At 43.4% G+C, this 72089-nt stretch overlaps 1 protein-coding gene across 1 annotated transcript; it reads right to left on the bottom strand.

Annotated features, from left to right (window-relative positions):
- Positions 1–14421: 14421 nt before the first annotated feature.
- On the bottom strand, positions 14422–46775 carry LOC128448145 (single-stranded DNA-binding protein 3). The gene is made up of 6 exons (XM_053430710.1): positions 46549–46775; positions 35634–35706; positions 32102–32163; positions 22651–22735; positions 15150–15178; positions 14422–14425 (listed from the first exon to the last, which is right to left on the bottom strand). Exons 1-6 carry the CDS (start codon positions 46602–46604, stop codon positions 14422–14424), a joined length of 309 nt encoding a protein of 102 aa, XP_053286685.1. The 5' UTR covers positions 46605–46775.
- Between the last annotated feature and the right edge of the window lie 25314 nt (positions 46776–72089).

Here is a 72089-nt window from a genome sequence, read left to right as displayed (position 1 = left end):
TTCATTATTAATAACTTGGGAATTTATAAAACATGTTAATGGTTTTAACTTACAAGTTAGCTTGTTAGCGCGATAGTGATGTAGCCTCTTAGGCAAAACGTCATTATAAAGACCTCATCTGCTCTTCATCAGAAGAGCAGATGATTTCTTCTGATGAAGTTTTCTTTTTGCCCCACCTTTTTTTTATTTCTCTGCCCTACATTCTGTTTTCTTCTCCCTTGTTTCTCTTTAAAGAAGTTTTGTATCTTTCTCCTCAGAAAAGAGAGTTCTCTCTCCACAAAGGTATTTCCAAGCATGTATATTAAATCAAATCTGGACATGATGAGGAGTTTTAAGCTGATCGGGTTTAAGATTTCATAATGTCTGATGTCGCAGCTCACTGCAAAGCTGGGTTGGAAGTGCATTTGTTAATTTTACAATGTGGATGGAAAAATTACAACTCCATCAGTCTGCAACTTGCAAAAACCCTTGTATTGTGTGTGGTGTGGTTTTTTCACTATTGTCTTTTTTAGTAGTAAACAAACTGCTCAAGAATATTAGTACTCATGTCATGACCCAGAAGCCACAAAACCCAAGCTTTAATTCAACATGGTCATAAGGGAAGGGCTTTAATATGTGTAAAGCCATTTTAATATGATTTGAGATTAGCCTGAGGACAAGACTGATATGAACTGGAAGTGAAGACTCTTGCTTATGGGGTTCTCTAACACGGAGCCACACATGCACAGAGCATGGTTGCACGAGAAGCACAAAGATTGTGTGCACACATTTACACACAACCTGGACCAGCAGCATAATTATACGACCCTGAGAAGGTAATTTACACACATGCTTCTACAGCCTTTAAAACACACTGGCCTCCTGCTCTTCCTCTCCCCCCTCCTCTCTGTCCTCTTTCCCACCTCCTTCTCCCCCCACTTCCTCTGCTCTTTGTATCGAACCTGCACGCCAAGACGAACGGGCTGCACAGCCCCACAAGGAGAAATGAGGAGTCGTTTGCCTCCGTTATCTCCTTTTCTCTATGCTGCCCCCCCCCCCCCCTTATTCTCTTTCTACCCCTTGCTTAACTTACTCAAGCTTCTCTCTTGCTCTCTCTCTCTCTTGCTCGCTCTCTCTCTCTCTCTCTCTCTCTCTCCACTTCCCCCTCCCCCAACAGCCCTCAGCCAATGGTGTCTGGGTGTCAGGCAGCTCAGAGAAGCTGTTGTCATGGTGACGGGGCTCCTGTCTGTGCTCTATCCCTCAGGCATCCCAGATCCAGAAAGCAGCATTGTGTTTACGTGAGGAGAGGAGAGGAGAGGAGGAGGAGAGGAGGAGGAGAGGAGGAGGAGAGTGCTGGGGATAGACTTAAGAGACAGAGTAGAGGAGGAGGAGAAGGAGATGGAGGAGGGAGGACGAGAAAACTGCTCTGCTTTGACCAGCCTTTGTCCTGCTGTGTCGTCGGGTTCGAAGGCCTTGCGTGCATGTGTGTGCTTGTGCGTGTGTTTTTGCGTGTGTGTGTGTGTCTCACATGACCCTGTAGACACCCAGGCATCTCACACTCCTATTCCTGGCACCTCCACCCAATCTCTGACCTTTCCTGGACTCCAGCACGCAGACACACACAGGCCTGACCCAGCACACAGCTCTTTATATGCCCAAAACAGACACACACACACTAACACACACGCACACATTCATCCAAGATCATGTAACCAGCCCCAAACACACTTGCACCTGGTGTGGCCTAAAAAAAGGTCCCCGGGCTGCCGCCGTGTCACAGGGTGGTGCAACGATGACAGCAGCTCGGAGGGCCTGTGTTAACCACTGTGCCATTGAAACCCCCCAACACACACTCTCACACACACATGAAGACACACAGTCTAGATCATTTACCTCTAGGGTGGATCTGTTGCTGATTGGTCGATGCCATTGTCTGTGCCTTGACCATGACACTCTCTCAGCATGGGGGTTTGCTTTTATACATCTTAATAATGTACCATACATATATGTGTGTGTGTGTATGTGTGCAAAACTTAACTGTTCCAATAGCGCAGGTGTGGAGCAGCACCATGCGCCTTCCCTACTGTTCAATGAACATTGTCAGTTCCTGTATCTGTATCAATGGTGGCCTATTGCTCTGTAACCTACACACTTGACTTTTCTTCAGGTTCACAGGACAATCCAGAACATTAATTGCAAGGTAAACAACTGAAGAACCCCCCTCCTCTTACAGGAACCCCTCTCCTCTCCTCTCCTTCTCTCCCTCCCTCCTGTTTCTTCCTCTTGTCTTGTCTGAGGCAGGGCTGGTTAAGCCCCCCCACCCCCCCCTTCAGAATCAGAATGTGGACAAGCACCAGTTGGAAGCTAATCCAGCTCGCCGACTGGACCCCTCCTCCGAAACGGCACAGCGGGGGTGGATTGATGAAAGGGAGGCTGATATGAGGGACATGAAAGGCATTGTGGAGGCAAACAGAGCTGCAGACGCAGCCTGCCTCAGACCCCCATGTTGCGTTCAGCACTGTACAACAAGCCATTTAGGACATTCAAACGGTACAACACTGTCCGAGTTGTTTCATAACTCAGGCTTAAGGCTGGCGTCCAACTTTACTCTGAGTGGACTTTTTTCCGGCTTTTCTGATGCACAGGTTAAGGTCCTTCATGCCTAAACTGTGTTCACACTGTGTTCTGACAATCCACATCCTGTTTGCTCAAGGCCAAACCTCTTGACTGGAACATCACATTTTGCTCACAGTCAATGAGCTGTCTCAACTAAATGAGCCTCTATTGGACCAAAAAGCCTCTAAATGATTTCTTTGGCATGACCAATCAACCTATCAACAACCAAACTGAAATAAGTTTAAACATGTTATTTTTATTGTGAAAAGGTGCCTCCAAAATGGACCCAGGAGGTTTTCAAACCCAGGAGAGAAAGTGTCTGCTCTTCAACAAAGTCCAGTGGTTAAAAACTGGAGGGATTCTGCATGTAGCAAAACCGGAGCACGAGTGGATATGTTGCTTTGTCCTGCTTCAAAATCTTCAGCTTCTTCAGTTTATTCACTAAAAACCACAAAACGCGATTGTCTTATTGTAAAAGAAACAGAGCAACTATTGCTTCTAAGTTTCCATTAGAGGCTTCTGTCCCAGCAAGTGATTGGCGGATGTAGACTGCAGAAAAAGGACCGGGACACATCTGCAAATATGTCATTCTTGTCCTTTAATCAATCTTTTTGTATTGTCAGATAGAACATATCATATAGAGCAGGCTATTATGGAAAACACGTGGAAAAGATGCAAAAACAATATTTATCGTTAAGCCCTGGTAACCATGTGATTTAAAGTTAATAGTAGATTTATATAGGCCTAGCATTTATATTTCGTTTATGAGTTTGACCTTAATTTGAAAAGCCTGATAACCAATTTCATAACCCAGTATGCTAACCATCTCTATAAGTATACTACATATATATTTGTATGTATATAACAACTCACGCTTGTTTTCTGGGTTTTATTTGTTTTGATTTTATTTGAGAACTTCATGTGTCGCCACCCCACCACTGAAACCAAACCAAAGTCCTTGTGTGCACCCCTACTGTTAATCAACCGCATTATCCTCCCTCTTCATGTTCAAATTTCAAGAGATTAAAAATAGCTGTAAAGACCAAACACGAATGACCTGCAGCCGACGGAGACAGAATCTGGTGCGGCGCTTGGTGAACTGATAAATTTGGCGCGGCCTCAGTCGGGGCGTTAACTGCGGATGAAAGCTGCGTGATTTTGAAGGACTTTGACGAGATGGAGTAAAATGAGATTTTGATGTTTTCAGAATAAAGAAAAGCAAAAATCAAGCCAAGGGCGTTTTTTTTCTTCTAATTTGTCTTTGAAACGTAGAACAGACTAATTGTCTGTTAATATCTGAAGAGTAGCTATTCATAGACTAAGACAGGCACGCACACAGACACACACACACTGAGAACAACTTGATGACAGATGGAAAGAATTTAGAGGCAAAGTAGCATTAATATTCCATCTCTTAATAACAACTGAAGCCCTTCCCCCACCTCTGACTTCACACAGTCACACCCACATATACACATACACACATACACAAATACACACATACACACACACACAAACATGTGTACGTGTGTGTGCACAAACAGTCCTGTCCTGGAGAGCAGTTCAGCTCCACTCAACACAAACAGGAAAAAATTCTCCCATTTCAACCGCTCCCATGCTTTCACCTCCCTCTTCCTTCTCTTCCTCTCCCTTCCCTCCTTTTAATGCTCCCCCCGAACCCCCCCACCCTACAACCTGGTGCCCTTCCCCTTCCTCTCCCCTCTTCCCCTCAAAACACCCACCCACCCACACACACACCCAACCCAGTCCCACTGCCCTCCAGCTCCGCAGCCTCACAGCAAAGTAGAGAGCAATCCCTTGGTGGGTCAGCCAGATTAAACTGCCACTGTAATCCGCTTGGCTTTCACCTCCTTGTCCTCAACCAAAGAGAGAGGGAGAGAGAGAGAGGGAGGGATGGGTGAGGGAGGGTGGTAAAAGGGCAGAAGGATGGAGAGAGAGAAAGAGATTGGGAGAGAAAATGTGAGATAGAGGAGGAGGAGGAGGACAGACCAAGGGAGAGGAGGGAGAGAGAGGGAGGAAGGGCAGAGCTGGGTGAAGTAGCTAAATGACAACAAGGGCACGGCGAGAGAAAAACAAGGTGCAGAGAGAGAAAAAAAGGAAAGAAAGCAGGAGAAGAGGGAGAGAGAGAGAGATTGCAGTAGAGGGCTGAATTAGAAGGTGGAGGAAGGGAATAATAAATCTCATACAGGAAAGATATTAAGAACGAATGACAGTGAAATAAACGGTGTCACGAGAGGTGGTGATGAAGGACAAATAAAATGAACCAAACAGGACACTTTGTTGAAATGCGCCCTCGTATTCATCTAATAGATTGTAGGAAATTTGCAGGAAATAACACAGGATCCCTCACGGCCATTCGATACATAGCCGTCACCTTATTCTGAAATGGGCAACCACCCAGAGGCACCAAAACTCAGGGCTTAGATAATTGTAAATGTCAATGAATGTGATAAATTTAAGAACAATATCAACAGGTTTTCTATCCTCCATGATGTGACGCATCAGTTGTTTTAGTTTATATTGAGCTCATGTTGTGTTCAAATTACTTATATTTTTCTGTGCAAAGAAAAACACGCAGAAATCTTAAAGCAAGCAGCAATTATATTTTATTATTAACACAAACAGATTTTTTTATTTTTATTATTTGATAGATTTTTCTGTGAAAAGAAAATGATGAAAAAAAAAACATTTAAAACAATTCAAAACTCAGTTTATCGCCATAAAGCGATGTCTTGAGAAATTGAAGAAATGAGAAATTGTTAGAAATCTATTCATAATTATAAAATTGTGGCCAGCTAATTTTCTGTCAATCATCTATTCAATTAATCGACTACTTATATCAGCTCAGCAGCACTGGCTGGGTTGCAGGTGCCTGGGGAAATAAGGAAAGCTATAGTGGGGTCAACAGGGGCCCATCAACAAATATTTACCCAATGAAACCCCCTCGAAGGTTAATGCAGCCATGTCTGTAGGTTCATCACTTACAAACAAACCCTTTCATACAGTGTGAATAATAGGAAAATATCCATAATAGAAAAAAAATCATCCTTCAGCCACCACTCACCTTGATGCTCTTTTTTCAAACCTTTAACACATTGTATAGAACTGTGAAAATTGTATACAAACCCAATTTTCCCAGTTCGCAACAAGAGGAAACCAAGAGAGCTGAACACATGCCAGGAGTCATTTGAGACACTGATGAACGTCTCAATGAGCATCTCCGCCATGTTAATCAGGTTATAATGTAATTATGAACCTAATGCAAATAAGATAAACAAGTCTATTTGGTACATGGCAGATTCAATAATCACAGTGGTGCCAATTCCAAGTCACAGTCCAATTGCATGTAAATGCACTGAGTATGCACAGTATATTCAGTATAGTCATTGAGTATACTTCAGGTTAAGTGTATGTTGTATATGATACTATATCAACTATAGACTGGGAGGAACTCTTGCTGGAACTGGACTGGAGGGGTTGGAACTTGGTTGTGATTGTCAACAGCCTCTCATGCTCAACCTGAATGACAGGCACAAAGAGTGGGCCAGTGAAGAGACTGATGGGGCAGGTAAAATCTTTATGGATTTTTTTGATGGTCCGCTGATATGGCTGCCCACCGGGATTTGTCCTTCTTTGCCCAACGGCTAGTGTGATGCAGATGCCAGATGGATGTGGAGGTTGCTCTATTTCTGCTGCTCTGTAGGGTTGTAACATAAGCTGTAGTAGCAGGAGGGGTACAAGTATCGCCGTCCTCAGGTGGTGGACAGGCAAGTCCTCTCTGCAGAAACCGTCACAACTATCTTACTGTCTGCTCTTAATGTAAAACACAAGTTTGCTATTTGGCTGGAAACATAATTCCTAAGATAAACTAAATATATGTTACCTTAGCTACAAACCTACAACCGTTTCATCTATTGGAGGAAGTTTGCTCAGTTGAGTTTTGGATGCTCTGTTTGTTTATTTACTGTTTTAGTGCTGGGCAATAAGGCCAAAACTTAAATCCAGATAAAAATGCTCACTTGATATTGATTAGTACAAATGATTAATATTGTTTTATTACATAGCAGCCCTCGATAGTGATTTTATATTATAGCTAATGTTTTTTTTTCTTTAGCCATGAGTTGAGTATTTATTAGTTGTGTAAAACACCACATTTCACTTGTGTCATCTAGCCCAGTCGCTCTGTAGCATTTGTAATGCATGACCATGAAGTTTTGGATATCAGAGCCTCTTTAGAACCACTAAAGGGCGGGATACACTTTTTGAATTCAAACATCAACTTCACTTACTGCACCTTTAAGTCTCATCTCCCTAACAAAATTAAGTTTAGTAAGAGGATTTAATGACTTTGTGTAATTGTAACGATCAACATCACCACTGATATCTAATTAACCAAACCAACTCTAAATCATGTGAGGTTGAGCTCCTCCATGCTGTTAAGTGCAGACATCCGAGTGTGTGTGTGTGTGTGTGTGTGTGTGTGTGATGCGTGGGAGTGCGTCCTCTGGGATTATGGGAAGAGTGTTGAAGTGCTGAAAAGAAATAGAGTTAACAGGTATTCCTCCCCCCAGCAGACAGAGGGGGGTTGAGAGAGGGAGAAAGAGAAGGGAGAGACAGGAAGAGGGAGGATATCCTGTAAGGAAAGACTATGATATATGAGCAGGCCGTTTCAAATAAGCGGGGGAGGGGGGGATACTCCTACTCCAATAAAACCAGGGGAGGCAAAAGGAGGAGGAGGAGAGGCTAAGAAAGAGATAGAGAGGTACAGTAGAAAAAAGAAAAGTTGGAGGGAAGTTGACGCCAGATAAGTCAGGGTGGATGTAAATGAAGGTCTGTGGTATGTCCACCCCCCCTGTAGCACCCTAATAAAAGAAACAGGCTGCCCAGGCCCAGCCAGCAGTGTGGCAACCTATTGATACATATCTCCAGGAGGACATTTTCATATTGAAATTAGACTTAAAACTCAAATATATGACCTTGTATAAATTAATTTGAAAATACTAGTTTCAGCTTTGGTTATACGAGGTCATATATGCACACCAACTTATTTCTAGTTCTAGATTCACAACCACTAAGACACATTTGCATTTACTTGTTTTATATTATTAGAAAAACACTTAAACTTGAAATGTGGCTTCTCGTGAGCATCTGATATTGATGTTTTCATTTTACAAGGAGGCATATTAAAATATTCAGAGCAAAATTCGATCATGTTTATTAACGTTTTTAATCAGATTTTTCTAACTGCATCCAAATGTTGTTGAGGTTCCTTCTACAAAAAATGTTGACAAGAGCCCGACTGATCTGGCTGATATAATCATGATACAAGCCTTTCACAGACATATGAGTATCAGCATTTAAGTGTTCTTTTTAAAATATATATGAGCTGATAAATCAAAAAGCAGTTGGGCTCTATCTGCTGACCACTGGAGTTCACTTAAACACTCTCAACACGATCTTTTATTTCTGTCACAGTTCAGAAATGTTTCTGCTGATACAAAGTGAAGAGAAAACTTTGATGACTCAGGTCACTTCTGGAGACATTACATAGACTTCCATTCATTTCCTGGAGCCTAACCCTAACCATAACCACTCTCACCGAAACCCTGACTCTAACCATTTACCTAACCCTAACCTTAACCACAGGCCGCAAAATCAGCTCTCGGCCCAATTAAGGGCACACATTTTGCCGTCTCTCACACACACACAAACGCACACGTGGACACCCACTGCTGTGTCTGTGTCGCACGACAAGTGATTGATGATTTCAGGAAGGTGCTCTTGGGCACAGGAAGTCCAGTCTGGGTCAGACTCCTCCACATTCAGGCGCGGGCACCATCTGCATGCACTCACAAGTCACACACACTCACTTAAAAGTCCAGCAGCCCCCACACACGAGCGCACACAAACACAGGAACACGCTCCTATACTTATTTCGACATGTGATACTGTTCCTCTCATGCTGTTTACTATAAAATGCCTTTCCCCTGCCGTCAGACAGGAGCAGAGCGAGCGAGCGAGGGTGGCAGGCGGGGGTGGGGGGGTCGCAGAGTCAAGGTGAGCGTAGCAAGTCGAGCATGCGTGCGCGGCCTCTACAGTTTGAGGCCCTGCTCGCCGTCGTGGGCCAGCATGGGGCTGCTTTTGACAGCAGCTATTACAACAAATAATTGAACAGCAAATGAAGACAAATGATATGATTGCAGCGCGTGTCCCAGCAGTCAATCCGCTATCTAGGTGGTTCCCATTCAGAGCCATTGATCAGCTTTACAACCTAAGTAGCTGGCCAGGAAACTAAATGGTGGCGATCAATACTATTTAACAGATTATTGACTGCTGACTGGTTGCCTGAGATCAAAATAGAGAGAGGGGGGGAAGAAATAAGCAAATAGAGGGATGGAATGAAAACACATGAAATTGGAATCGGTTCCTTTGCTTCAGTGATGATAAATGGGAAAGAAAAACACTGAGACAGCAGAGAGCGGGGATAAGGAGAGGTGTGTGTGTGTGTGTGTGTGTGTGTGTGTGTGTGTGTGTTTGTGTGTTGTGTGTGTGTGTGTGTGCGCCTGAATGTGCCTGATCATGTGCATTTAATGAAGAAAGCAAGCAAGAAAGACAGAAAAAGCAAATAACACGGAAATAAGGAAAGCTCGGTTTGTGTACATTTAGTGTTGTCTGAAGGCTCTCACTTGTTTCAGGCTGTATCTCTGTGTATCTTCGCGATCACGCCTCTCCTCACACACACCTGAAAACTCTGCACATTAGTGTTGCTTCAGCAAAAAAAAAATTCAGCTCCTCAAGGAAGAGCCTCACCAGAATCAGCGGTTGCTTTCTGCTCCTCTCTTTGTTCATTCGATCCTTGATGGAGCTTTCAAATGACGCGCAGGTTGGCACATAACAACAGCCACTTGCACCGCAATTACGTCCTATTGACTATGTGCACCTTCACGTGCGGTTCTACTGTGTGTGTCTGTGCGATCCAAGCAGAAGACTTCGAGTTTTGTGACTGGGTTGGAGGTCTACCTGATTGTTGTGCGAGTTCTTTAGTTAATGAAAAATAAAATCTCGGAGCCTAAAGGTAAAAACAGCAGCCGCTTGTGGGCAGCGGCCAATATTTTGGGGTGTCCTGGTATAGCCAAGACATCTTCTGTTCTCCCTACACTGTTTCTGTATTCTTCAGGGCGACTAGTTTCTGTTATTACACAAGTTTTATCCACATCAAACCCATCTTGTAGGTGTTTTTTCTGCAGATAAATTAAAAAGCCGATAGCCAATGCATTGCCTGACACGAAGGCTGTTTACCTGTGGGCAACCAAAGCCTTCTCAAACTGGATTGGTCAAACTAGAAACAGAAACCAGTAGCCTACAGATTCTGCATATTCACATGTGGAATCTGTTTATTGAAATTGACAAAAATTTGAATCAGGAACAAAGTGCAGTTGGTTTCTCCACAGACAGACAGACTATGGTCCAAGTAGACAGGCAATGTCATTAATTGACAGACGTACAGATAAACATTTATGTGTGTGTGTGAGGATTGTGTTGGGGTTTGGGATGTGTTTAACAACCTTCAGCAGTCCCAAACCACTGTAGTGTTTAATACACACAGCAGCGTGTTACCATGGCGACTGGGCCAGGCTATGGGGTTTGACTCATGAGGCTGCATGTTTACGTTTATGTGTGTTATATTCATGTGTGTCTGTGTGTTGTGAGCACTTGAACATACACCAGTTGCATGTAGATTTTGTCGAGCCTCACAATCGGTTCAGCTTTTTGATTATATTGCCAACTCTTTATCTTTGTCTGCATTTCCTGAAATTTACTCTGAAACAAAATAGTGTTTGTGCTCTGAAATGGCAGAAAGTGGCCAAGCTTCAGTGAATCACAGTGTGCAAATGTGAGTCTGTATCCTTAAATATGGCTGTAGTAGAATGTGCCAGTGTGTGCGTGTGTCTCCCTGCTTCCGTCTCTGTGTGTGTATCTGTGTGTGTGTGTGTGTGTGTGTGTGTGTGTGTGTGTGTGTGTACACTCCCCTTGCCTTTTCTCAGTTCAGCAGAACCTCATTAATTCAGCAGGAATGGAAATCATTTCTGCACGGAGTGCACAGGAGACAGAAAGAGATGGAGAGGAAGACGTGTGGAGGGGGGGTGGTGAGGAAGGGCACAATGAATACTCAAATTTCTTCATTTTTCTTTACTGAAAATCATTCCATTTAAAAAGAAAATTAATATTCTAGATAAATAGCACAATGAATTTACGATATTACCCACAAAGGGAATACATACTGTGTATATGTACAGTATATCTAATCATGATTGTATTACAGTGCGATTCAGTCATTGGGTTGACAACTCTTGGGAAATAACACATATGTTTAATCTCAGCTTTGATTTATTGAGATTGAAATCTCATAAGGTTAAAACATTATGTTCTTAGACGCAAACAAGCACACTGAACAAACAACCAAATATAGTAAACGTCCAGATGGATACATTAATAAAAAGGTAATCTTCCTTATGTAGCAGCAGATCAGAGCAAAACCTCCTCCATCCCTCCCTCTGTCCCTTCTCTCCCCTCCTCCTGCCATCCCTCCATCCCACAGCCCGCCACCACACAATATGGAGCAGACGGTAATCTGGCCATGCACTGAAGAGATTAGAGCATCCAGCAGAACAATCCAGCCCAGAAGAGAACAACTCAGTCCAGAACTGAGAGGAAGAAACTCAAACCGTCACCCAACCCCTGGCAACTAAGCCGGGGTCTAACTAACCAAATTGAACTGGTCCGACCGTTCAGAAGAGACCTCTCTCTCTCTCTTCCTTCTCTCACCCTGGCAGAGTGACGGCTGGTCGCACACTCTCCTTCAGTGAAAGCTGACCTTTTCAGAGTGCAGCGCAGTGTAGTGGATCTCTCTATTCCAAATGTCACTTTTACAAGAAAAGATCTGATGTAATAAAACCAGATCAAGCGGCGCAGACAGGACACATAAGAGGAGTCACACAGGAACTGTATGTGAGCATGTGCACAAACACCGTGTGACGTTTAGTTCTTTCTGGTTAGATGCACACGTGAACATACAGTCAAACTTAAATAGGCCCAAACATCCAGTCAGTGATGAACCGGATTTTCCTATTTATACCCTGAACCTAATCATAAGAGATATAAATACTTGATCTGAAGCTCAACAACCAGACAGCGGACTTGAGGTTGGAAGTTCACACGTAACAATTGTTACGGAGTACACGATGTGGATTTGGGGGATTTTCCGCTCCTCTCAGAAGAATTAACCGTAAGCGGCAGGGGGGGGCAGCCTCTGACCCTGCGCTGACCTTAAGTGTTGGTTAATAGCCGCGTTGCAGCTCGCTCAGGGGAAAAACATCAAACAGTCACATACGCACAAGCACACACAGATATTCTGATACATAAACACAACTATTTATAGCTCTATTGTCTAATACACAAAAGATAAACTCTGACTGTGACCCTGGCCAAGAGAGAGGCATGAACATTGATGTGAACACAAACTATTCACAGTCTGCTTCAACAACAAACTCCTTGTTACAGTAATACACCATCTATCATCTATTACAGAGAATTCATTCTATGAAGACAATAACTGTCTTTATACTGTAGATGAATGCATCCATTTTTTATGTAGTTTTTTGTAAAAGACACTGTTCCAAAACAACGGCCATTGTGTTGAGCAGCTTCTTGATAACACAGGTTTAAACACAAATCCTCTCCATATGAATCACAGTGTTCCTGGCCATTGGCTGCTCAGGTTTATAGAGCACTGAGCCTGACACAATGCATGCGCACCTACACCTAATGAACATCATGCTGTATTCAAGAAGAACATCCACTCCTTGGGAAAATGCTCACAATTTCTTTCGTAGATTTTTATAGAAACTGTCTTTGTTTTGCCACCTGTGGAGTCACCCTTAGCAAGAGACAGGTTTCAGGCATTTCAAATTTCTTAAATTTTCAGACCCTATGTGTACCTCCATTTGAAATACAGTCTCAGCTATCTCCCCGGCTGGCATTAAACTGTAATGGTGTATCTTTTTTCACTCAACAGCCTTGAGCAGGCTGTGAGAAAGGCGACTTATGAAGGTGCAAAGGTCGATAAGGTCAGCAGGTTGAAATCACTGCACTAAACAAGGTAACTGATGGAGTGATGGAGGGGAAAGAAGAGATGAAGAGATGAGGCAGGAGGAGTAAGACCGAACAAACTGAGGGTATAGCCCATTGTTGAATTTAGAAGATGGGTAAATACTGAGAAAGAGGGAGGGCCTGATAAAGGTGCTGTAATGAAAGGGGAGGACGTCGTGGAGGTGTAATGTTGGAGCGAGAGGAGAGCTGAAGGAGCCAGGTGTGGCAGCAGTCACAGAGGTAATCAGTGAGCCAATGGGGAGTCATTCCACTCAGAGCGAGCGGGCTGCCAAAGTACCTGGAATAAAAATAATCATTACACTGCATTAAAGTCACTGTCGGTAAATATACCCTGGGCAGCAGTAAAGCACGCTCATTGTGGCCCCCGCCATCAGGACACCTTAACGCACCCACATGTGAATATGTAAATACACACACAGGCACATCACATGACATTTTGAAAGAAGTGTGTCCATCCCTTCACGCAAATGATGTGGAAATAATTGACTCCCCTGCTGATTCTGTGTGTTCATCCTGTCATTGCAAACACGAGAAACAAACCGTTCTCCAAATCTGACTCAACCAGCTCAAAGCACATTCATTATCCCCCCCCTATAACTTAGAGTGTTATTTTAGCAACAGAAACCCCAGCAGAGGCTTGAATTGGATCTCTCTCACACATTTATTCTGCCTCTCAGTATTGCTGCCTTTGGAAAACGGGGATTAGGTCTGCATTTAGGAGAATTTAAATTGCAAATAAGTCTTTGTAATTGTTTTAGTCCTTAATCCTAGCAGGGAGGGCTTCAGTGTAATGCAAAGTTGAGACGGGCGAACATCTCAGCCATTCATCTGAGGAAAGACTGTGTTTGTTTCACCACTCGCTTCCATGTGACTTAATAAGGGTGGTGTCCGATCAGCAGCACAGACATGTACCTGTGTGCGTGCACACATAAAGACGAGCAATCGCACTCTCACGCACACATGCTTCCACCGAGGGCTCAATGGTGGCGTGGCCAGTTTATTTTGGTTGAGAGTTTGGGTGCCCAGCTGGTACTTGAGACTGGTGGACTGGCAGAGCTGTACCGCAGACAGCACACACACACAAGCTGTGCCAGGAACACTGTGCCAGGCTGAAACGTCTGCCAGCTACAAGCCTAACCAGTGCCACAAAGAGAAGCAGGGGCGAATTAGGGAGGGCAGGACAGCGTGCGCGTGAGTGCATGTGTGTGAATGTGTGTGCGTGTGTGTGCCTGCGTGCGTGTGTGTGAGAGAGAGAAGGAAAAATATTATTAGAGTGGACAAAAACATCTGGGAAACAAGGAAAAGGCAGGAGTGACTTATAGAAAAAGGATTGTTATAAAGGATGAGACTGCAAAATGTGAAAAGCAGCTACCACACTAAGAGAAGTGAAAGTAAAGTTAACACACAAAATGTATTCCTCTTTATTATCTTTTCATCTGATTTGAACAAACTATTCATAAAACTGACAACCTCTATTTTTGATACGATTAGTTGTATTGTATTTAAAAACAAGGATAAAACAAACATCCTCTAGCCCTGTACAATACCTGACAATACGATACAGTAAGGTAGGATATGATACGGTGTGGTTAAATACAAGATACTTTATCAATCCCTCAAAGGGGAAACTGAAAGTCACCTGACACAAGACAGACAAGAGTCAAGAGAAATTCATACATGTCTCAAGGCCACGTAAGTGATAGCGACATGGGAACAATCTGAAAGGTTTGTTGGTGTATAAATATATGTTCTATAGAGAGAAGAGCTGAGGAGCCTTCAGTTATGACTGTGCATTCAAAGCAATGAGTGATGGTTTAGACTCTTGCATAAAGGAACACCTGAAGACACAACTCAATCATATACATATGTGTGTTTTTTTTTGGTGACTTGAATCTCATTTAATCAATAATTACACAGCGTCACACACTTTTACACAAAGTTCCCCTGCAGACAGTTAATGTGCACGTGTGGACCTACACAAAGGCGAGCAATCTAGCTTGACTTAGAAATCCAACTTTTCTCGTGTAACATCCAACGCAGCTCCAATGTGATTTGATCTAATTTACGGACTTGGGCGAAGAAGTAGGAAATGGCTCCTCAGCTGCCTGAGTTAACCAACGGGAGTGTATGTTTAAAGATAGGTTTCCTGACAATCCCTGTAACCATCGTCACAGTTTTAGTCCTAATGAGGAGCGGCAGTAATGGAGTGCTGCTCCGAGCCTGGCTCTGGGAGAACAGAGCAGGGAGCACCACAGCTGGAAAAGGAGATGAGCAGCGTTGCTTCACTTTGAAGAAAAAAAAACTTACAGCGTAAAACAGTGAAATACTCACTAAAGTGGTATTTCAAAAGTGTTAACCTTTACCAGGCTGCCTCTGCCCTCACCACCTGAACCTGGGACATGGAGTTAGGAAAACACCAAGTCAGCACAGGTTGCCAGAGGAAAGTTCCATTCAAGTAAACGCAAACACAGCAGAAGGATCATAATTGCAGTAATTTATGCTGTGTTGTGCAGGACAGGGTCTTTTTTACACAATAAATAAATGGATAAGTGGATGTGGTTTGGGAGTCACTGGGGAACATCAAAGATGGTGAGAGAGAGAGAGAGAGAGAGAGAGAGAGAGAGAGAGAGAGAGAGAGAGAGAGAGAGAGAGAGAGAGAGAGAGAGAGAGAGCGAGAGAGAGAGAGAGAGTGTTTTTTTTTTTGTGTGTGTGTGTGTGTGTGTGTGTGTGTGTGTGTGTGTGTGTGTGTGTTTGTGTGTGTGTGTGTGTGTCTGTGCGTGTGTGCGTGCGTGCGTGTGTGTATGTGTGTGTGTGTGTGTGTGTGTGTGTGCCCAGTCAGGAGACATGAGCTTGGCAGGAGAAGGACCACAGACAACAGACATAAACACCTCTGGCATTGGAAGGTCGCCCTCGAACTTCTAACCCCCAACAAATTGCTCACTTCAATCCCCCCACAGTAAACCAGTTACAGTTAGGGCAAACAAGTGGTGAATATTGTTTTGTTTTAGCTTTTCTAATTATTGAACCATAATTTCCTGAAAATGACTAAGCTGGAATCAAATTGGCAGCTTTCTCACAGTTTTCCCAGAGGGAGAAGAACAACTGCCCCAAGGAGATGCCACTATTTCCCAGAATGTAGTATTCATTTAAGGCATTGGTTTAAATTTTATGGATGATGATGTTGCAAAGGGGAGGGCATTCATGGGTAACTGGGTTAGGGAAATTAAATGGGACTGGGATGGAAATCTGCATGCAAAGAGGGAGAGTGAACGCTGCAGGGTTTGGCTTCTGCAATAACTTTGCACTGGCGAATTTGTGGCATTTTCCCTGCTCCGGCTAGCAGGATGCAAACGCAGAGCGAGAACCAAAACTAAGATAAACTATGAAAAACGCAGACTTCAAAAAAAGTCCCCAGTGTCTTCAGACACCTCTTTCTTCCTGCACACCGACACATCTCCCTCCCTCCTTCCTTAACTCCCTCTTGCTTCCCGTCTCCCCCCATTCCTTCTTCCCGCTGTCACTCGTCTCTCTGACTCTGTCCCCGGTTTGTTGTCTCCATCTGTCCCTCTCCATGTCTGTCTCTGTCTGACACAGATCCAGGAGCCAGTGCTCCACATGAGATCAAATGCTAAAACCACAGCACAGTTTAAACTTGCCCAGAATGAACCTGCGAGGAGAGGAATCATAAACAATATTTGATCCTCCTGCTTCTGTCACTTCCAGACCTCCAGTCACACACACACACACACACACAGACACACACACACAGCTTGAGGGCAGCACTTTCAGGCTTTGTTGCTTCCCTCAGATACAGGAAAGGTATACACAGACAGAGGAGCCTACTGGCCTTTTTCATTTAGATGGCAACAACGGTAAACAAACGGCACACAAAGACAGCGTCCTCTCGCTCGACGCCCATCTGCCTGCAGACTGCACTCCACACGCTGCTTGATATTAAAAGACGACACGGGTGCAAACGGAGGTGGTGGTGGGAGCGAGGGAGGACAGAGAGATGGGAAGACAGATAGAGACGGACAGAAATGGAGACGCAAAATGTTTAGGCACGCCATGTGTGTGCACGTGTGTGTGTGTGTGTGTAGGCTACGTTTACTGAAAGAGGCCAGAAAAATCTGTATGAAGAAGATATCGCCGTGCCAACGCCAACTCCATTCCCCAGCTCTCGCTCTCTCTTTCACTCTCTCTCTCTCTCTCTTTCTCACCTCATCCCTCCATCCATACCTACTCTGCCTATTTTATGGATGTTATTATTATTCCAGCATGTCGTCATGTCGCCCCCGCTTTTCTCCTTCCCCCGAGCAAGAAAGCGGGCACCGCTGGCACCCAGCCAGATTACCCAATCAATCTCCTCTAGAGAGAGGGGAGGGAGGGAGGGAGGCAAAGAGAGGGGTGGGGGGTGGGGGGAGCAAGAGTGTGGAACGGAGGGGAGGAAAGGAGAGAAAGAGCGGCAGGGGGAGTGGAGTGAGGGGGGTTGTTGGTGGTGAAAAAGACCTGAGAGGAATTGAAGCAGGAGAAACTGTGCAGGATGAGTAAATTCAGTCTTTGCAACAAAAAATAAATAGAAAAGGACAGAGACAAAGACGGTCGTGAGAGGGAAAGAAGGGATCCGGCAGACATGTGGCCTTAAATTAGACGAGTGAGCACCTGGTCTGGCCACGCAGGGAGTTGTGGAGAATGGAAAACACAGAGGAAATCACACACGAGGGTCCAGACAAAGGCTCGGCCATCAGCAGTTGTTGACAGAGCGCGGCTCCTCCCCTCGTGCCACCTGTTACTGTGGTCCACACGAACAAATGTTTAACCCTCTCAAAGAATCCCCGGGCAACGGCCAACAGTGCGCCTCCGTCCATCTACGGCCTGCGCACTGCACGCTGGGAACACACCGGACCAAAGCTGCAACTCTTATTTTCATTACATATTTAAGTGGGTTAATAGATTCACAGCTCAAACAATTAGACCCAAAATTGAATTAGCATCTGTTTTAATAGTCGATTCATTATTTGAGTCATTTATCAGGCAAAGGTGACAAACGTTTGCTTGTTGCAGCTTCTCAATTGTGAGGATGACAGAAAATTCATATTATTTGGTTTTATGTAATTTTTAGATGTTATACTGGTATACTTAGGGAGACTGGGATGGGTAAATTGCACTTTGAGGGTTTAATTATGAGTAAAAAATAAGTGAATTCTCCCATTGAAGACACTAATACAAAGAATGTTTCAATTCACAAAAACATCTATAAGGCTTTTCTCTTTGCTAACGTGCTATTTTTGGATAAGGTGCGACTTTCTATAGAAAATGTCAGATGCCCATGTTTGACTCCTCCATCTCAGCCACCGCCGTGACAGTTGTCATCAGTGAGCCGAGAGCTGAGGGGAGTCAGTGGAGCACTGCGATGAATGACGCACTTGTGGCACTAAATCTGTGACACTCCGCAGGCAGTGAACCCGGGTTGGCATGAAACGCAGATGTTCAGGGTTGCGACCTCTGACTGGGGCGAAGCAAAATGTCTGCGACAACAAGGCCGGAGTGTATCACTTCCTGAAAGACTGTTTGTCTGTGATTGCAAGGGTGATTGTGTGCGTGTGTGTGTGTGTTTGTGTGTGTGTGTGTGTGTGTGTGTGTGAGAGAGAGAGAGAGAGAGAAAGAGAGAGAGAGAGAGAGAGAGAGAGAAGGAGACACAGACAAAACACAGCCTCATTCTTATATCTCCTTAAATTTAATTTAAAGAATGCATTTGTGTGTCTCTGTGTGTGTGTGTGTGTGTGTGTGTGTGTGTGTGTGTGTGTGTGTGTGTGTGTGTGTGTGTGTGTGTGTGTGCAATATGTATTATTTCATCCTCCCAAAGCTCAAGTCTCTTAATCATTCATATTGAGATAATAAAGATGTGCCACGCTCTTCAAATCAAACACGTTCCCTCAACAAAGTGCTCTTTTGAGGAACATCCACATTCCCTCAGACAATACAACTATACGATGTGCAGATCTCTTTTAGGAAATAAGCGTGATTAAACGGCAATGTGAAGAGGAAGGACAGAAACACAACTAAGACAATTAAGACGACAAGAGAGGCAACTTAAATTACTTTACAGAGGTACAGGACTTCAGGCTGTTCCGTCTCTTTGTGATACAGTATCATCTCTCTGAGAGTGAGCCGCTCATTTGCATACGAGTGTGGGTGTGTGATATGCACACAAATGTGTCGGCATGTGCGAGGTTTTTTTTTTAACGCGTGGCTATGATAGCAGATTCACCATCCAGGGGTGAAGCCAACCAGCAATCCAGCCAGTCAGAGACCTCCAGTTCTGGGAGTGCGGCCAGGGATCCAATCCCACCACATTCCCCTGGATTAGCTGTCAACCAGTCCCCAGATCTGAGGATTAGCACATTATATTCCATTATCTTCTCCAAACTGGAGAGTCCACAAAGTCGACATCATCGCTCTCCAACAGGGCCAGTAGGACAGCGCTGAGTAAGAGCTGCCTTCAATCTGGGCCAAATTGAGCCAAACCGAGCCGAGCCAAACCAAATCTGTAACTAAGACTCGACTCCGGCTCAATGTTGCCTAGCAACCCAATTAGTTCCAGGAAACAAATAAGCAAACAGTTTTTCTTTGAAAATGGATTTTACAGCAGTGGGATAATATTTTCTCACTGTTATCCACAATAAACCGACGGCATAGATACCAGAGAAATAATATAAATTATGTAAACATTTTTATAAATGTGTTAATGAAAGAATCCTGGTTTATCTTTCGTAGATTCCTCTTTCGCTATTCCTGCTGAGCAGCATGCCAAGCGGAGTGTGTGTGACTCCGGGGAGCCATGTTGTTTTTCACTCTGTGATCCGGGGAGACTCGGGGGAATGAGGGAGCCGTTATCAGCTAGGGGCCGTGATAGAGACTTGATCGGGCCGTCGGTCTGCGGGGACCGAGGAGCCACAGCTAATCAGAGACAGACAGACCCCTCATCACCCGGGGGAATCACACGCTTTGACCCTGACACTCTCTCTCCTTCTACTGTCGCACAAACACACACACACACACACTTGCACACAGTAACAGTCGCAACAGCACACTCACACCTAGTCCTGCATTTTACCTCGTCTTAGTCCCGGCCACACCCTCGTTGCACGCACACACATTGCGGTATTGACTCTGGTTATGGGTTGAATCTGAGGTTCCAACATTTATAATCACCAACAGACCAAATCAAAGAAAGACCATTTTATACAATTCCTTATAGTGTAGCCAAACACTGTTTAGAAAGAGTTCATTTTAAAGTCTAGTGGAAATCTTGGAATTTTCCAAAAAGAGAGCACATGAGTTTGTATTGTATGAATATTATGAACCAAACATCTGGAATATCTGAAGTGTTGATGTGAATATTTGACTTCAATAAAGAATGAAAAGAAGGAGATTTGTTAAATCTTAAAACAATATAAAGGGAGTCAAAAGCGAAAGTCTTCTTCATATTTTTTCCCTGATGCGTCATCCACCAATCGGCCCTCGTCTGACAGCTCACTGTCTGAACTCGAATCATTGGACCAGAACAAAGTCATGTGTTTGTCTGTTAAAACAAGAAAAACACCTCGTGGCCTCCCATTACTCCCACACTTCAAATATCGCACTGCAATTGGAGTTCATTCATTAACACCCCATTACAATTAGTGCTCCCGACTGATTTACGTCGCCACAGGCTGAAACATATGGACTTTTAAAACACGTCTTTAACAGTGGCAAGAGTTTGCAGCTTGAAACATCCCCCCCCCACAGCCTTACATTGACCAGACCTGTCAGAGCGGAGCTGTTAAAGAGCTGACACGCAGGTATCCAGCTGGCCTACCTCTGGAGAAAGGTGTAGGAAATTATATGGCATTTAGATTAATTAGACACAGTTGTCAGATTTAATTAACTACTAGGTTTAATTAACCATGTAATTAATCTTATGGTTGTCCAACACACTCACACACACAGAGGGAGGCACGGAACATAGAGACACACACATCAACACGCGCCCCCACACACACACACATATGTGTAGTACATGCACAACAAATGTAATCTGTTCAGCTGACAAGTGCTCACACTTTTGCTGTCAAATCTCATAAGAGGGTTCAACTGAATGGGCGAGTGGCTACGGGCTAAAACAGCCGGAATGAAATGATGAAATGTTAAGAATAGCAACTTTAATCTATTTCAGCTTTAACTTCTGCCCTGGTGGAACCATCATAGTAGCTGGAGTGGCCAGTCCAGTCAACTTCCTGCCACAGTAACCTTTACTGGGACTAGGTAGTGCAGTGCTAGGTAGATTCGAAACCTACCTTCGGAAGGGGCTATTTGCTCGGACTGTGGTGATGCTGGTTGCAGCTTTGTTTCAGGAACTGTAAAAGTGACCTGCAGTAATTGAGGCGCAGCGAGCAAAGACCTGCTGCTGGCCTCAGTCCACAGAACCCTGCAGCTGCACCCCCACTGCTGCACAAAGAGCCGTCCACCTGTCTATTCAAGGTTCAGTGAAGCTCGACTTAGCATGCAGAACCCCGGGCATCAGCTGCCATTGCCTTTGTCACTTACATAGATGGTCCATCCGCCGTTACTAAATGTCACATCCGCATTACTACGTTTTCATTTGAAATCCTAATGACTCTACCGATACATCTGAAAAAGTTTGTAAACAGTTATATGGACACTCACAAGCGCTTGCTGATTGCGTCTTTTAGGTCACAGCTCAACCTTTGCTAAGAAAACCCCCCAGCATTAGCCTCAGCTACATGTGTAGAACCCAACATGGATAATCTAATACAAGTGATATTACTCTGTTGTCTTTGCTAACTGCTGCAGTTAAATTCTGTATTTCACAGTGATGCTGCTGGACTGAGTTAATAAAAGAATCAGACAATGTACTACATACACAGTATTTAACATAGTAAATGATATAAATCAATTCTAAAACATATTAAGGTAAGGGCTGCGAGGGTCATGTTCACATCAATATGGTCATTTGCAATAATGAAAGCCAACAAAGACTCAATTCTCACAAATCAGCCAGTGTGCATGTGTGTGTGTGTGTGTGTGTAGTAGGTTACTGATCGACTTCTTTAGCCCTCCATGAGATGAGAGGGTCAAGGGGGCTGCAGACTATTACCTTTCATCACCCCATCCAGCCCCTGCAGCCACAACCAGCAAAGCTCGCCCAGCTCCAAAAGTGTCCTGTGTGTGTGTGTGTGTGTGTGTGTGTGTGTGTGTGTGTTTGTATGCATTGTTTGCGTATGTGTGTGTGTTAATGTGCTCATGTTATCAGCCAGCTGCTTTATGTGCTTTGACCTTTACAGAAACAGTTAGTGGACCAATAAATAGCCGGGCAGCACCGCGACCTTTCACCTCACACTGACAATTTGGCTGAGGGGTCAGGGGGTCGGCGTTTGAGGAAGTGCGGCCGGCAGCTGAGTCGAGGGAAGCAGCCAAGATGGATTGTGTGAAACGAGGAAGAATGGCATGAAGAGCTCTGTCAGACGTTTAAAGTTTAAACATGGAGGTCAAGGGGCTTCGCCATAAAATATAGAACTGGTGGTCATAGATGCTGCATTTTTAAAAGCAGCCTATTTCAGATGTTTACCTCAGAGACTGTCCCACCTCAACCAGAGGCAGCAGCAGCAGACACGCAGACAGCGAGAAACATGTCAAAACAAGAACCAGCAGCATTATCACAGTCAGAAACGTCCCACACACTCTTGATGTGCTCGCATACGCTCGTAACCACGTGTAAAAGCGTGTGGTTTTGTGTGTGTTAGTGTGTGTGTGTATTTGTGTCCCTCGCACACAACCCGAGGGTTGGTTAAGTTCACTCACATAGTCATGGAAAGCCTTGGCCTCGCTGGAATGTTCGCATGTCTCCCTCCGGTCCGGGGCAGCGCAGTACAGATCCCAGAATACACTGTGCACACAGGACGACAGAGCGACATTGGTTAGACAATTTGCTGCAAAATCCAAACACACATCACCTGGTTCTTGTGTTTCTGTTGTGGACAAGGTTGCATATATCTGATGGAGATAAGTTTGTGTTGCGTGCTCTGAGTGCTTGTGTGAACTGATGAACAAATCTGCACACTCAGCTGAAGCAGGTTGTGTTTGGAATGTTTCAGTAGTGTTATGAATATGGTAGAAATAAAAGAAATCACTCTTTTTATATACAGTATATTTCGAGGTAATAAAAACAAGCATTTTTGTTCCTCAAACCTCAAAACAAATTATAAGAAATGTTCATTGTTCACGTGAACAGCTTTTGTGAAAGATGATGATAAGAATAATTTAGTGAGAAAAATGAAGTGAATAATGACACACTGAGAGACTTGTGTCAGTTTCATTCTTAAGTTGTATCTATCAAGTCCAAGTAAAAATGTGACAACCGAGGTTAATGGCACCTTAAAATAAGCAACAGCACAGCCACTTTATTTAACTTTATAAGTTTTGAAAAGTCTGTTGAGAGCAAAACACAATTTTGATGTACAAATGTAATAAACTTCTTCAATTTAAGAACATGCATGAAGCTTATTTAGATAATAAAAAACACAAATTAGCAAAATTATTATAAAATTTTGGAATTATCTGATCTAAAAACACAAAATCAAGGCCTGCAACTCCTAAAACACTAAGATTACCTCATTAAATCTCTTGTTTGTCCAACACATAGTCCATAAACCCCTCAGTATTTAGACATCAGAAAGCATGAACCACTGTATAAATCTCTGTTTTTTGCATGACAATTGTGATTTCTGATTAAAAATGTATTTTAATTTCTTTGGATGATCCGTAAACCACAACGAAACTACATGATAACTAGTTAATAAATAAAACTGCCTAGCCTTTACCTTTTCAGCTTGAAATACACAACGAAACCCTCTGAACTTTCATTTTTTAACACATTTCTACAAAGTAATTAGATTTTTGTTTTAAAGCAGTGTAAAACCGAGAAGCTCCTCCAGTCACATTAAGTGCAGACTCCACTGTACAGCCCAGCCTGAAGCCTGGAGCTCAGGAAGGAACCGTCCCCAAATGTTCCTCTCAGCCTGCCCCGCTGACCTGCAGGTTATTGACCAATCAGCTGTGATTATGTTCCTTACTGCCCAATCAGCCATACTCATATTGGTTAATTAGACCAATCCCCACTCCTCCAGGGCAGCAGGGGCCACTAGGTCCCACTCCAGACAGGCCCTTAATTACTGCACTGAAATTAAGTACCTGGTAAGCCAGTCCACATTAAGGACTTCTCCTTCTTCCAGATTATTGATTTCATGGACAGCATACAAAAAAATGCAGACTGCTGAATTCATGAGAGTAAATGCTTGCTGCCATTTAACGGTTCAACTAAACTGGTACATGCATTCTTGGTGCTGCTGTTGGGAGCAGCCGTGATACTTGAATGATAGTCTGCGAAATGGAGCGGAAAATATTAGCTGATTGCCCAGAACTGTCAAATAATGGCTCGGTAGCCCCCGGTCAAATGTTGGTCATTTCCCCTTCACAATTAAATGTTTGATTTCACGGTTTAATGTTATTATCTCCTAAATACGGTTATTATAAAACACTGATGATCGCTGATGTACACTCTCCCTTTTTGGGCATCAAGTAAACAAGGGTGCGTCAATAAATGTCCTAAAAATAAAAAGAACAATAAATTGCAACCCAGCAGCTCACAGTGTCAACCTCTCAAAGCACATGAGCTCAAAAAGAAATGTGTTATAAAAGTAGTTAAAGATTAAAAGACAGAGTTGATGCCCCGAGGCCTCGACGGGAGCCCAGGGGTCCCCTCTAGACAAGGAGGGCAAAGATGGTGCAGAAAACATATGGTGTGTGAATGTGTGTGTAGTGCTGCCCTTCTGTCACTTGACAATAAAAGCCTGTGTACATTATCATATCTATCGGATGGTACTAAAGAGATTGCCGCTCCGTCAGAGGAGAGCCGACGGCGAGAAGGCGCAACCATCGCAAATCCAATCAGCTCTCAGGGAAATGAAACAGGACGCAGGTTAGACTTTGTTACGAAAACACACAACCAGGTGTGGGCACGGGGAGGGGGGGGGGGGGGGTGTAGGAGCAAGGTGATCTAACATCTCCTGGCCCCATACGTCTGAAATATATTGCGAATTTGAACAGCTGACCTGCGTCTGAGCCGCGGAGGGAAATCTCATTCTGTGTCTCTCTGCATAATCTGAGGCAGCATCACAGGTGGGCGGGACTAAAGACTTTCATTATTCTGATATTATTTTAGGTGGATGACATAGTATGCATGTCTCTGCATGGAGTTAGAGTGTGAAAAGGAAATGAGACAGGCCGTCAGGTGTCAACAGGTGACTCGTTCAAGAGCAGAATATAATTCTACAATATTAATTAAACACAGACCCTTGAGTGATCCAATCACAAGATCAGGTCTGATCGCACACAAATGCTTTCTGAATGCACCCTCAGATCTGATCACTCCAGCCACATTCAGAGGTGGTCCGGGACACATGGGGCCACATTCTTTTCTCTGTTTGAACGCAGTTATGTTGGCCGAGAAGTCACACACAAGCGTATTAACCGAAAACACAAATCCAAGAGCAACAATAAGACTACAAACGCCACAACACAACCGCAGAAGCCACGGCACACCTACAAAAGTCAAACAGCGGAAACACAATCACAACAGAAGTGAGCGACCACGGCTGTTGACAATGAAACAAGAAGAGTTACTCACTGCCGTCAAATGAGCTGTTTGTAAAAACCCTGACAAGCCAGTTGCTGCTTAAAATGTGATGTTTGTCTATTTGAGGTGTTACGGTAAACAGTAATGCTTGTCTTGGCTTGTCATTTCCGTTTTTTGTTTTGTTTGTGTTGTGCTGCTTTTGAATTCGTGTTTTTCTGTTAATTCTCTTGTGTGTCTCGTCTCGGCTGTCGTATAAATGCGTCCTGGGCCGCCTACTCAGCCGATGTTCTCTGACCCGCTACAGTTCCACTATGAATCAAATGTGTTTTTACGCTTCTCAGTGACAATACTTGCTTTGTTTGTGCTCACCGCCACAATATCAACACCGAGCACCACATGATGATTTTCAAACGAGTACAATCTTTCTTCAAAGGACATCAGGGTGCGGCTCATTGATTCATTCAGCCCCTCCTGTCTCCGCAAGTTTCCTTTATCTCTCGCTCACACTTACAAAACAACAGACACAATATCATTGGACATAAATATTAACTGGGTAAAAACATAATTTGGTCTTCGTGGACATAAACGGTGGCCCTGTTTATTTGCATATAGATCAGGCAAGTGATATCCAATCACAATAGGTCACAGGACACACATTCAGGACACAATTTAATTCCAGGTATGAACAGACTAATTAAACACTCGTGATGAGATGTCTCAGGATGGACGTTAACACCACAATTGAACAGGGACACTGATTTTCAAACTTAATTTTCAGGGTCCGGGTAACATTTTCTGTTCTACTGTAACATCTCATGTGTTGTTCGTCAAAATCTGGATGTGACCATTGTTAGCGCAGGTCTGACAGTCCCCCCCCACTTCAAGAGGGGAAGCCTGTGACAGAGTTGTTGTCGCTTCCTTCTCAGATTAATCTTCAGAAAAGATCTGGGAAGTCAACAAACGCGGTTAATTAGCAGCAGCAATCTGCGGGAAATCTTGTTCTCTGCACACAGTACATTTTCTATCCAATTATCTAATCGTTTCCATCTAATCTCCTCATCATGGGAAGCTCTTTATGGTATTATGTAGAGTAACTGGTGGTATTTGAGCCACACAACTCCAGAAAGAGGGAAACTTTGAACTGCTCTTACTTTGAGTGGTCGTGCAAACTTGTTAGTTTTATTCATTCAAATGAGGAAAAAGGCTAAAAGAAACGCGGTGGCACTGTCAGAACACACACACACACACACACACACACACACACACACACACACACACACACACACACACACACACACACACACACACACACACACACACACACACACACACACACACACACACACACACACACACACACACACACACACACACACACACACACACACACACACACACACACACACACACACACACACACACACACACACACACACACACACACACACACACACACACACACACACACACACACACACACACACACACACACACACACACACACACACACACACACACACACACACACACACACACACACACACACACACACACACACACACACACACACACACACACACACACACACACACACACACACACACACACACACACACACACACACACACACACACACACACACACACACACACACACACACACACACACACACACACACACACACACACACACACACACACACACACACACACACACACACACACACACACACACACACACACACACACACACACACACACACACACACACACACACACACACACACACTTTGTATCCAGAACAGAAGTGGGAAGGATTAGCGTCCAGCCGTCCAGAAGAAGACAATTACTAAATTTAAATGTCATCATGATAATTATTTGCAATTAACTGTAGTCTGACAAAGCCAGTGGTAACAATGTGCTTTTCCATTATAATAAGGAGAGTAAACAAAGGGACGGCAAAGACAGGCCGCTGATGGCAGGTCTACATGATAATCCTGCGCGTGTGTCTGTCCTCACATCTAACCAGCCTGTAAATTGGTCAGAAGAGAGAAGATATGGAGATGAATGTAGATGATGCAGAGCATCACTGAAAGAACCAGAGTCCGAAAAACAAAGTTACCGAGAGCCCACCGTGCCGTCTTCCCCCATCTTATCAGAACAGACTCTTCTTAATGGGACAAAATGCTGCAATCACAGAGCGGAGGCGAAGAAGCACAACCCTTCCAGTTGTCTTTATTACCGTGACTCAAGTAGCATCTATTCTCCTGGTAGCAGCAGAGCATTCAGCGAGCAGGAGGAGAAAACAACATCACTGTGCCATGTAAATCAGGAATACTCCCTTTGGACTGTGGCTAATAAATACAGCAACTGTCATTGCAAGAAGATGAACGGCTTAAAAAACAAAAACAGGAAGTTGTACTGTGAGTGTAATACAGGTGGAGTGTACTCCTGCTCTCAGGTACACTGCACATGAGAGACTTTCTGGACAGCCAGAAAGTGGGAGAGGAAAATGAATTCCAGCGTAGGCAGTGCTGGCATCTTGAGTTAACGTGTGTTGTTTCTGCAAAGAAACTTGCACCAGGTTCTCTTGGCTCATGGCTGACTACAAACCCACAGCAGCGGACTTTCCTTCAGGGTGTCAACTCCCTCACTCAATGTGACAAGAGGGCTTGTAGTCGACCAAGTCAAATCTCTCGATGAACTCTGCGTGTTGAATTCTGTGTTTGCAAACTAACCCATTAATCACATAAAAAGCTCTAAGTTGAAAAGATTCTTATCTGAAACTACACAGCAAAGACTGGAGATTTAATCTGATTTATCCCAAACTCAACCACTTACAGTTGTTTGGTGTCTGCAACTTCAGAAAGTACCTGATGTCTGCATTAGGGCATTGGTGTACACCTAAAGACTGAGGGCATCTTCACTCTTAAAAGTCCAATGATCTTTCTTTGTGAACATTTCATCCAGTAAGTTGGGGTTTCACATTGCAAAATAGGGAGCGAATTAAAAAATTCATTTTTGGATGAACTATCCCTTTAGCGTGTATTCTATCATTATCACACACATTCACTGTGTGTACCTTTACTTGACATTGGGTGGTTTGGGCACCTGACATCAGTGTGTCGTCATTTCAGCGGTTGAATTGTGCATTCGTGTTTTTTTTTGTTTATAATAACATTATAAACACAGAAAATGAATGAACTAAAAACCAGGTACAGTCACTGTATCGCTCTTTTTAAATCAGCAGAACGGACTGTATTTGTATTACTGTTGGATTATATTTATCGTCAGTGTTGTTGACACTGTACTCCCTCTCACCAAGTGGGAAATATCATCTCTGTCAGATATGCCCAACGTCTCCGACTCTGATTTACAATTAGGAGGCAGATATGAATAGTTTTTCCAACTCGGCCGCTCGTATTTATGATCTGAATGATGTGACCTGACGAAAGAAGGAAAATCAGACGAGTAGAGGAGAAGAGAAGGAGAAGGGTGGAGAAGAGTCTATATTGTATTTACAAAGAGCCGTCCAGACATTTAGGAGCAGAGGATCGTTGCACTCTCACTGTTTTCTTTCCCCCTCACAAACAAGAATTTCAGCCAGAGGCGATCACACAGAGGAGGATCCCTCCACATGCTGTTGTTATGCTGAGGTTTTCATGTGCGCGTTAATGTTTTCCCGTCATGGGGGTGGGGGTGCTCAGGATTCATCGGCCATCCAGTGAAAACTGGTTAAGGCAATCGATTTTTGGGATAAGGAGACAACTAGCAGCAGCCAATAGAGAGGGAGCTAATGACACAATCAACACCTGCAGTCCTCGCTGAGCCTTTTCTTTATCCCTCCACCCATAACAACAGATGTGGATGAGTGACCCCCACCGCCAGCCTGCCTCCCCCTCCCCCACTTACAGCCACGGTCATGTTCTGGAGACCCCCTCCACCACCTACCAACGGCGTCCTACAGGAAGCAGCCACAGAGGCAGAGACAGGAGGGGAGAAGAAAAACCCCAAGTGAGGTGCTGAGGAGGGGACAACAGTGGTGAGGCTGGGGGGGGGGTGGGCGTGGAAGGGTCGGGGTCTTACATTTAGGCTGTTTAACACAAAAGAAAGCTGGAATGCAAAGAGTTAATCCGTTCGGGGGTCTCTCTCTTCCGCAAACAAAGGGACAGGCCTCCAGACAAAGGTTGAGAGAGGGGGGAGCGAAAAAGGGTGAGGGACGAGGGAGGTTGGTGGCTTTCCTACCATCTGGAGCTTTTGTTTTGGGGGAGGCTGGAGGTTGAAACGGGGAGGTGGGGGTGGGTTGCTGGGTGGCATAGGGCTGGACGGAGGACCGCTCCTCCCAGCCGACCCCCAGACCCCACTCCCCCCCAGTGAGTCTTACCGTCCACGTGCTGCGTGGGCCCAGACAGACGCCCCATCAGCTAGGTCATACTACACTGGAGCCCTGCCCTGCTCAGTCTGGCTAATCATCAGCCTGCTCTCCAACTGACACAAACACACACACACACACACATACACACAAGGTCATCTGCCACTCTCTGCTGAAATACTGTACATCAATGCAGTCAGAAGTCACACTACGAGTGAGAATGGTTTCCCTTTCAATTTCAAACTCTCTCTCTCTCTCTCTCTCTCTCTCTCTCTCTCTCTCTCTCTCTCTCTCTCTCTCTCTCTCTCTCTCTTTCTCTCTTTCTCCCTCTCTCTCTCTCCCTCTCCCTCTCTCTCTCTCTTCCTCTCTGTCACACACACACACACACACAAATACACTCCCCGAGGTTTTGGGCAGGAGACGAGAGCAAACGTACACGCCGCTGTATGTTTGTGTATGTCATTCTGTCAGTATTACTAGTAGTTGTCCAATTGAGAGCTGTCAGGTTGAAAGAAGCCAGGCTCTTAAAGGACCATTATGAACTGTGTCAACAGGCTGTACAATTACAACACATGCTGAGGCCACAGAGAATGAATGAGCGAAGCCGCATGTCCGGGTTTATTACACAGGGCCAGCCAGGGGGTTTTGCGGATGAGGGGGATAGCATGAATGACAAACAAAGCGGGCCCTGTCAAACCTCTTATCCCGGCTCTCGTTGCCTCTCATGCTTTTGCCTTGCTAAGGATTCAGCGTCTCAGACTCCCTGTCTGCCTGCCTGTTTGTCTCTTTGTCTCCATCCTTCCCAGCTGCCCAGCTTTCTCCTTCTCGCCTCTCTGCTCCCCTCTCTTTGACTTCCAGTTGGATTTTCTAGTTCTTGGCCTGACAACAAGAAAAACGGGGGAATCCTGCATTTGGGTGTTCCCCTTCCCTCTTATTCACACATGGAGGAAAACAGTGTATGTATCAGGCAATAAGCCCACTGACGTCATTCTTCCAGCGGAACAGAAAACACTGCTTTGTATTTGTATCTAGCATTAACAGATCTGATTTGAATGTCGAAGCTGAAGGGAAAGACGGAAAAGCCACATCAGAGTCTGGTTCTGTTCAAAGGAGAATCAGGTTTAAAAGAGAGTCTCAAAAACTTTACAGTGCTGCAGATGTTTCAAACTGCAAATTAGTTGCATTAAAAACCTCAGAGCTGCAATTTACATCAAAACTGCCGCTCCTTATCATCACGATTCAGTCTCACATGAAACACATATCTTTAGATTCAATGTGACTTACACTTTGAGAGAGTCACTATCTCGGATGTCCATCACATCAATCCCCATAAATCCTCTTAGAAATCATAGAGAAGAGACGCTACTTATTTCTCCAGAAATTGGTTGAGATTCATTACGTTTTAACTGAGAAGAATTGGTAATTAGTAATTCAGAATGCTTTTAATGGTGCCAATTTACAAATACAGACAAACTTCCCGGCTTCATCCAGACTATTACTTTTTCATTTAAGCATGCACGATGGCAGGACAGAACAACTGCTGTTTTGGAGATGTGAAGAAGAAGGGATTTCTGGCAGTTTCATCAAGGTGAAACAAAAAAACTGAAAAGAAGACTTGGTCTTTTTTGGCGGTATCGGAGGTTTTTCCAATGCTGGTTTAAGTATTGGAATACCTCTTTTATAAGGTGTTGGTATAGACAGGGATAATTACTGATGTGCACTTAACACTTTTGTGGACAGAGTTTAGTTTTGGTTTTAAAAAGCCATTTTAAAACAAAAACACATTAGCACGAATGTAGCCTCTGTATCATCTCTGCTCTAGATGGCCTGACAGTGACATTTGCGTTCACACCCAAAGCTCCTCTGGGCACTGTCTCGACAAGTTCAGGTTTGCAGTGCATGTGTGGAGATTTAAAACTTTTTAAAACCTCAACGACAGTCCCTGATTTTGACTTTTACTGGACAGTGCACACGTCTATGTGATATTTTCTTTACTGTTTAAATGACAGAGCAAAAGGAAGTTAGCTCACTTGTCAATCAGAGGGAGGCCAGGAGTACAGCACTTAAACACGTGTGAGATGATACACTTAGCATTCCCTGCAATTACTGTGCCTCTCCACCCCTTCACATTCTTTCAGACCATCAAGAGTACTTCTACAGTATGAATGTGAGCCGTTGGAAAAACATGTGCGTGTGAGTGTGGTCATGTAAAGGAAAAAGAGAGAGAGAGGATCAATGTATACATACCACCACCATGAATGTAAAAATCCTGGTGGCTCCCCGAGTGTGATGTTCTTCTCCCATCGGATCTGTAAGAAAAGAAGCGGGATGGAGGGAGAAGGGGTTGAGGGCAGGAGACGGAGGAAGGAAATGAAAAATTAAGACACCGCAGCATGTTTTATGCATAATGTAATCATTTTGCTCAACCGTCCCCCCAACTTTAGACGGACAGAGCAATAGAAACAGGCCGTCGGGCAGCGCGGTGCAGTGAAGTGCAGAGCCAAGTTTGTGGATAAGACAGTGTGACTGTCTTGAAGCAGCAGGCCTCTCCATCGCCCTCACAAACCAGCAGAGCCCCTGCCTGTATCTGGACACTGAGATAAGATCCAGTGAGAGATAGCAGACCTGCTGCCTGCTTCACCCACTACTACTAACGTGACTCAACACACACACAGACACACACAGACACACACACGGAACACAGCACACAGTACACACAGATTCAGTGCAGTCAGTCTGAGAGATGATTCACCAGAGTCTGCTGAGGACAGCATGAGAGCAGCAAGATTTTTCCATTTCTAAATATATAAATAGAAAAACAGATCCAGGCCTCAGATTTCTATTAAAGTGTCTATTCTATAGATTTCCCCAGTGCAGTTTAAAGTGATGTGATGTGCCGTATGTGGGGGTGGGCCTGTTGATTTAATGCTGCTAAAGAGCTGAGTGCTGCACTGTGCAGGAGAGCATGGAGTGGCAGTCCTCTCGGGGACAGAAGTGTGTGATGTCTGTACTATAAAAGTGTGTGTGTGTGTTCGAATTAGTTTTAGGTAAGGGTTGGGCATTTAGTTTTAATGGTTAAGGTATAGCATTATGCCAATGAGGGTCCTCACTAAGACAGATGCACAAACATGTAAACATTCTGATGCTGAGAGAGCTGAATGCACTGCAGCTGTGGAAAACATCCTCAACCCGTTAATAGCATATGTTGGATTAAGAAAGAAACAAAGTGCAAATACGGAAAACAGAAACCAATACAGAGCCGGTGTTAATCCTATGAAAGAATGGAACTATGCTGCAACTGTTTATTATCGGTTTAAAAATATTAGATGTTCAACGTGATCTTGGCTCCTGTTAACTTTGAGAGGTTTCCGCCTTATTTAGTGTATCCTACTGTTGTCTTTGGTACGTGTGTTTTATTCGTCAGTTTTTCATTTTTTTCGCCGTACAGTAAGTGATGTAAAGGTGGTACAGATGTTTACTTTATTTTCTTGTATGAGATCAAGTCTATATTAGTTTGTCGTCCCAACCCACGGATGCGACCTATAGGAGCCTACAAGGAGTGAAAAGGATGTTCAAAGGATTGGCTGAAACGTGTGTAAGCATCCCATCGTTATTGTAACCCCCCACCACAACTCCACTTTACCTCCTGTCAGTTACTATGGGGCTAATTTACTAGTGGTTGCCATGTAATAAAACATAACTATGGGTCGTAATAAGCTGCTTGCACAGAGGTTTGTTTTTTACAGGACGGTCTAAGTAAATCGACGGAGCACTCTTGGTCACTGCAGTGAGAAGAAAGGAGCGGGAAAATGAGGAGGAAACAAGGAGCCCCTGAGCAGAGAGGACGTATAAGGAGGGAACTGAGGGGAAAAAAGAGGTGATGATCAAAGCAGGGAGGAGGGCGATCAGGTCTTGTGTAATTCACGAGAAGCCGCACAACAATGAGCTGATGTAGATGAGTTTAATGAATCTGTCCGTTTGCAAACTTTCTTCTAATACTCGTGAGGAATCCCTCGACACTCTAAAGCCTACAGCTAGAGGCACATGAAAGCGAAAAGGTCAAAGGTCAAGCTGCAGTGTTTGCTCGGATGTACCCGTTACTGTGGCTCTAATCCCAGTCCACAGATTTTGACCATATAAGACAACGGGTTCAAAATGAAGCTGTGGTTGAAATAAACACAACCATTGGGCTACATCTGAGACAAGTAAAGTGTCAGAGGGACTTTTCGGTCTTCGCCTGCCTGCCTTGTGGACACGGACGGTTTGTGTCTGTTATTTTAATCCCTGTCAGCGTAGATGTTGTTTTAATTCCTGTTTGAGTCAGACTAAGTGTGTGTGGATCTATGAGTGTGTGTGCGACCCGGAGCTTCACTCATATCCAACAGCTCACCACTAACACTCAATCTCAGGGAGAAGATTCACCCACAAGGGCTCTGAAATCAGTGAGGCTCTCGGCAGCACGGCCACTTTATCTCACTGTGCTGCTCCCCTATCTCTGGTTCATATTTTAGACGTTCACTACTGGTTGTTGGCAGCTTGGCTGGTTTCCAGCAGCAATGCCCGACTGCCTGCCTGCCTGCCTGCCTGCCTGCGCACTAAAAGCAAAGGCAAAACAATTCCTGTCTGATTGTGTCTGATTGATGCAGGAGGTGTGATTTAAAGCAAAAGTTATTTTGTCAGTCTCATGCCTGCAAGAATCCAAAGCCTTTTCAAGTCAACCCAAACCCTAAGTTTTTAAATGATTAAAACTCTCAGCTAAAGTTCAAATAAACATATTATCCAAAATGTCAAACTAGTCTTGTAATATCTCTGTGTAATCTAATCAGTGCTTTATTTCTACAAAACCAGGAAAAGCTGTATGTTGGTGAGTGAATTCTACCAGGGATATCACATGTTTTTGTTCTCAGCACATAGACAACTTTCCGTCCTTATCTAATAATATTTTATATTTTTTTGCGTCTGACGCGTGTTCGAAACGTCTTCAACATTTCCTGCTGTATTCTCACATGTCTGTAAAATGTGGGGTCTTCGGTGCATGATGATTGAAAGCAGCTTCTGCACCGAGCTCACCCGATGAAAAGGCAGATGAATGACTTCAGTATTAATGTTGAATGATATAGACCTGCCCGCGCCTGCCATTACAGCCCTATCTCGGTGTTGGGGATTGTATTAAGTGGAGCTGAATAAAGCCAGTGGGGAGGGGAGGTGTTGAACAGGGGCCTGGACTGGGACCATTAGCAGAGAGGATGTCCATTAAGGAAGAGGATGCAACACATTAGAGCTTGCACGTCTTGGACGGTTCAGGGGCCTGATAGGAGACGAAGAGGTCCAGCAGACCTGGGACAAATGGACATGTTTGCAATAGTTTCAGACACTGAAGGTGCATTCGATTTAACTTAGCAGGGACTGGCTTCGTGTTTCTAAATGTCACAGCGGAAAGCGAACAGCAACAGATGCTTACAATATGTCAAACTGCTGTAATTATACAGAGTTTATGATTACAAATTAGAGCTTATAACAAGGGGCGGCTAATCGCATTAAGTAGCCCAAACGATGGCATGTTTACATTGTGCCAAATTAAAAAACACTGTTGTTGTTCAGCTACTGTAAAAAAAAAAAGGGTCTTAACTCGGTTACAGTTCTCAGCTTGTTGTGATATTATTCAACAGCTGCTTGAACTCACAACAACCTATAATGTGAATTCCAGCCCTGCTCATACAATAGAGGGAGAATAACTCGTCCTTCATGAACAGGAGGTCAGACTGAAAGAACTTCTTACCTCTGATAGGAAGGTCTGTGCGGATTTCTGTGCGCCGACATGCAGCAAATACTCGTACACGTATAAAGCTAACCTGCAAAACAAGAAGAGAGAGAGCGAGAGAGGGGCAGGGGTCAGTGTTCAGTGTTCAGAATCACATCTTTATATTCAGTATTTATCATATCACATCTTTATATTCCACTTCTTCCTCAGATCTTTTCACGTCACTCTAGATAACTTACATACATGTATTTTTTTTTTTTATTTATGTTTCATGCCAATGCATTTGGCTCCACACTTTCGGAGATTCAAAGACATCCCCTAATTTACGAACACATAAATCTTCTTCTTATAAATACAAATCATTGTGAAAAAAGAAAAGATAAAGAGAAGATCCAAAAAAGAAAGATGGAAAAATCTAAAGAAATTCAAAATGAATTCACCGAACTATCTGCAGAAATTGACTCGATAATGAGGGTTTCCCTCTTCTCCTGGGTTTTTTCCAGATAAATGGCTGATTTATATGTTTCACATGTAAACAACCGACTCAGTCTTTGCACATCCATATGTACAAACTTAATTTTCCTCTTAGAAACAGAGCATTACACCGGTAGTAGGGGAGGCTGTGGTTGGGCAAGATACTGTATGACTGATAGAAAAAGTTCTGCAGATAGATGCACTGTATAAATGTGTGTGGGAATGGGTGAATGGCAAAAAAGAACTGTACTGTAAAGCACTTTGAGTCATCATCAAGACTAGAAAAGCCTACACAGACCTTAAAGAAAAAGGAAATCAAAATGAAACCCCTTCATCATCATTCAGACAGCCCATCGGACAGATCTGCTTTTCATCTTCTAAATGAATGCATCGTCCAGTTTGCACCATTAAAAAGGGGAAACACCTGATCTCAGCTGGTCACTGCAGGGATCTTTGCTTTCTGGACAGATTATATAAAACACAGAGCTCTTCCTGCTGATTCAGAAACTAACCAAACCCCTTTTGTAAAGTTCATATGTTCATGAAAACAGGATATTTATGAATCTACATAGTTTAGCTCATGTGATCCAACCTTAACAGTGCTCATGTGAAAGATTATTCCACAATTAACGCTCTCTCTTTTTCACTGAAGGTGTCGCGCTCGTTTCATTCCGCGCTACCCACCAACTCGATTCCAGCAAATGTGCTCGACTGGCTGAAAATCATCACTCTGTCATCTGAGATGGAGCTTGGACAAACAAGATTTTACAGTATGAAGATCATATTCACTGCGGAGGGGTTGTCAACGTGTGATGTAAAGCTCTGCAGCTCTGAGCTAAAGAGCCTCGGTGGCACTCGGCCATATCCCTGTGGTTTTAGGAAACTGTGCTGTTGAGGCACCGAGGCTGAAAACAAAACAGCGTCGACACGGAGAGAAACACGGAGAGAAGGGGAGACGAGAGACATCCTCTGATGTGGCTGAAGTTGGACTCTCAGGTATTGCCGCGGTGCGCGCCGGATTCCTGTTATTGAAGGGGTTGATGCTTATTCATGCATCAGACGCAGACGTGGAAAAATGGCTGACAAATAAACATCCTCAGCTCATCGAGGTTTTACAGATAACTTGCAGAGTAAAAAGCAGACACAGAGGAACAGTTGAGCGTCCCATAAATCTAACGCTCTGACAAATAATCACATTTTACCTCTGACTTGGTCCATCAACCTTGAATATGGTTCATAAACTGTAAACTGAGGTGCTAGTGAAAACTGCTGGGAGTCAACCACCTGCTATATCAACAGCAGAACTATTGCTGCTACAATACACAAAGGGCTGAAGAGTTTGGAGTCGACTCTCAATGAGCTTATACAAACAAACCTTTTATATGAAAAGGAGTCATTTGATGTGTGCAGACAGTGAAAATATGCTGCATATATTTATCTCTTTAATCTGCGTTCTACCCAAAACAGTTGTAAGAGTATAACAGGGAAATTTTGACCAAGAATAAAACACACAACTTTCTCCATGAATAAATCTGAAAATAAGACACTCAGAGTAAAATTCATTCATTCGTTTTCACGCAGCAGGTAAAAAGTGTGGTTGTCATGGCAACAAGATGACAAGACTCCATGCACCCACCGCTGCCAAGCGCTATCTGCCTGATCATTCCTACTCCGTTTTGCGCGGATTAAACAAACAAGATCCAAAATGATAATTCATAAACTTTAGATGAGCTGGTAAAGGGATGATGTCACATTTGGATAGATCCAGGCTAGCCGTTTCCCCTCATTCCCAGTCTATAAGCTAAGCTAAGATAGCGTTCTCCCATAGCTTCAAAGATATGATAATGTTGATTTTCAATTTACTTATCTAACTCTATTGCCAGAAATCTACTTGTATTTCCCGAATGTTGAGCAATTCCCTTAACCTACTGTAACCCAGACTGAACAAAGGCCTGTTTCTTTAACTGAAGAAGCAAAATAAGAGGAAGCTTAAAAAAAGATTGTTTGAGTCTGATGAATCACAATCACTCAATCTCTTTCTCAATCAGTCTGATATTTATTGAGTGGGGACCTTGATGGAGCAGGTACGAAAGTTGAGTCACAGGTTAAAACATATATCAATATAAAAACATAAGTAAGGGTAAAATTGAACTAAACGTGGGTGGGCAGCGGGTGAGGAAATTCGAAAATCAACCACCAGAACAGGAGGACAAGGCAGGAGTAGCTCATTTGATGCAAGAGACTTTAAACGTGTGTTTAATAACGGGTGTCAGGCCGGGACGGGGGGTCCTATGTTAACAGGTCTGGATTTGACTTGAAGATAAGGACAGGAAACGGTTCGGGTCCCATACAGAGCTTTGCAGGCGCAGGTCTGCAAAAAGTACAGGACTCTGGACCTTTTTACTTCTCATGTCTGTCTCCTTGTTAACTCGGGTAAACAAGAGAGAGACAAGAGGTCGAAAATACAAGAATCGACTGAACTGAAGAACTACTTCATGACATATTGTTCCCTTCTTTGTGTCAACAGCAAAATAATCAACAGCTATTTGACACACGAACCCCTCACTCACATTAGCTCTGACAAGAGAGACCTTTGCCAGCACAAAGAAGCATTGAATGGAGACTGGACAGACCACACATCCAACAATCATCCACACACTGTCGTCTCCAGGAGCGACACAGAGTCTTCCTTCGGTAATGCTCCGACTCCTAAACAAAGTTTCTTGGAAATATACTTTTGGACTAATACTGCTAATAGACAATTAGACAAACAAATTCAGCATCCAGAAAACATTGAAAAAGACCTATTTCGCAATGAATGTGAAAAATAATTCCTGGATCTGGCCCCTGATCCGCATCCACATACAATTGATAAGTTCTTCCCTGACCATACTTCAACCTTCCACCACGTTTTGAAGTAAACCGTCCTGCAGTTTTTGTGTAATCCTGCTAACTAACAAACAAACCAACAAAAAGATATACATACTTGTGATTAATATGGATCTCAAAAAGCGCAGTTGTCCCGGTGGCCACAAGTGAAACTGATCAGTGTGTAATGAAGTTGCTGTTTACAAAAGTTTTGCTTCTTATTCCAAACCAAATAAGAAAAGCAATTTCCTACTTTTCCAAAATTAGTATCAAATAAGTTGATTTTCATAAGAAGGCTAATAACTAACAGTATCCAACAAACAGTAGCTGTCCATTACTGCTGATGTTGCTTTTAAATACTGTTAATTGTGAATGAAAATAGAACAAACCTTCTTTTTTTTTTAAATAGTGAAGTAGTGGCTGCAGAGTTTCTCTCGGGCCCCGACAAACTCTTGGCAGAAGTTAAAGCAGCCTCTTGCCTGAGGGACAAAACCCAGGACAAAAGACGTCCACATATATTCCACTGGTGCTCATAAACTTAAAAGCTGTGAGCACATGGTAATAATTCGCTAGTCCACAGGTCCTCTGGTCTCTCGTCAGGATGTTGGCAGCGGTGTTTTCCTGCATTTTGGTGAGTGAATCAAACTGAAACTGCTGAAATGAGGCTGGATGTAGCATTTCTTCAGGTTAAGATTTGTCTTTTTGTTTCACTGTAACGCTGACGTAAATATTTACCTCCGTTTTCCACCCTGAACTGTTAAGGGGCATTTAAGTTTTCCCAGACTCTGGGTAAAATGGGGAGTCCGTTGGTGTAAAGTGTAAAAAAAAAATACTGTGAAATACCCTGCGGCAGGCGTCAGCTCCTATACGCCCTGTCCACACTGTACAGAATCGAACAGAGATTCCCATGAGCACTGCGGCAATGAAAATTTTATGGCAGAGCCTGGCGTGATCTGAGGGGCTCAATGCCCTAGCGATGGGCACCTGCCCCAGCTGCAATGCATTATTTAAAAACACTCATTCAATCCAGGCTTCAGGGGACACCTTTTGTTACTCTGTCAGAAGCGGTAAGTGTAACTTGGCTGGGGAGGAGACTTTTTCCTCTTCTGCAAGCTGATGGAGCAGAACCGGAGGAAGGGCAGGTAGGTAAAGGAGACATGGAGGTGAACGCTCAGCGCAGGAGAGCTGTGTCAGAGGGAAAGCGGAGGTCACGGCCGCGGCGTTTCCCTCTGCGGACACTGTGAACCTGAATTCCTTCCCCCCCCCCTGTTGCTACACGTGTCACTCAGGAATAAAAGATGAGATTCTTACAAGCAGGCAAACCACAACCGCACGGCCGTCCATGCATCTCACATCTCACATTTCCTCTCGTGCACTGTTCACTCTCTCCTTCCTTTGGCGTCCGCAAATTTAACAATAAGGGAGAACGGAGCAAATGACACAGATGAGTGGGAGGAAGAGCGTTTGACCTTTGCTTTGAGTGCCGACTGGGTATCAAGGCTGGTGATGTAAAGCTGGTGTGTGAGTTTACACTCAAAAGACCACAAAGCCAAGCGGTGCATCTGTTGTCTGTTTCTCACGCTCCCGCTCTTAAGCTACAGGATCAGTTGCAGCAGTTTTCCTGCTTTTTACTGGAGCTGAGGCTGTAAAAAAAAAAAATCTACCACACCATTTCTGATCTTCTCCTCTAACCTCATGTGGCCTAACTAGCACTTTGCTCCATGTCCACACATCAAGGCACTCTCTCCCATCGCCTCGTCCCCAGGAAACGCACCTGACATTTTGCCCCCGGGCTGCCCCATCCACCCCCCCCCCCCACCTTTTCTTTCACCCGCCTCCAGAGACGATGGGCCTCTCAGCCGAGTTTAGCCAGCTAAAGCACAGACAGTTAGCAAATTAACTTTCATGTCTTGGCTTCAATAATTCAGCAGCGGGAGCAGGAGCAGGGTGAGGTAAGGTATGCGTGGAGGAAGTGATGGCAGAGGATTAAGCTGTGCCCGTCACCGCGTCTGCTTTCACATACTGTACAATCCATGCTTTTTCAGAGAAGAATGAAGATACATGCCATGCATAATTTATGGAGTCGGCGGCGTCCTTAACGTAACACGCGGAGAATAAACAGAAAACGCTCTTTTTCCGGGATATCAAATATTTATGGACACCTTATAAAAGCAGTATAGAACTGACACAGTGGCGGTGAACAGGTGTGAACGTAATGATGTATCACTCGGAGGTGAATGATAGGTTGGGTGTCTCTTCCAGACGCCTGTGATGCTGTGAAGCTGTTGCACTGAAGCTTATTCCCACTGCACACACTGTTTATATTTGCTTGGCTTTGTTATGGCAGTTCCTTTGTCAAAACAAATCAGGGTCTATGAGCATGTAAACATGCATGGCTTTAGCCACGGGTTAATCCACACACGGTCACACACACACAAACACGCACACAAACACACACACACACACACACACTCCTCTCACATGTGCTTGACTGAGACGTTACCTATTGACTCACCTGTAAATATCCTCTAACCTCACACACTTCAAATAATAACAATAACTTGTTGATTTTCACTCACAGATACACTTTTGTTTAAGAGGAGGAGGAAAAGCAGAGAGATTTATTCTGACGTGTTATAAGAGATTATAGTGACATAGCTGACATACTTCTGTTATCAGCACAGCAGTCAACCAGGACAACAGTTAACAGTGTTTTACAGACATGAAAAGGAAAATGGACATTCCCCTAGAGTGTGACGCTCACATTGGGAGAAAACAGCAGGAGATTATCAGACGTGTTCACAACAACAGGACGATATGTAGAGCGTTCAGGTGAGGGGGGGGGGGGGGTCTGGATAGGGCAGGAGGTAGGACATGACGGCACTGTCTTCTACATGTATTGGCCACACTCTTTTTCATCCTGACATATTTGTAATATTACAATTTTCCATCCACTGTGAATTTGAAGATGTTCCTGCTGTATTCTCACGTGGCCTCACTCAGACATATCCCCTAAATTTTTTTAAAGTTCCAGAAACTTCCTGGCACAATTGACTCGGATATTTGCATTATCACAAGCCCCTGTATAAAAATTCTGGAAAATGTCTGACCTTCAGTGCATGTGATGTAATGTACCAGGAAGAATGTGTCCAAAGAGAACAACGTGAAGTCCTTCTTATCTGTTGTCTGTTGAGACAAATACTTTTCTTTGTGTTCTAGTAAAAGACACACACACACTTTTGCTCTCTAACCAGACTGATTAACAACTTCAGGCACGTAGCCTCAATATTTATACTGTCTCCTTATTTCAAGTGAGAAAACTACCAAATCTGTGCGGATGCACCCGAAGCGGCTGACGAAAGGCAACATTAATTAACTGTTGACATGTCTGAATGAAGAGCACAGTGAGCCAAAGGGTGCCGGGGCTAAATCAGGGGTTTCTTTACTTTTAGTGCAGTGTTCCTGCCTATGTTAGTGCACAGCCCTTTATGCTCCCATCAAAAGACTAAAATGCAGATGGCAGTGCCATCTGTGTAGAATCAAAACCATGCATTCAGAGCTGAAGATCCCCATTAGACTGCATGTAAACACGTGGGCGGAGCCAGAGGAGGAGTAGAGGATGTAAAGAAGCCCATGTTCAAAACAAACTGATTAACTTTACACTTGAAGTTTCTTTCCCTCCCAGAAAAATCAAGAAATACTCATAAAAAATGTCTGCAAACAAACAAGAGGGAATTAGAAAACAAACGTGTCGACAGGATTATTTTAGAAACTATTAAACAGGCTTTTAGAAAATAAGATGTTTGATCATGAATGAAATATTGCTGTGAATGGCACATTTAATTAAGAAGCCAGATTCATCAGTGCACATTTCAAAGAGGTTCCATAGACTAAATAATACGGTGACATTAATATTAAACCGGCTGTGTTTCCCCTGTTCAAATTAAATGTAATAAAAACACCGGTAAGAAAATGTGAAGAGTAATTAATTTCTTTGGTCATAAGGGCACCAGGTTCTCCTCTATCTGCATAATTATTATTAGCATGTTTTCTTTCTTTTTTTTTAACTCAATATCTATTCACAATAATACTTTTCAAGGATGTGAAAAGGAAAGACTTCACTCCCCCCTCATGTTTGATACCTGTGATCTTACAGCAGCGACAGCGGGCAGCTCGATTCCATTTGTATGGCGAAGGCCTTGGCTGTGTGGAAGAATCCAAATAATGCTAAACCTACGTGTGACTCCTCTGTGTCGTGCTTCTGAACAGGTGGGATTCAACTTTTGAGTTCCAAGGTTTTACAGAAAATGTAAAGAAAAACACAGAGCATTTGTACAAAGTTGTGAGCTTAAATACACACTTGATCCGGCATGTTGGAACATTTTGTTTACTACACCTGAAAGCGACTGTGCAGCATTCAGGTGGCGGCTAACTTAAGTGTTCAGTGCCACAGAAGGATGTGTTTTTCTACAGGGTTCTTACTTTTGGAGGATTCAGAGTGGAAAGCTGCACACCTGTGCACAGCGGGTCACATGTATTAAGGCAACAGCTTTATAACAACGAAATAAACTTAGCTTTGTTTCCTATGGTTTTATGGGGAGGATCGCAACAGGAGCTCACCTGAAACACTGACACTGCAATATGTGACGTAAACTGCAGCTGTCAGAACTTTAAGAAAACGATTTGTTTTTTTATTATTATCATTAATAATATAGATACAGTATGTTTGGCTGTTCCAAAGCTTCCAGATTGAGGTTGTCACCCACTTTCCCTGAAACTCCTCAGCTGCTGGCTGCCACTCACGACGACACCCGACTGCTAACTTATAAGTTTGGCGTCAGGAAACACGTTGTGCAAGCCCTCGCCGTCTGAAGTGTGTTTAGAATGGAATCATACAGCACTGTCAAATGTTACTATCAATACAACCAAACTTCATTGAAGAAACTACACAAAGAAGCAGTTCACAAAACTCATCATGCATTCATGTACCAAACGAGGACAAATTTTCTTTTTCACCAGTTTTTCATTTATTCTTTTTCATTCAACAAGTTGGATGCATAAAAACAGTTTGACACTTGATTCCCACTGAAGCACCGTGTTGTAAGTATTTTCTCTCCAGAACTGATTCCAAATATACTTTATGAAACCGGGAGAGGCAGATATACAGGTCACGCCACTAATTTATTGTTAATTCAATTAAGTATACAACTCGATTATCAGCCCTCTGAGCACAAGAGGTCCATCCGGGGCACCCTCTGTTCAATATCTGAATATGTAAAGAGCCGTATGAATATGTAAATATGAATATGAGCTCGTTCAGTGATGCATTGAGGCAGCTGTCGTGAACTCCACGTTTACAAGGAAACATGTGTTGGCCCTGCGGGGCAGGTTAGGGTGACAGGACAGGTGAGGGCGAGAGGGCAAGCATCGGCCATTACGCCTGGACAACGACTATCAGCCTGTGACACACAGACTAAGAGAGCGATGCACACAAGCTAATCGCTAAATATATACACAGTTTTAAATACAATACACAAAATGATGTTAACTGTGGAGCTTCTGATGCAATGAACTGCAAAAGGCTAAATTCAAGATGAGCAGCCTCAGCACAGACGTATTCATCATTTCCACCTCTCAAAAGACTTGTGTTTCTTATGAGTTAATTAATTTGATTTATTTATTTAATCATCCTCCTACACTATCATTTGGAATACACTGTGCACTGAGTTCTCTCCGGCTAACACATGGAACAGAGCAAAGCAAGAATATCAACAACAAAAAATATGTCAAAAATACCCCACAGTGTTTAAAGAACACATTTCATTTCAATGTGTCGCAAACTGAGCGATGAAGCCAGGGCACACAAACAGGCGTAAGAGCAGATCGACGTGCGTGCTCGCGGTTCATATGCAATATTAAAGCATCATACGCCGGTTCAAAGGTCACGCTGCCTGCTGTTCATAAAGCCACATGGGACTGTTTTCATTTAGGATTCCCCCCCCCCCCCCCCCCCCCCCCCCCCACTCCACCTCAACGCAGCAGACGCAAACACATGGAGAGCTGCTCAATTTTCCAATAAACTGATGTGATTTCAGGGTGAAATTAAATGCTGGTGGCACTACACGTGTCCAAAGTCCTATTTGAGGAGGCTTACACTGAGCAAATAAGCGAGCCAACGTGTCTCCAAAGCTTAATCAATTCAATGGGACACAGCGATGCATCAAAAAAATAAATAAATGCGATAGTCTCTAAAGAAATTTGGTTTTCTATTACAGCTGTATGAGGTGCTGTGTAACACGCACAGCCTCCCGGGACCTGGCAGTGTTTTTTCAGATCACTACTTCATCCCAGCAGGGTTCCCTGCTCACTCCTCTCACCTCGGACCGTTTTCGTGCTTTTAAAAATAGCTCCCGGTGATAATAGACTGTGCTGATCGGTGGTGCCGGGATGCAGAGGAGGTCCAGCTCTGGATGGTCCCACACAGAAGTGATCAGGACAGCATGAAAATAAAAGAGCAGGCGTGGGAAGGGGTCTATGGAGGGGAGAGGGATGCTTGGAAAGGGTTTTTTAATAATATTTTTTTTAAAGCGAGGATGCATGCACCACAAATGCTTTTGAAAACTAAATATAACACCATTATAATATTTTTGCGAAATTTTATTAAGATATAAATTTGTTTTTGGCTCCATTGTTTTTCGAATCGCATCACAGCCATGTTTGCAGATATGTCCACGCACACTAAACAACACATTCATGAACGGATTTTGATTATAAGAATAATGAACCACAGAATAATGCTCGGAGCAGCATGAGTCTCCTTGGCGGCGTGTGGAGGCTACAAACTTTAGCACCATCACTGCTGCTGCTGCAGGACTGTCGACTGGGACAAAACTTTTACCCCCTCACCGCTGACAACCACAACGCCTCCAGGAGCATCTCCGGAGTAGAGCTGCCACTTTCTATTTCTAACAAAAATGTAAAAAACACACATATACACGGGATGATCCGACCATCCGGCAGCTTCAGCTCACTAAAGTTTCCTCGGAGCATGAGTAGCCACAGCCGAGCACAGACCCCCCCACAGAGACATGTTTCACCCGGAGTGAAAAAGGAAAAGGCGCTCCTGCTTCTTCTTTATTCCTCTTCTTCTTCTTTTATCTCCTCGTGTAAACGCAGCACTTTGCTGCACAATAAAACACGTTGTTGCGCGAATGCACCGTGTTGGCTTGGCTATCCCGTGCACAAAAAAAAAAGTGCAATGGAGAGGTAGAAATCAAATTTAAAGAAAAGTTTAAGAGTCGCACCTTTAAGGTGGTCGAAGCAGAGGAGGAGGAGGAGGAGGAGGGTTGGGGGGTAAAGCGCACGCAGGAGCGCACTTTTCGTACACTACGCTGTTTTTTAAATTACACTAGCTACTTCAGAAAGTTGCCTCCCCTCCTCTCTCTCTTCCTCTCTCCGGCACGATGATGATCTCGCACGATGATAACAACTATAGCAACAATAATACCAATAATGAGAGTAATAGAGAAAAAAGCAGGTGAAAGAAGGAGAAAAAGAAAAAGTCCGGTCCGTGCGTCCGGGGCTCACTTACTTTTCTCTCGCTTGGCTGTCGGAAGGGACGACGGCTCCTTTACCTTTGGCGTACATGCTGGATTCTGTTTTAAGACTTTTGTCCCACTCAACACCTGTCAAAGAAAGCAGCCAGGAAAACGCTCCATCTCCATAGCTACCCCTTTAGTGTTTTTCCTGCCCCCCACCCCTCCTCTCCTCCCCTCACCTCCCCTCCCTCTCTCACTCCCTCCTCCTCCTCCTCCTCCTCCTTCCCTCGCTCCCTCCCTCCCTCCCGCTCTGTCTCTCTCTCTCTCTCTTTTTTTTTTTTTTTTACATCTCCAACATTGGCCACAAATCAGGCACAGTTTCTATCGGGGGGGACTTGAAACCGTCCGCTGTTGGATTTTTTTTCCTTTTTTTTTTTTCCTCAGCCGCTGTTCCGCAGAACAGCCCGTCCCCCCGCCGCTGTGCAAACGGAGGGGGCTCCTTAAAGGGGAACGCACACTTCTTGTTTGCTGACCTCAGAAACATGAGGAAAGAATAGAGGGAGGGGAGATGGAGAAAGGCATGCTGGGTACAGGCCCCAGCTCCTTTTTGGGGAGGCCGGTTAAAATACTTGTTTTTCCTCCTTAAGAAATAATTTACATTCCAGGAGTTTGACTCAAGATATTCTCACACTAATGAGGGCACCGCCGTCGTTTGAACATGTTACATACATGTTGACGATTAGTGGAAATACTGTGTCCATATTGTGTTGCGCTGTGATGTGTTCTGTGATGCACGGCTTTTTCCCATGAATTTAAAATATCGAAAGCTTCTAATAAGCTTAATAAAAGTGGCATATGTTGCCATGTCAAAGAAAAAACAGTCATTTCATAGCGTAGCATGGCCACGAGAAATATCTCTGTGGTTGGTGGGTTAAGAAATATGACCTGACCGATTTTAGGGGTCTGATATTGCTGTATCGGTGGATATTTTAATTATAAACTCTACCACAAATAACTATAAATAAACAGAATAACAAAATATACAGAACTTTTAGATAACGTGAAATGTTAACATAAATATTTACAACTATATCCATAAAAGCTCATACTGGTTGATTCTTTATTAACCAATGAATCATGGGCTCTATTCAAAAAGATCACATGTGAAGGTCACTACAGACGGACATTTTCAGTGTACTGGATGTGACATTAGTTTGCGTTAAAGAGGGACATGGTATCACATGGATGACATTGTAAACTTTCCACCGCCATGATAGGAGGAATTCCTCCACGTTGAAAATGGACACCATCCTTTACATCAAGATGGGTGTTTCAACAGCCTTGCATAAGTGAAGCCAAAACATCTACTTCGCCCCCGTGTGGCGGGCTGCGTTATAGGTCAAAGCAGTTTAAGTATTAGTCAAATACAGTTTTTCCTAAGATGGTGTCAGCAATTTTTCAAGAGTAAGCATGTCACGTACAGTAAAGCAGAAAGTAAAGGTGAGAGTGACGTTAGCGGATGGATGAGCTGCACATCTCACTGTCATGCAGCACATTGGAGTTTGTGCTGTCACATATGCCAGTTTGTTTTTCCTAAGCATAACAACAATCTTTCTCCAAGTTAAAATGTGCTCAATATGTAAGTGTATCATTGTTCCCATACACATATCTTATAGAAGGAAATCATTATATAAAAATTGCATTATCTCCACTTTCATATAGGAAATGTACCAAGTAGAAAGCCACCCTGACGTAACCTATTGGCTCGTTAGCTGCTGTTTGAAGCCTTGAGTTTGGCTATTTGTCCGACGCCATCTTAATAACCATCGTAACCATATTTGGAGGAGTGGGCGGTGAGCCTGTCTGTGAGACCTGCAACTATTGGAGGGTGCTAGCTGTCAATTTAATGGTATCCACGTCCAAATGCATACCATGCTTTATTGTGTATTTTGTGACTAAATGTGACCTTCATTTACAAAGTGAACATTATTCTGTATTGAATGCGACTTGAAACTAGCGCTTCAGACCGTAAACTTTGTGAGAATGTTTCCTGATTACAATACGATGAAATTAAACAAGGACTTCTTTAGAAACTGACTTCTTTTCGCAACCAGTGGAGTCGCCCTCTGCTGCTCATTTGATGGAATACAGATATAAGGCTGCACATACATACAGTCTATGCAATGTACCTATACATGCTACGATAGCTAGGTAACAACCCATAAGGACCATCTGTATGAGTGCAGTTACTTTGCGGTGTGAAACAGAACCTCTGCTTCCTATTGTTCAATGTTTTACATTGTCGAGAACGATTCAGAGTAATGTTTTGTGCTTCATTATCATGTGCTTTCCATGGCATCATTAACTTCTTCCATTATTTTTGTAGATTAGAGCAGCTTGTTGTGCATCATCACTTCCTTGTTTACCTTCTCGCGGAATCTTATTCAGTACTGCAATAAGATTAGGGTTCGATCCACAGTCTTCCCCATCTGCATGCCGAAGTGTCCTTGGGCAAGAAACGGAACCCCTAAATAGCCCCTCAGAGATGTTAAATGCACTAATTGTAAGTCGCTTTGGATAAAAGCGTCCGCCAAATGACTTCTGATATAATGTAATGTAATGTATCGTAGTGACCGTTAACTTCTTGACCTTCCTGCACAAGGGCAATCTGTGTCTCCTCACTGGGTCTCATCAAACAACCCATGTTGTTTGATGAGCTGACAGCTCAGATCTTGGAGTTTGTCTGCACAGGTCATTTGGACACAGGAAAACACATTTTCACCATCTCCCAAACGATGCTTAATGTGAAAAGACCAGACACTTGAAGCTGCTTGAGAAATGTTTGAAATATTCATCACTGGTAGAAGTGCTGTCAAACTAAGAATAGAATTCAGCTACGGCTTGTTTTGAACATCCACTGGTGGGTGTTTGGTCTGATGATAGATAATCAGTGTCTCAGGTCATAGTTTATGCAGCGTTTTATTAATTATTAATTGTTTTAACTGTTGTATTCAGGCAAAGTGCAGCCTGAATCATCTTGCTGAGCAGTAAAGGACACACAACCTTTAGTGACCCTGATTATCAAACAATCCCAAAATGAAGAGGTTGAATGTGGAACCAGAAGCGATGAGTTAATCAAGGGCGTTGTTGGATATCACAGAGGAGGCTTAAGCAGCCGTCTCTGGTGCCAAGTCAGACTCAGTGTTCTGACACGATCGCCCCACAGTTCGAGCACAGCTTCAACTCAACATTTAACATCATGCGCAGAGCCTGAGTCATTATTAGATCTTTGGAGCTGATTCCTTTTTCGGCTAAAAGGGGATTGGCTATTCTTACTCATTCCAACTCTGACACCACAGTGACCTGAAGGCAATCTGCTTTCCCTGCTGCTCTTACACCTCAGACTCCAATTAAAAAAATAAAAAAACAGCTGCAGGGAGGTGGCACAGCGGCCGTTCCATATCATCGAATGGGACCAGCTCATATAAGAGCATCTCAGATTAGCCGTCAGCCTAAAGGCAGCACGTGCTTGTCGTGTTTTAATTACCTATAGCATGTTGAATCATCAGGTTAGTTTACTGCTCACACTGATCAGTATATGATATATATAATGTCTCAAGTCAGGGGCCGTTTCCTTAAGAGGCTGCATTTGAAGACCAATTGCTTCACATCTGTGCGACTAGACTGTTGAATTCATAGGCTCCTTCAAATGCATCCTTCTACCCCGGAGCAATGGAGGCTGCACCAGGTGGATCCTTCCTGGCCCAACATATCCCATGATTCATTGCGATTCACAGTTTTTCAAATACGTAATGGTGGAAGCAAGCGAGGCAACAGAAGAATTAATTTTAAATGGGTGAACTCAACCGAACAGCTAATAGTACACATGCTTTAAAAAATATATTTTCAGTGTTTTTAACCAACTGAAGAACTTGCTTGTCCAGAGCTCTGTTGCTAGGCAACAACTGTAAAGGCGGGACAAGCTGGTGACCCGATAAGAAGACCAAACCATCTCATTTTGGTTCGGCCTGCTATGGACTGTTTTTAGTTTGGTCCATGTTCCATCCACTAACACAGAGGAGGCAGGGTTTATGGCCTACACTGCAGCCAGCCACTGGAGAGGATCAAGACACTTGAAAGATCATCTTGTTCATCTTCATATACAGTCAGTGGTCTGAAGTATAATTATTTGATATTGTATTAATCAGTGGCTAGATTCTGCATAAATCAAACAGCAATTTAGAGTACAATAATGAAGTCAGGGGCTGAATATTTTAAATTTCATATATGCGGTCTAGAGTTTAAGTTTTTATCTTGTTAATGGTTTGAAAACATAGATTCATTATGTACCAGCTGTAGGGGAAATTGTATCACTTCAAGATTTCAACAATGCTTTATGGTTTCACTTGTGTGCTTGGATAAAATATTCAGAAAAGAGGGAAGCTAAGTTATCAAGACAACCAACAGAGACATTTTTTATACTGGTGACATGCCACAGGTTAATCCATTTGATAAAGTAATACGGGTTTGACGTCAAAGGTCTAGAGTAATAATAGAGATGATGTGTGATAAGTGGGATAAAAGTCCAATTTCAAGTACTACAGCTCGTAGAAGGATATCTATCACTGGTATGTAGTTACACAGCGTCAGGTTAACAAAAGGAATTAATGTTAGAGATATGAAAACAAGAGCCGTGATTACGTGTTTCTACATGGACAGCCCATATCAGTTTTGGGAGGAGCCTTTATCGAAACAGGAGCAGTTTGACCCTGCGTCTTCTCCCATCTTTTTTCTCTCTGTTGGGTGGCCTTTAATTCACTCAGGCAAACAATGCAAAAGTAAAACCACTGAGCAACCCGTGACCACATTGACTTTCTTCACCCTGAAATGTGTTCTCAAATCTTGTTGTGCTGCGCCATTCTGCAGATTGCAGCTTCTTCCCCTCATGTTATGCAACAGCACCAGCAGCGAAGGTCCACATAAGACGTGCAGGCATCCAGTAACCCCACCAGGTCCCTGCTCCGCCCCGACATGGGCCTGCACGGGAAGGAAAAACACAATAAGCCCCGGTCCAGACCAACAGAGGAATTCCCCCAGCCCCAGCCTTTGTGAGGCCAAATTATAATTAATAACAGGTTGAATAATTCATTGCCAAGCGAATGGATGCCTTTCTCAGCCCATTTCTCTGCACCTGCCTCGGGAGGCGTCCCTGGGGCCTGCATGTGTGCATGTGTAGGTAATGTTTGTGTGTGTGTGTGTGCGTGAGTGTGTGTGTGGCGGAGGAGCTTCCCAGGGCATGTAAAAGAAAAACACACAGGCACACATCCTTCACTCTCCGTTTCTCTTTCCTCCTCCTTGACATCATTGACTTATTGAAGAGAAATTGCACTTTTACATACACAGTGGTGAAGAGGATTCCTGGAGGGAGGCTGGCTTCACTCAGATGCCGCTTTGCCCCCCCTCCTCTTTATCTCCCTGATTGGGTCAACAGTTTTGCAGGAAGTTCATGTGCATGAATGAGTTGCTCGAATCGCTCATGTGGCAAAGTCATTGCTGTTAATTTGTTTAAGTGTGAAATTCAAACAGGAAACTGAGTGGGGATATCAATCAATAAACTGCTCAGCCATTGTTAAGATGAAACACATATTCAACCCCTGCTGTCAATCTGTCAAATGAATAGGTGTCAAATGTCATGAAGGAATAGGTTCCGTTTGTTTTGTTGCTTCATCATCATAACATATAAACTATATTTACAGATTTCTATTCCAACATGTACATATTTTTACAAAGCTCACAGAAGACACTGGGAACATATTTAAATGTATGTTTCTAGAATGGTATGCGTTAGAGTTCATACCTCAACAGAAAGGTTTGGTATCATTTGGGTTTTCTCCAACACCTGTGGTCAAGCGATGCTTTTAAAACAGGACTAAAACAATGGTAGATAATAATACAGCATTCTTTTATTGCCAAGGTAAATTGGAAGTTGAAATTCAACACATTAACTGGACACGCGTGGTGATGTTTATGTTATCTGTAACTGAAATGAGGAGCTGTAATCTGTCTTGTGATTTGGACCAATAGGTTGAGGAGAAACCGGTTTCTGATTGGCACCAGGTTTCATAAACCAACCCTACCCAAGATTTCCCTTCCATTTATTCATGCAGCACCAAATTGCCCACAACCACTTAAAAAAAAAAAAATTCATTACAATTCTAACATTATTTCCTGGGAGATCAGTGAAAAACAGCCATAAAAATAAAAAAAAACTGGATCCGCCTACAGATACGGATCCTGTCCAAAGTTTGTTGGGATTCTTCCCGGATTTATAACACATTCTAGCTAGTACCTTTGCATAATCTTGCTCACAAGCAAACAAACCAACCAACAAAAAGACTTAAACTCCTTGGTGGACATAACGATAAAAAAAATGATGTCCCTCTGCGCGGAATAGTCCTGATGAACATCTACTGCTGGTGAAAGATTTTTGAAGCCGTAAGCCAACTGCTTTCATAACCTCACTCTGTTATCCTCAATATGAACCGGTCTGTCTGTTATTGTGTCTGTCTGTCCGTCCATCTGCGTGCCTACCAACCAGTGTATACGTCTGTCCGCCTGCCTTCCTGTCCGTTTGTCTTTTTTGATTTGCATCATCCCACTTGGTCACCAGGTTCGTCTGTGCCATTCCCAAACTCCCCGATGCACCCGCCCCGATGCACCCCCCCCTTTCGCTTCGCTTCATGCATCTGACACCCAGCGGCTATTGTGGGCCTCTGCTGCGATAAAGAAAGACTCCGTGCTCTACAGCGCTCCCATAATTAGAGACAAAGAAATAAGGAGCGCATTGGCACTCGCTGGTTTTCATGCCTCTCCTCTTCATGCACAGGTTTGAGGAACACATGAAAGAAATAATAATAAAATCAATCCCCCTACATCTCTTCAGGCCGCCTCGTAAAAGCGTTCAAAGTCATTTCAAACTTTAAAAACACTATTCAACATATTGCGTTTGACAGCCCAAAAGCCTTAATGGCCGAAACGCATCTGTGTTACATTTTCCAATTTTTCTTTTCAACTTCTATGTGCCATTACCTCTGATTTGACAGCAGCTAAAGCTACCTCTCCATCAATGGAACCTTCTACCAGGGATAGATGAGGCTTTACCACCACCGTGATAAATGAAATAAAGAAATGATGGTCAGGTTTGTAGTTTCAAGCAGCAGTGAGATGAGACGAGTGAAGCCTTCTCATATAGAATAACTACACAGTGGTTTACAACAACCATCTCTGAGTCAGTGGAGAGGCCACTTGGAAATGAACCAGTGTTTCTGTGTTAATCACAAGCAGCTGCTATTGTCTGTATGAACAGAAAGAGACATGAGAAACATCGTCAAATCTATAGCTGTCATTTAAAAAAAACTCGAGTGGCACTAGTTCTATTAGTAAAATGTATTATATCAATAGAATTTACCAAAAATGAATGTCTGGATCCAACCCATAATCAAGTATTTTCCCTGATGCATATAACGCATACTTCCACCAAGTCTCACGGGGATCGATCCAGTGGGTTTAACAAACAAACAAACAAACAAACAAACAGACACAGATGTTAACATAACTTCTTTGGTGGATGCAATGGTGGTCCGATATCACAGTGTGGGGCTTTTAGTGACAAACCAGTGGGTCTATTTAAAGTCATTCACACACACACACACACACACACATACCCCCACACATGCACACACACACACGCCACACATGTGGTGCATATATACGGATCATGTAACACCACGTCCAGTTCGGTCTCTTTGTGTGGACAGACTCACTGACTTGGGCGAATGAAGACATTTACGTCGCGCAGACACAGAAACCATGAACTGTCCTTGAGAACACACACACAAATCATAACAGTGATTTGTCTTTAGATCATCATCTAAACTCAAACACGCTGTGCAGCGCAGAGAGGGGTGTGTGTTGCATGAACTGTGTTTTCTCTCCTTCACTTGTATTCTCTACCTGATTGCTTTGTCGCTGTGCCTTTAAGAACCAAAGGAGGAGAGAGGGGAGGGGGTGAGAGAGGCTGGGGAGAAGGGCAGGAACAGAAAGAGAGAGAGAGAAATAAAGAGAAATAAAGAGAGAGAGAGAGAGACAGAAAGGGAGAGAGAGAAAGAGAGAGAGAGAGAGAGAGAGAGAGGGAGGTGGTGTTAACGCTCTCATGTGTTTTCCTCCTGTGGGAAGTGCCACAGCCCCACCGCAGCATTAACACGCACATGCATGAACACACGCCTGCCGTGTGCTCACACAAACACACGCCCGCACACGCGCGCACACACACACACACACACACAGGAAGGCAACACATTTTTTGATGTGTGGGTGAGAGTCCCTATCCACTCACAATCAGGGAAGAGAGAGTTGTGTTGACGACCATATTCCATGGCTGTAATCCCGTCATACTGAGCGGACATGGAAAAGGAAGCGGAAAGCGCATAGGAAGTGAGACACCGAGAGACGGTTAGTTGGGTTGGTTGTTTGACAGAATAAACAAGGTTGACTTTAAAGTGTGGTTGAGATGAAAAATAAGACTTCTACGAATAAAGTTTTAGTTCGTTAAAGCCCAGATGTGCCACTACACAGAAAGCCATGCCTTGGCTTCCGTTCCCTCGGCACTGATATATTCCAGCTGATACAACACAGATGAACATGGCTATAATGTCACCACCAGTCGATCCCCATTATTGATAACTGGGAGGAAGAATTGCTCTGGATCAGTCCAGTCCCTGCTCAGTTTTAGATGGGAACCACTAACGACTACAGGCCCGACCCAACAGAGCCACACTGAAACATGTGGTCACATCCTGTCTGCTCACGCTCTCTCTCTCTCTTCCATTATACATGATGCACCACCCTCCTGCATGCATCACCCTGCCATCCTCTGCTTCCCCACCACCACAACATATTGGCTTTGCCCTCCTCAGACAGAGTCAAATTACCATGACAGTGCTGAGGAGGACGGTGGGGCCACTGTTGGACCCCGGAGCGACTGAGGAAGTGAGAGTGGCATCTAGCTGTTCCTGTAACAGGCTTTGTGGTACCCCAATCCCAGAAACTAGACCTGGAGGGGCCACGGCGAACTGCAGCCGCACTCCGATAAGGTTCCTCGGCCTTGGCAGCAGCAGAGGAACATGCGCCGCCCGCGACTTGGCAGGCAGGCGGTGAAATTGCATCATCAGCATGAAGGCAGCCACCACGCCAAAAACATGCCTCGGTGGATCCCGTGACAACATGCCGTGCCAAGCGCCTCCTCCTCCTTCACCTCTACCATCCCCACTCTCCGTTTAGCAGCCCCTCTCTCTAATACCACCCTTAATTTCCCCGCTCCCCCCTGCCCTGTCACATTTTTTAATTCTCTGTTCCAGAACATGCACAGGAGCACGCTTGCCAGCATGCATGCCCACACTAGTGCGTGCATAAATTTGGCATCTCAGTAGTTTGTCTCTGCTGCATGTCTCCCACACTCCCTAGCACACCACTGCCAGCAAGCACCGAGCGCTGTGACCTCCCACTGCCCCGAGGGCTTGTGTGTGTGTGTGTGTGCGGCAGGGGGGGATGGGGGTTTAAGCAGACGGGTAATGGGGGTTGTCACACCAGGGAATCAGAGAGAGACGGTTGTCTGCTCCTCTGTGCCCTACAAGAGAGAACTGGTGCCACATCATTCAATCCCAGAGCTTCACGACACAGCACAAGCCTTCACTCCAGTAACAGTCGAACAGGGGAAACAAATTTAAACTGCAACTTTTACAGCCATTAAAAATGTCCCTGTATTTCTAGGGAATCACGGTAGTTCAGATTCAGGGTCTTGACACTTCACAATGACATGTCACATATTCATTTCTGCAGTATACAGAGAGGTAAGATGTATGAAATTTCCTGCGATACGATTGGTGGCAGTGGAGTGAGACTAACAAGTTGCCAGATGCGTTTAGTTCCAAACGGATTTGTCACCTCTGTGTAAAATTCGACTTACCTGGCTAAATTGCGTGTGATGCGAGGATGGGGTCAACAAGGGGACAGTGGCTGACATGATAGCTGGAGGTGTTTGTGTTCAGGGGTGGGGTGGGGGGGGCGCTGGAGGGTCAGAGATATGAATAATACCACACAGACAGTAAACAGCCACTCGCAACGCTCTTTACACCTACAGCAGCTGACTGGCAGAGAGACACGGTGGGAGGGAGACTCACAGAGAAACAGATCAGGAGACACCTCTGCATGAAGTTTCTCTAATTTCTTGGGGTATTTTAAGTTCCCAGAATAGCCACAGTGGGATGATGAATTTAGAGCTGCCTGTGTTGTCGGGAGAGTAGGATGGGGGGGTTATTGTTTGTTGTCTCTTCTCCTCCGCTCTTCCTTACTCTTAAACAGCTCCATAGACAGACTCACAGAAGCCTGTCTAACACATGAACCCTGCTCCTGCTTTGAACTGCACTGTAAAAACAAAACTTATTCTAAAAGAAGGCAGCAGGGGCTGCTCACTCAGCTTAGTGAAATCAGAACCGAGCCAATGCCATGGGACGCCCGGCGAACGCCACCGCAGGCTCCTCGCTGAGGTGGAGGCTCAGCAAGATGCTCACCAGGGCTCATTTTTGTTATATGAGAAGAGCATTCTGTCGAGTGTGTGCATGTGTCAATATGCATGTGTGTGTGTCAGGAATGTGGCATCATTTCCTCTCACTCCTTTTCCTTTTACCTCATCACTACTCTTAAATGGCTCAAACTAAAAACTTGGTTTTTAAAAAGTCATGTGGGATTTTGTGTGTTTGTGTTGTGTTTTTTTGCATGTGTGCTTGCATGCGTCACTACATGTGTGTTACACAGAAAGGGGGTGTAAGTCTTGCAGAAAATAGGTTGTCGTGACCTACATTTCCATGTGGCTTCTTATTAGCATAGCAGAGACAGAGTCCTACACACACACACACACACTCCAGATAATAACAGTGACTTGTGTCATAGAGACAGCCAAGAAAGCTATTTACATTATTTGCCTTGTGTCCTTTGTTTGCCTTTAACCGTCTCATCAGCCGAGCAGATGGCACGCTCACGCTCGCACACGCAGACACACACACACACACACACACACACACACAAACACATACACACACACACGTGCAACATATGCGCAATGCAAATAGAAGATAGCCTATTGATAAATGTTTGGTCAACCCTTTGGCCGCCAATTTCCACTTTGAGAACTGTCTGACAATTTACATGATAACGCTTATATACTCTAATCTAACCCTATCTTGTTTGCCAAACTGCTGCTGTGCAGTTAAATTTTGCATTTTACAATGATACAACTGCTTATGTGAGTAGAAGACGAGCTGCTGTTCGGGCCAATCCTGTTTACACCGGCATACGCATGCCCAGTGTCTGCAAGTGGTCATGTGTATATATTTGAATGTTAGTATGGAAGGGGATTAAAACTGAGACGGAGCCAAAATGGTTGTGTGGCCGAAATCGTTTTACTCCATGGATGTAACCTCTATTGATAAATCGTAATGTCTGTGGTGTTATATTTCCCTCACAACTTATTTGGTGATATAAAAATAGTATTTAAAAGTTATTTATGGGAGACAACAGCTGCGGTTATGGAAATAATGTCAGTTGTACCTCAGGAAAGGTTTTAACACTGCAATGCCTGTTTGTGGATGAAGAGGTCGGGTTAGTCAACAAAGCATGTGATTTTGACAAACGACATCAGTATTTGTTTTTTTTATCTTCTTAAAGTTCTTGACTCTGAACCATAGCTGTGAATTTGTAATGACCTAAAGCAAGTGGTTTGAATTCCTTCATGAAATGGACCCACTGCAACATAATAACCTTGGAAGGGGTTATGCTTGTGTTAACCATAGCAGTGGCAGATCACAAAACAGTCAGCTGAATCATTTTTGTCAAGGCTGTTTGTAACGCTGGATATGGTTGATCTGGAAGCCGATCACAGACTGTCATGTCTGTAGGACTTGTTAATGAATATGTGAGAAATCCTGTAGCCGACAATTTCCATTGCATGACAAACAATTTTCACGATGCTTGTATAATCAGAGAAAAAATGGGACATTTGGAGTAAATGAATCTGCCTACAACTGTAGAACAACATTAAGATTTGGGTACAATTGCTCCACTGTTTTAACAGATTTAATTCATAAATACGTTTGAACGCACTATTGCAGCAGAACAGGAGATATTCAGAAATCTGGGTTCTCTGTTTCTCTGCTAAACAGTTTCAGACCCCTGGGCAGCAGGAGTCCTTTTCTCTCTCCCTCTCTCAGTCTTTCTCTGCCTCTGTTGTCTGCTCTCTCTCTCGCTTTCTCTTCCTCTCATCCCTCACTTCATCTTTCTCTCTCTCCGCAGAGCAGCCGTCCCCAGGACAACTATTAATCAGAGGCAGAAATGATAGATGTTTTGCTCACCAGCAATGCCATCTATTTTGCCTAAGTACAAACAGTAGATGTGCTATGCATATTTATTGCTAAACACAAAAACAGTAGCTCAAAAGAACACACATATTTGCACATTAAGAAATGCACACACACACACACACACAGACACAGACACACACACACACACACACACACACACACACACACACACACACACACACACACACACACACACACACACACACATCTACATTCTGGTCCTCTGTAAACAGCCTCTACCACAGTGACGCAGAATGCAGACTTAAATATACCAGATTCAGCTCTACATTTTGTTTCCCTCAGCTGTTTGACCGTCTTAGTTTTCGTGTGTCATGGCCCGTTGCAGCTCCTGCAGCGCACCATTGATTAAGTATCACAATGAACACTGTGGTCACTGTTGGCACAGGATCTCTAAAAAAGTCTTTAAAAGAAGGCCATAGTGAGTCAGAGGACTGTTAACTTTACTTTATAAATAATGTGTTTCACAAAGCTTAACCAGCTCTTGATATGATTCATTCACTGTCTGCTGTATCATCCTTCCAGGGAAAGGCTCTCCCGCCCTCGACCTGACTATTACTTTTGACAACTCCGTCATAGCCCCCACCCAGACTGCCAGGAACCTGGGTGTGACACTCGACAGTCGACTCTCCCTTAAGGCCGAATTATAGTCGGGTTACACGCAAGACATGCAACACGCCCCTTTCGTGCCCTCTGCTGGCTTGCATGCGTCCGCCAATTTTTCTAACTATACGACAAAACGACGCGAGCCTCACGCAGCCCGCAAGGCTTGTGATTGGTCTGCTTACTACATCCCGTCCGGAGTCTAGTTTCCGATTTCATGCCCCACAATACGCGGATATCACGGAAGATTTAGAAGAACGAATATGGACCAAATAGAAGAGCACTTGGCAGAAGAGATCAGAAAGTATGACCACTTGTATAACCCGTCACTGGCTGGCCGATTTCTTCGCCAGAAATAGGCTATGAGGAGCCGGAGTGGCGATGTAAATAAACAGTCGACGAAGAAGAAGACGTCTCTTCTTTGTGTGTTTTGTCTTCGACAAACAACGCTACTCCGCCTAGTGTTCTGGCGGTGAATTGCGTTGCAACACGCGCAACACGTTAGAGAAGCATAAACCAAAACGAGTCCGTCGATGCAACTGCGTGGCCTTCCGCGGTTGCAGTCGCAGGACTATAATTCGGCCTTTACTGCCAACATTACTGCAACAACACGTTCCTGTAGATACATGCTGCACAACATCAGGTGATTACGTCCCCTTCTCACTTCAGAAGGCAGCGCAGGTTCTGGTCCAGGCTCTGCTCATCTCACGCCTGTAGACTATTGTTACTCCCTCCTGGTAGGTCTACCTGCTAGTGCCATCCGACCGCTGCAGCTCATTCAGAATGCTGCAGCACGGCTGGTCTTTAACCCTCCTCAGTTCTCTCACACTACTCCGCTCCTCCGCTCCCCCGCTCCCTTCACTGGTTACCAGTGGATGCCCGCATCCGTTTCAAAACATTGGTACATGCGTAACGTGCTGCGAACGGATCAGGTCCAGTCTACATCCGGACATGGTCAAACGTTACACCCCAGCCTGTTCACTCCTCTCTGCATCTGCCAATCGGCTTGTTGCTCCCTCACTGCGAGATAAACACTCAACAAAATCATGACTGCTTGCTGTCCTGGCTCCTAAATGGTGTTACGAGCTCCCCATGGACATCTGGAAAACGGAAAGTCTATACATCTTCCGCCGCAAACTAAAAACATATACTGTATCTCTTCCGACTATACCTTGAATAAAAAAATAAAAAAGTAGCGATTGAGTAGCATTTAAATGGCACTTACCTATAGTTCATTGTAGTTTGGCTTTCTTGAAGAAAATTGTACATCTTGATTCTTGCCGTTCTGGGTTTGTACCCTCATGGTTGAATGCACTTATTGTAAGTCGCTTGGGATAAAAGCCTCAGCTTAATAAAATGAAATGTAATGTAATCATGAAAAATGAATGATTCTTAGTTTTCTTTTCACTGTGAACTGGTAAAATTAAGCAACCAACTGTTTATACACACACACATATTTACATATTATATATATATATATATATGAGATGTTAAGACTAACGTTCCTCACCTTATAAATCACTTCTTAAAACTGATTGTTATTGACTGAAAGGTTCAGTGTGTAAGATTTAGGTGAGAGGGATCTATTGGCAAAAATTTAATACAAAATAACCCTAGTTATGTTTTCACTAGTGTGTTTCATCTAAATTGTACGAATTGTCTTCTTTACCCCTGAATGGGCCCTTTATATTTAAATATTTTATATTTACAACGGGAGCAGTTCCTCTCTACGGAGGCTGCCATGTTTTTTTACAGTAGCCCAAACTGGTCAAACTAAACATCTATTGAGTTTTTATGACAACTGAAGGCTACCACAGGTTCTCAACAATTTGAAGAGGATGGTGAGGTGACGGTTATTCAGCTGCAGCATGCAACTTCACCATTAGATGTCACAAAATTCTACACGCTGAAACTTTAAATCTCAGTGAGTGCAGATTGTCGTCTTATGATATTCGAGTAAAGCTACCGTTCCGGAAACACTATCTTCTCACGTGCACGGCCCTGACATACCAAACAGACATTTAGCACTGCTCACATCTCTGGGTACCTATCGTAACTCAGTTGTCTGATCAAGCACGATAAGTCGGCGGAGTGGGCGATCCAGGCTAGCCAGGTTTTTCCTGTTTAGTCAAAATAGCATTACCACATGGCTGGTATTTGTTTCACCTTCTGACTGAAGTGGTTGTGTCATGGTGGTAAGACCTGCTCCAGGAAACAACTGCTTTAGCAGGAAATACTAAAGAAGCACTTTGTATATTGGCAGTGGAAAGATTTTGTCAACGCAGCAGCATCATAGGTGTGTTTTCAACGAGTTCATAAGGTGGGTGCGGTCCGACCCAAGAGTATTGAATACTCATGTAACTATATAGTTATAACTATTCAGTGCTGATTCAATACTGGTAAATTTACTATTTAAGTGTCTAACTTCTGAAGGCTGACTAAAAGAGTTGTGGATAGAACCACTGACCTTCTGGCTTGTGGACAACCCACTCCAGCTCCTGAGCCACAGCTGAGGCAATAATGACAACATAATATATTACTCATGGGCTAAAATGTGAACATGTCTTGGCAAGTGATCTCATACCATGACTCCAGTTTATGCTTATTATTTAAATGTTCTATAAATTAGATTTTTTTATTGTGCATCCTAAACTCACTGTTTATCACGCTCGGAGCAAATACCTCGGTAGGGTTGGTTCAAACTTTTCAGTGCGTGTCTGGGTCCAACTACAACTTGACACACTCACCTTTACCCAAACCTCAAGCTCCAATTCCTCATCACCACTTCTCCTTCTATGATCTGCAGGAAGTGACCTTCATATCTAAAACTCATATGGGTCATTGGATCTCTTCACTTGCAGATCTACTTCCTGCTAGTCCCTAAGTCTGTTCCTCTCACAATCAGGTTACTCTTATTTTAAATTCTTTCTCTTTTATTCATTTTCTAAGTCTCTTCGGCGGCTTTAGCTTGATTTCAGTTATGTATCTACTTAGACAACGCCACACCGAACTGCCCCTCAAACAATAAACTGCCTAATAGCCTCTCAAGATAGTAAAATAAACTGTTGAGTGTGAAAAGCTTTTTGCTGTCGGTTGTTAAGTCTTCAAATAAAACTGTATGTACTGACTGATTTATGTTGTTACATGACTTTCATTATCTACATCATAAAACAAATGGTTATTTATCTTTATACGAACTGTTTAAACAATTCACGAACAACATTATCCCACACTCAGCGAGCATTGCATCATGAACACCTGTACACCTTTTTATTCAATGAATTGACTCTGATGGCAGCAGTGCAACATGATGCGGCCACAGGGGATTAGCTTCATTTAATGTTGGGAATATTTAATCTCTGCTGACTTTTGTCTGCAGTGTGAATGGATACGATCAGTCATCCAGTCCCAGGTCAAATGACAGGTTTTTATCGGCTCCGGCTCTGATCAGCAGAGATGGAAACCAGTCACCCGGGTTAACGCGCCATTTGGCAAAACAGCGAGGCGAGTGAGCTGCTCGGTTTTCAGTGTGTTTGTGACGTCAAAAATGATGCACTGGGGGAAAAACTAAAAGGCAAACTTCTCAACGATAAAATGGGACATTTGCTTATTTTTTTATGGGCTTTACCCTTGTTTAAAGTACCTGTGTATACCCGTTAAATTTGGAGTTTAAGAGGTATGACTGTGACTCTGGCATGACTGTTGGATCAGTCCGAACTTTGCAACGGCAGAATGAATCCATGGACCCAACCTGCCTTGGGTCAACAGTCCAGGCTGCTAACGGTGGTGTAATGAGGCTGGAAATGTTTTCTTGTCACACTTTTGGCCCCTTATTACCAATCAGTTATCATTTAAGTACAGCCTGTCGGACTTTTGCTGCTGAACGAGTGCATTCCTTCGCAATTTACCACCATCTAATGACTACTTCCACCGCGTAACAAAGCAAAGCTCTCAAACTGGTTTCATGGACACGATAACGAATTCAGTGAACCTCAGAGACCACATCACCACAAAAGGTTGACGTGATGTGAATCCAATGAAACCGCTATGGGGGCTAACTTTATCACTCCATCAACCACCTTGTGTGTCACATAGATATGGATATTGGACAGTTACGATACAGCCGTTTATTCGTTTCCTGAACTTGACAATGAGTTTGGAGATCATGAAAAAAATCTGATTCTGTTTGACTCGTACACATCTGGTATTAACATGTGGTTTTTGTGATCCTATCACAAGTGGACAGCTCTAAGTGTGTTGGTTAACAACTGGCACTAAAATATGGCCCCACAGCCGTCTCGAGGTCGGATCTCACCTCCCCGCTCTTTAAAAACAAACACGTACGTCATTTCTGTTCAAGAAGACCAAGTTATGTTGTTTTTACCCAGTCTGAGTACACAAGTGTGTCCGATGTCACTGTGTGTGTGTGTGTTTGTGTGAAAGAGAGGAGAGACAAGTCAGTAGAGTATGAATGAACTCCTGAAGCTGTGCTGTAAATATTTGACAAATTTAAGGAAAATATCGATCATTATTTGGTGATCAGTGTTGATATTGTAGCGCTGGTCACAAGCAAATCAACGAGCAGAGAAAAAATAAGTTTGATTCAATGTGAAACTGCAGCGGCCCAGAGGAAGTCAGCTGAGCAGGCGGCCCTTCCTATGTGGCCCAGGACGGATCTGCATTCAAACTGCTCAAAGGACGTGGACCCATGTGGCCCAGAAAACCTCCGAATGTGGTCTGGTATGTCAGTACAAGGTGTGTTTGGGCCAGATACAGTTATTTCCTCTGCCAAGGAGGTCGTGTTTTCATCTGCATTTGTCAGTTAGTGGAAAGGATTATGCAAGAACTACTGGACGGAATACTACAGAACCTGGAGAAATGATGTTTTATCTGTCTTATTACAATTTTAATGCAGTTCTAGAATAGGGGGCGGATCCAGAATTCGTTTCCTTGATTTAGGATTGTGTAATTTTAACATTTTCGTTGATTTCTCTAGGAATAATTCATGGTGCTAATGAAAACAAATCTGCCATGTTAAGGGCATTGATATCAGATATATATAAGAGTTAATGCAATTTGATGCAGAACAAAAATCAGGATCTAGTGAATTTAAATGTGGTTTGAAAAGGGGATTGTTGGTCCTTGGCTAAGGTAATGTGCTGTCTGAGTGCCATTATAGTTATTTTACTGTTTATTCTGTTTCAAACTTTAATAAGCAATTTGCTTATTCATGAAATTTGACAGTTGTAATAATTCTATGTTGTTTGTTGTAAAGGCTTTCAAACTAAATATTGAGACCAACCCCATACCATCACTCAATATATTGATTTTGCCAGAGGTCGGTTACTTTTAATTCTCAGACTAAATTAGGCCAGCACCTCCCCCTTAATGACCTGTTCACCCATGAACCTCATTTACATGACTCAAAATCATGCCTCTCAAAATCAGTCATGCACCATGGACCCCAAGAACAAACTGGAAGTCTTGGCAGAGCTCGAAGTGAACCAACAGTATGGAGAGTATCGATAATGAGGACACAAACCTTGACTAGACTCCGCAGCTCTTGCTCAGCGTGCCAGGATTTGTCCAAGTAGATAAATCAGAAATAATTGCCCGTTTCCCCTACATTTCCTGGCCACACTGAGTGGAGATGAAGGGCCACGACACAATACAATCAGACATCAGTCACTTCTCAGCCTTCACGGGTCAGTGGCTGAAACAATAGGGAACATAGGGTAACTGTTAACCATATTCCTTTTGGACAAAGATCGTGTTTTTCCTTTTTCTTTTTGTCCAAACAAGAATTAAATAGGGAACTCTTCGACCTACTTATCGGTTGTTCTTTCTTGGCTCATCCCGACTCACCTATCAGGCACAGCATGTGTAATAATGACATGAACACGTTGGAATCATTAATAAGTTGTTGTCGGTCATTGGTTGCAAACAAGACGCAGGTAGCAGACACCTTGTGCCTGTTAGGCTTCTTCGACTGTCAACATTTTTTTTAAATGACTCAAAAGTGAGAGATAAGTCTCAGAAAACAAACCAGAAAAAAATACTTTAAGTGACTGTTGTATAACAGAAGTTAAGACTTGGGCAAATAAATGATGGTGTGTGTGTGTGTGTGTGTGTGTGTGTGTGTGTGTGTGTGTGCACTCTTTTTGAAGTTACATGAACTGCACTATCCATGCAAGAAAATTGCTTTTCATGCTCTTTCTTTCAATGTCACATGTCAGTGTTGGGTCAACAATGGTGAAGCATAAACAGAGGGGCGGCAGGATGAGAGAAACGGGGCAAATGGTGTATGGAGGGGCTGAAATGGAGTGAATCCCTTTTTTACAGGGTCCTGGCTCACTTCTCCTGGGTGATTGAACAGATCAGCTGGCTTCCGCCCGACAAAGTGAAAGAGACGCAGCGAGGAAGACACAAAGAGAGAGATTTATGAGTGTATAGGGATGTGAACCTCCCTGTGTATGTTACTAGAGGAGTAATTTATAGTGTGAACACCTGCAGGCTAAAAGGTTGGGTCTGCATAGTCCAGGCCACCGTCATGCTTTTCCCATCCATATTTAAAATAACAGGGGAGGGTTAGGAGAGGTCAATATAGTAGAGCAAGGAGGCTGTGATGATACACTGGCAGATCACCACTTTATTATTGGTAATATATTTATAATTATGGGCCAATGGTTTTCAAGGTAGGACACAGACTTTTCCAAGAAAAATATATACCAAAAATAAAATGAAATATTTACAAAATTAAGATTTTGTGTCCTAGTACAGCAGAGTATCAGGGCCACATAACAGTTTTAAACTTCATAACTATAAATGTGTGAGTATAATTATTTTTCTCTGTGATGAACTTTGGCCATTGAAAGTGTTTTACTGCTCAGTTTACTGTTCTCCCTTTCAGCTGAACTCATTTGTTGACAAGTTGTGTTTCTGTCGTTTTTTTTAGTTCTATGAAAACATCCTTCTGCTGCTCAACAGAGTGAACGCCTACAATTTTCCATTCATGCTCATGACTGAGTATGTGTTGACACAGGAACACGCACACTAAACACTATATGATCCAACAAATAAATGTAGGCCTGTCAATTTTTCATCAGCAGCACCTGAGTCATTCTCATCAGATCTGTCACACTCAGTTGCTCATCTCACGGCGGGAGACAAGTCCAACCTGTTTATGTCTGTGACTATATGTGTGTGTTTTTTTGTGCGTGATGCATATGTGTAGAAAAAGACTGCAGTGTCTGGGGCCATACTGAACGGTATGTTCTCAGGGTGCAAGTGTATGGCTTCTCTATCAGTACATTAAACTTCACTGTTTGCCATATTGATGGTATCAGAGTTAATAACGCCATGTGTTGTTTCTAGTTACAGGCTAATTAATACTGACAAGAACTTCCCAGGTTCCATTTAAAGCACAAATTAATGTAAAATGAAAAAAAATAATAATAATGAATGCAGCAATTCAAAGGCAATCATATGTACGTTCATCCAAAATTTGACTCAAACCATTATCAACCCCGTAGTGGTGCTTGAGGAAAGGTCAGTGAGTGACTATAGGATTCATCCTCTGGGGACAATGCATATCTGTACAGAATGTCATGGTAATCATGGCATAACAGTATTTTGTGATATGTTGAGTCTAGACTCAAAGTGGTGGACCAACAGGCCAGTATGCATGGCCTTCCCAAACCTAAATATATATAAAGTTAATACACTAAGTATTTATATGAATAAATAATGCATTATTGCCCTCTAACTTAATAGGCTGTTTTACTTTTGAAAACTGTAATCCACTTAATAGAGCTCATGCCGCCTTATGACACCATATAAAGATTTACTACATCCCAACTTTGTCATAAAAAACAGTCCCTTAAACATACCTTCAATGTAAATGTTTAAAAACACCCTTACTCTCTATGCTAAAAACGATTCTTGGATCAAACATTTTGTCCTTAGGTCAAGCTCCAACCCTCCACAAAATTTCATGGAAATCAGCTGAGTAGGTTTTACATAATTCCACTCTTGCTAACAGACAATCACACAGACAAAAGCATAACGTGGCAGATGTAATAGAACACACACAATGGATGGATGCAGCAATTCAAAAGCAAGCGAGGTGCAAGTCGATTCTACATCCAACGTGAGTGGGTCCCCATGTGAGTCGTGCTCTGGGGACCATGCATATCTGTACAAAACATGATAGGCTAACCTCCCTAGAGCCACGGTGCATCCACGGCTGCAGTATAACTCCTCCTTGCAATTATAAAAGCCTTTTCCATTAAACTATTGTAATTTAGCAATTTGTTGAACGCTAAATATATGCAACATTTTCCTCCAACTGAGGAGCTGACATTGAGTCTGGAAAAAACGACTTGAAACGATCAACTTAACAAGACAGAATTTTGCCTTTAAGTTGTATGATGTCATTACTCAGCTAAACTCAGCCGTGTTTAAAAGATATGTAGTTCCTGTTTGGGAGTACGTGACACTGAGTAAAAGACTTGTTCCATTGTTCCAGCAGTGTTTTTGAACTTTAACAGGAGTTCCAGCAGCAGAGATGAACTATTGCTACCTCTGGCGACTCGTTAGTGCTAAGCTAATTAGTGGCGCTACGGCGGAGGAGAGGGGGGAGCTGGGATGTGAGGGGAGGAGCTAGGCTAATGAAGGATTAGACAGAGGTTGTTACCCTGTTTCCTTTTGATGGGATTACTATGCTGAGGGCTACACACTGGCTGGCTCTTAATGATAGTCGTTCTACTGTCATCAGAAAACAACACCAGCTATAAAGCGGCCCACGGGCATGAAGGAAAGGAAAGGAAAGGATAGGAAATTAGGATAGGCATCAAAAGGAGTGGAGATGAAATGTAAGGGAAAAGGAAAGGAAAGGAAATGTTAGGAAAAGGGAAAGGAAAGGACATTTTAGGAAATTAAATGAAAAGAAATGAAACCAGAAAGGGAAAGTTAAATGGGAAAGACAAGAAAGAAGGGGAGAGCAAATGTAAGGAAAGGGGAAAGGAAACTAAATGTTAGGGAAAAGAAAAAGGAGAGGAGAGGAAATGTTAGGGGAAAGGAACGGAAATGTTAGGAAATTAAATGAAAATAAATGAAACCAAAAAGGGAAAGGAAAATGGGAAAGACTATAAAGAAGGGAAGAGGAAATGCAAGGAAAGGAGAGAGGAAACTAAATGTTAGGAAAAAGGAAAAGGAAAGGAAATGAGAGGAGAGGGAACTGAAATGAGAGGGAAGGAAAGCAAATGGGAGGAGAGGAGAGGAGAGGAGATGTGCAGTGACTGTGAGATTTAGTTAATTAACCTCTGTTGTGCACCTAAACTGCTCTCAGTCCGTCATCACCTCTCTCTGGGAAACACAAGTAGCATTAAAGGGATGTTCCACTGAAAACACCGCTGTAAGAATACTAACACAAAGCTTGCGCTGCCTTTCCCTCACCAGCAAAGTGCGACAGCCACATCAGAGAGAAAAATATACATGCTGTGAGAAATATTCATCTGGAGTGTCATGGTAGCTCAGTTCTCATTGATATGCATACCAGCTTATAATTTCAGCTCTGGTGATTCTCAGAACAGGATGAGTCACACCAACCAGTCTTCACCCTCTGTTACTCTTCTTTCTCCGAGCTCGGCGGTGAGAACTCGAGACAGAATAATACAGCACTTAGAAGACAAACTATTAACTAAACGTTTTCAACCCGAGCACCAGTTTGGAACCTTTCTCTGTCCTCCACAACAAACGCTCACATGGGGCTCCACTCATCTCTGTTTTGGATATCAATGCTTGATCCGAGGAAATCAAGAAATATTATATTCTGAAATTGTATGTGAGGGAAAATGTTGGAGTTAGTTGCTCCCACAAATTTCTGGAAGTTTCCCTGTCAGCCCCCAAGTAAATTGTCTCAATAAATATCCAACTGAGCCTGTTCGAGAAAACAGTCTGCAAAATGAAAACAGTGAGTAAGTGGTCTTGTTGATGACATTATTAATGCTGTGTTTGCACCAAACCTGAAGCAGCATTATCAAGTCATGAGATTACATACAAAGTCAATGTAAAGATGCAATAGATGCAAAATTCTCGCTATTTGCGTCACTTGCTCCCTTGAAAAATTCACGTGACTCGATATTGCAAAAGCCAATCAGCGTGGAGAATGACACTCGCCGGAGACGGGTCCTGGCACCGACCTAAGCTAGCAGGTCATCAGAGCTGTGTGCACCTCCAGATGTGGACACTCGCACAATGGCGCTGGATGCAGGTACAACGCTATAGTTGAAATCTCTTTAGTCTGTATTCATCCTCTCTTCTCTTCCAGTGGAGAACATGCAAATACTTGCGACCTACACACAGATGATCAAACTTACGTAAAGCAACATGAGAATTTGCGTTGTGTTTCGAGTTAATCCTCAAAAAGACCAGAAAGACCTCAGGATGAAAAGAGGTGCAATCCATGTAGAAGACACCGAGAAGATGTCAGCAATATTCAAGAGCTTTTGTTGAGAAGGGCCGACATCTGTGTCCGCAGCAGAATGTATAGATTCTCTCCTGCCTCCTCTCAGCCCTCGCCTAAATGTTGTTGTTGTAAACGTGTCTGAATAAGACAATGTTCTGCCGCGCTCTTCATATATTAAAAGGCAAACTCAAAATATTTTCAGAATTCATGTTTGCAAACAGCCGTATTGACCAACCACAGAGAATTTCCAGCTGCTTTTTCGTCTTTTACCTCAATGATTTGGTTTTACAGCTGGAAACTTTGCTTCCATCAGTTCATTCCAGATGTAACAGACCCTTGATATCAGCCAGAAAGCGCAGAAAAAAACTTCAATAAAATCAGCACCACCTCTTATTTTATTATTTCTGTTTGACAAAAGTGGTCCTGGGGTCGTCCATACCAAATAGAGAGATAAAGATAATAAATGATTACTACAGCATCTCCCATGAGAAATATACAATTATTTAATTGAAGCTTAATATAAACAAAGTTAACAATCTTTTTCTTCTTTCTAATTTTTTAAGCCTACAATTAAGACAAATACTAAAGAAGCACTGGCATTTATATCTTTATAACTCCATATACTCACTTCTAAATGAATTTTTTTCAACTATCAACAATCTGTTTCTCTCAGTCTTATTGTGGATGAATCCGAAAGCACTGCCGAATCCTCGACTTGCTCATAGACTCATCATTAAAGGCTAAAAAAAATAATGATATACAATATTTAAAACTCAAAAACAATTCACGTGGGCTTGCCATTTGTAAATGTTGCATTTTGTCCTTGTTTCATAGCTCTGAAGTAACTACATTAAAACATAACTACAGTATGTGTCAGAAATGCACATACATAAAAAACATCTTTGTAGCTCATACACTACATGCGTGATCAAGGTATTCAGCCTGTTAGAATAATCTATATGTTTGATTAAAACAATGCCCCTGTTATACAAACACAAGGACGTGTGGATGTGTGTGTATACGGCACAATGGTGGTGCCATAGCAACTGAGAAATGTTCCTCCTCATCATGGCCCATTGGATCCAAAGAGAGATGAGGAAGCTGCCCGGGTCTTTGTATGAACCGAAGTGACACGACAACATGACAAACATCACTTGTCAATATTTGCTTTGTAGGTGCTGCCTGAAGCTGTGTGTTTGTGTGTGTGTGTGTGTAACAGTCGTCTGTGCATCAGTGACAGACTCGTCCAGGGAGTAAATTTGCCCTCTTTGTTTTGTTTTGGGGGCTTTAATTTTGCTGTTGTTGGAAAATTACCCATAATTGCAGCCTGCAAATGCTTATCCCCTCTCTTTCTCCTCTCCAGCGAATCTCTAGTGAACACTAGCCACACACACGCGCACGCACGCTGTGCAGACACAGACACGCACACGCACACACATAAACTGAGGCTGCAACCCTCTGCAGATAAAATGGAAGGAGATCCACATTTTCTCACTGTCACACAGATATGTTTGCACGCACACACGCACACACACCTCCAGGTTGATAATGAGACTTGGAAAAACATGATTTATGTTTCATGGTGCCATATAATTGATTTGATTAATCACATTCTTTCTTGACTAATTAAATTACCACAACAGATTACAGAATATTTGGCCGACCACGTGCCCGCAGCGGTCTTCCCTGTTTGTTGTCAGACTACTTGTTTCTGAAAAGCTGCGATCGATGAATTTTACGGCCGATAAATCATTCCAAGTCCATTCCTCAAGCTTTAAAAACACATTCACACAAGAATTCCTCGATACATTTCCCTCAGTAGTCAAACATCTACCCGTGCAGTCAAGTAGTCAGCACACATGATGCAACACAGATGGGCTCGATTGTGAAATTCCACATATGCTCATGATAATATGAAATGCACACTGCACATTGCATACATACTTCTCCATGTTGCTCATCCCTGCTCTTGTGTTACATATAAGTAGAGTTTAGATATAGTGACAAAGATAAAAAAAAAAAAAAGATTAAA

Source organism: Pleuronectes platessa, chromosome 9 (assembly GCF_947347685.1).
Source record: "Pleuronectes platessa chromosome 9, fPlePla1.1, whole genome shotgun sequence".
Classification (NCBI taxonomy): Eukaryota; Metazoa; Chordata; class Actinopteri; order Pleuronectiformes; family Pleuronectidae; genus Pleuronectes; species Pleuronectes platessa.
Note: the sequence above shows the minus strand (reverse complement) of the source record. Positions and strands in the feature narration are given on the sequence as shown.

Bases quoted from the DNA above. Each gene is read 5' to 3' on its own strand.
- LOC128448145 (XM_053430710.1), bottom strand. From the start codon at position 46,604: ATGTACGCCAAAGGTAAAGGAGCCGTCGTCCCTTCCGACAGCCAAGCG. The intron at 32,164-35,633 runs GTAAGAAGTTCT...CTTTTCTTACAG, and splicing joins CACAGACCTTCCTATCAGAG to ATCCGATGGGAGAAGAACAT. The intron at 15,179-22,650 runs GTGAGTGAACTT...TCCATGTCCCAG, and splicing joins CCAAGGCTTTCCATGACTAT to GTTCAGGTGGTGAGGGCAGA.